A 55,444-nucleotide genomic window follows, 5' to 3' on the forward strand; every position below is an offset into this window, starting at 1 on the left:
CGTTAGGATGTTGGAAGTCAGAAATGAGTTTAACATTTCACAGACATTGAGAATCCAGTGGTGGTTTCTGTCTTGTCTCAAATGAATGCTTTGCTATTAAATATTTGTGTGCTATCTAATCTGTGAATTTTTTGTTGTTGTTTTTTAATTTTATTTTTTTTAAGATACTTGCCAAGAAGTTCTCCCTTTAAGATGTTTTGCTTTCTGTAGTGCTCAGTTTTACAGGCAATTCTGTTTTGGATGTTTCTGACTGGTTGAGCAGGAAATACATTAAGCTATATTAATGTTCATGTGTCAATTTGTTATTTAAGTGTCGACAGCCAGTTTTTAATTCTTTTTTGTGCTTGGTCTGTCTCTAAATCTTGCATCTTAACACCCATACCAAGCGATGAAGGGATTTTCAAAATTATTTCTTTAGAGGCCTGTGTAGCACTAGCTGTGGCTGCTGTGCTGGGTATTGTGGAGGTGCCAGGGAACATGAGGCCATATAAAAATCTGGAGAGAGACATGTATAAAAATACCTTGAGGACTGTAACGGGTGTGTTGCTCTGAGGACCACTTAGTGAGCTGGGTGGTATGTCTTCCGGTCCTCAGCAGTGAAGAGTAGCTGAAATCGTAAAGGAGAAGGACTTCTATTCATTCCAAAACTGTTTTGCTTTGTTACAGATTATAATTTGATATCTGCAGTTATTTCTACTAGTGGGTATTTGTTCCTGAGATTGGATGGTGTGGTTCTATATAAAATACAGCATTTTCTTCTTCAAATGATTGTATATATGCTCACGTGGTGCCTCTGTGTTCCTTTTTTAACCTTCCTGTTAGGCTGGCAATGATTTCCCCTTAGACCATCTTTTCTTCACTCTCTTTCCAGGAGCTAAAAATACAAGGTATGCTCTGCACATCCCTGTTCCCTTTTACCTTAGTAAATTAATCGGGATTAACGGTTTGTTAGGCTTTAATTCTTCAACTTCTTTAATTCCTCTACCAGTGTGATTTATTATGGCTAGTTTTTAATTCCTTGCTCTGCCACCTGGAGGAGAATCATTGTGTTCACCCATTTTCAGTTGCAAGTGCTTTGTTGCATCTTTGAACCAAGGGTCGCCAAGTTCTCCGTCCATGCCTGCGCTCCTTGGCACAGCCGAGTTCTCTTGAGGAGCTCTTGCAGCACCTTCCTCCGCGGTGAGAAGTGGGCTACTGCTGTCCTTGCTCTGGGAGTGTTGTCAGAGCTGTGGACCCTGGAAGACAGCTTTGATTCCTCCATTCTGGTGATCTCCGGTGCCATGGTTCCAGATCTGTTATCAAGTATGTGCCAGCCCAGACTTTGGCACTCAGGAAAGCTGGGTGTTGGGGTTACCCAACAGAGGCTCCTCCACAGAGATTTCTGAGCACAGGAGCCTCTTCTCAAAACATGAGAACTGAACAGGCAGGAGTAATACTAGACTCGAGTATTTGTTGTATGAAGTGTAAGAAATTGCCAGAGGAAGTACCTTTCCAGCTTTTAACTGTAGCGTTGCTTTGTAATTATTCATTTGGCTGGAAAATTCCAGGCTTCTAAAGGCTACCCCAGATGCAACTTTGCCAGGAATTGCATTACTTGGAAAATAATAAAACTCCTATGAATATACAGTCTCCACATGGAATTGAATGCTGAGCATATTGTTGGAAGCAGACTGAGTCTTATTAAATATGTATCCCAGTGTTACAATTGCACTTCGTTACAGAATGCTTATATGGTTGTGAGTGGCAAGGATTTCTCTTCGTATGGTGGTGAAGAGTGAAGAAACCCGTTCTGTACCGGGTACAGGCAGTTCGGATTTAAAATAGTAAATATCTGCACAAGTAGAAGGTCAGTCACACTTTGCAAATTTCTCTGCTCCGCGCTCCTCACCGAATCCTCATGAATTGTATTTCTTATCTGTTCCCCTCGGTTTGTTGATACTTTTAACATGAGGGAAAACTATTTTGATATTTCTCTGTCAGTTATTTTGACATTAATCAACATTGCAGATCTTGTTTTGTTTGGTGTCTGGGTACATCATAAAAAGAGTTGCTGAAAGAGTTCAATTATAATATCAGCATCTCTGCCAAATGTATTGAGCTGTTCTGAAAAGCGGCTTGTCTTTTCTGACCCAGATACACAGTTTCCAACTGTGGGAGATGCTGCCAGAAAGACTCCTGGCAGAAGGCCAGCAATAAAATTATACTGCAGAAAAACACAACATATTTTCAGCAGCACTTTATACAGTGTGACGAAAAATTACCTGTCTCCTGAATGCAAAGCAGAAGTTAAAATAAACTTGCAATTTAAAGTTGCAAGCCTCTTATGCTGACTTTTAAAAGCAACAAAAAGGATGTAAATGCCAGTTCTTTTCTGTTGCTGTCTCTGATACATCTCAGGCTGTGTTAGATACTCACTGGTTTGTTATTAGCAACCTTAGTTGTCCTTGCGGCTCTGTGAACATAAACTCTGAGCAATCTGAGGGTGGTGTACAGTGTCAGCTGTCGTTGTCAGGGACAGATACTGGTGTAAGGGTAGATTAGGAGGGTGGAGGGCGTTTTTAATGCTTCAGACGAATATTGTTGGCGTGTGCCTTCTTGATGTAGCATTTAAAACCAATTTTCATGGTATTCTACTTGGTCTGGCCAGGTGCCTAAACAGCAGCTCATTGAAGGGAGGGTCAGGAGGACTGGAGTCCAGCGACCCTGGGTTCCTCTCCTCTGGTGCACCAGTAACACTTTGTGCAAGGTACCGCTCCGTGTTGCGAGGGGATACCAGGGTGCCAAACGTAGTCCGTGTCTCCCTTCTAGAAGCTTATAGCTCCCTGGTGCTGATGTTACATTTCAGTCCCCGTGGAGGGCAGGTACCTGTTTCTCCTGCTTTTTCCCTGTTCTCTTCACAAGCACCGGGCGGTAGCTGCGCACATTCATTACTTCTGGCTGTTTAAATGTCTGTCTCTTGGGAACACAGCTGCCAGATGCAGGAACATATCTTACTGCAGAGGCCTTGTCTGAAATTCTTTTCCTTGTTTGTCTTGTGCCAAAGCATAAACTTCCTGTGTGAAGGATGGGATGTTTAATGGAAACATTGTTAGACTGTCACGGTGTTTTAATAACATTTCTAATGTGTCAGATCCCCAGTGACTTTAAACCACATTTCAGACTCTACTCAGCCCCTCTGTGACCTGGTTTGGAGACAGTATTTAGTCTTGTTTTACACTTTAGGGCCACATGATGCAGAGCTGAAGTGACTTCGTCAAGGTTGCCAAGGTCTTGGTAGTGCTAGTAGCTTTTTGTAGAAATTTTCTTGCAAGCGTGGGTGGCAGCCCCTGGGTAAGAGAACTGTGCATTTTAATATTGTGCTTTTTAGTCTGGGCGTCAGCTGTTACTTCCCTAAGGATGCATGGACAAGTATCTTGCTATAGCCTGGTAGTAAAATGAGGTGGTTGGATTTATGGAATTGCTGCTCACTTCACATAATGCTTTCTGATGTGTTTGGTGCTGAGCTACGTTCTGCTGCCTTAGTCCATATGGTTGGAGCAGATTTGATTTTAGTTTTCCTTAATTTAATTCTGCATGCTGTCAGATGTACTTTGTTCTGTATATTGTGTCTGCACTTTTATAGTAAACTCTCTCCTGTTTAGTGCTTTTATTGAAAATTTTCTCTCAAAGTCTGAACTATATTAGGTTTTCACTCCTGTGCGCATTTCTCTAAAGTATTCTTAGGATGTTAATGACTTGAAAGACATCGTATATCAGCTTCAACTCAACTTAGAGGATTTTTTTCCAGCTTTCTGAGTTTTATAATAAAGATCCCTTTGTAATTCAGCTGTATGTGTCCTGACCTCAGCTATTCACTGCTGAGAGGAAGGGCAGGTAGAATCGAACTCATGAATACCTTTATCCAACAACTTCTACTTGTCACTGACACTTGAAGCTGTCTTGAAAACAAGATGGTTACTACCCGCTTAAGGCAGAGTATTGAGGGGTGTTGGTGGTTTTGCTTCATCTGTCTGGTAGAAGGTTAACTCTCATCATAGCTGTGAAACATTTATTTTCGGTCTGTTTCAGATTTTCAAAGAATGCTGAAAAGCCCTCGGCACATCCAGAATTGCACCCTGAGGTATGTCTGTTTCCAGAGCCTGGGAGGTGGCTTGCAGACTTGCCCTCTAGATAACAGGCTGCTCAGCAGTTCACTGAAGCACCAGAATTTGCTCGGCCGGCTATCTCTGTCCATCTGCTTTCAATACACTGCACAAGCTGATAAGCAACAGCTTGCAGTGGTCTTCGGAGGGAGGCCAGGCTGCAGCGTCGCTTGGAGTCTGGAGACATTATACTGGGCGTATGCTGAAGTCAGCAACACATTCCAGTGCCCTTCTCTCTGCCTGGAATTGCCAAGTTACAGTTACTGGAGAAGATAGCAAACTGAAAATGTGACATGTAGGAGTCACAGGGAAGAAGAGTTATGTGAAGATAGCTGGAATTTAGTTGGAAGAGAGAACTAATTTGAAAGAGAGAGATGATCTGGAAACATGTCTCATAAAAGTCTCTCTAGCTTGCCATCTGCTGACTCAAAAAGCATATTATTATTATAGAAAAGCAAAACAAAAAGACCTCGTAGAGAGTCGGGTTGCTTCTGGAGATGGTGAAAGGCTATTAAGTGTGGAAGAGCTTATAACTAGCTCGTAGTATAAATAGTGCCAGAGCCGTAATCTTTGCTTATTTTTCTGCCCAGCTGCCCCTGTTGGCTCTCTTAAGAGGAGAATCTGGTGCTATATAAGAACATCGCCTTCCTTCGTTGCTTCCGGGAAGCAGTTTGGTGTTAATATACCTTGGTAGGGTTTATAGCCTCTGGGATAAGGAGCGAGGTTCTTCAGGGTTTTCATTACCTTGCTTTTCCCTTTTCAGCATAACTGCATTTAACGCTCTTGGGGTTTCTTCCTTGGCAATCTTTAGCTGCTGGAGCACACAGGCCCCTGCACAGGATTCTTGTCTGGCTGCTTTTTGTTCTACCCAATTCTGTGTCCTAAATTCAGTGGTGTGAGATACAAACCAACAACTATTAAGCACTTGCTGCCAAAGCTGTTGGTCCTGTAAACCCACGTCATTTCTTTTTAACTAGGAAAATCGTGAAGCAGGGTTTGCCTTTCCCCTGGCATGTTCAAGTCTCTATGGGATGCAGCATTTTAATTATTCCCTGTCACACCGTTGAGGTTTAAGCATGTACAGGGCTTTCGAGTCATCTCGCCTATCCCTCTACTGTTGCCAAACATGCTTTTAATCTCTAACAATGTCAGGATTCTCTGACAGACAATATGCAACATATTGCTGGAGAAGGAGGATTGACATACAGGGGAAAAGGAAAACATTTGAGTGTGTATTTCAGTCTGCAGAAATTTACTGACTGGGTTTCTGATTGCTTCAAAACCTTGCTGAAAAGCTGATGCAACAGTATGTGCAGTGAAAGGAAAACAGGAATTTTCTGCAAGGACCAGAGTGTCTTGCTATGCAATGAGCTTCTGCTTTCCTCTCCCTGGCATTACCTGCTCTGTTATTCTGTTCTGCTCTTGCCTTACAGAGCGTTTCTTTGCAGTTCCCCCTGCTGCCAGTGCTGGTGTTTGTTTCCTAGGTTAGTACAAGAGGGCTGCTCTTGTGGGATCTTCTGAATGGTGTGTGCTGTGAAAAGCAGTGCGAGGGCAGAAAGGCGGTGTGGATGATTGCAGCGGAACATTCTCACTAGTCTTACATCTTCAGTTTGTTATAACGCGCTTGTCTTTCGTAAAATAACAGCTTACAGTTATGGCCACCTGAAGTCTTCGTTCTTGTACAGCATCTGACACATTCAGGATCGAGGGCTGCAGTGGGGATTTCAACAGATAATTACTTTTTGATAATTAAATGTAGTGTGTTTGATTCCTAATGCGCATGCCACAGAAAAAGAGACTTCTTGAGCTGCTTTCACACAGACCATATTTGAAATGTTGTATTTCCCGTCTTCCTTGTATCAGAAACTTGGGTTGCCAGGTGGCTGACAAACCACACTGAGATAAGCTCTAACTGGCACGGGAAAGTCGTTACATACGTGTGGGCACATTACAGAAAGTTGCTTTCCACAGTGACATCTGCTTGTTGTTCAGGAATAAACGGTTCAGTGACTGCCTCCCCATCTTGAAGCCTGCTCGCTTTAATCAGTGGTTTGCCTTAATGTGCTGCATTGAACATTACTGGAACTAACATGCCGTTTCTTCTGGGTTCAAGTTGTTTCTCTCTTTTTGCAGGTGAATTACGAAAGTGACTCCCAGAGCATCTTGGCTGTATGAACTCTTGAGCTGTCAAGGGACTGAGAGGCTTATGAAGAGGTTCTGTCAGGCAAAACAGTGCTTAGCAAAGACACCGAGGAGAAGGGAAAAAGAGAAAGGGAGGGAGAGAGCTGAAACACTAACAAACCATGGTAGGTATTTCTCATCTTTCTTAGGTTGCATTAAAAATATTCTCTGCTGACCGTCTTGCGTGGGACCTGATAAAACAGAGCAAGGGGATTTTCTGACCCGCACTAGCTTAGAGATGGTAGCATGCTTTGAGCAAAGCAAATGAGGTTTGATATACTGTCAGCCTCTTAAAACCAGAGTTGTCTTGTGAGCCTGCATTACATGAATTATTAAATATGAACGAAGGGGATGCTCATAAGGTATTCTAATAAAACTGGCATTAGCGCGCTGTAGCAAACAGCACGGGTGACCTTGAACTTGCAGGTTGCATAACCAAATGCTGATATTCCCCTTCCATGTCTTCCACACCAAAGAAGTGTTGATTATTCATACATATTTGTGTGCGTGTGATTGCATGGTTCTATGCACACTTTGTTCATAGTGTAGATTAAGTGTGTGTAGTCAAATACACTATGTGCATATTTTTTAAGTCAGAGTTATTTCTAATCTGCCTGGTATTGGCTGCGAATCGGGAATGCCCGAGAAGTTGCATTGGTAAAGCTGTGCAAGTATGAAGTATTGTGATGGTAAGATTCTGAGGATGCGTTCACAAAAAGGCAATAAACCTGAAATATATCAGTGGGAGAGCATTTTAAGCATATTTGTATATTCTAAAGTCCTCTGAGGTTATTACTGAGAGAATGGAAATGAGAGTAAAGGCAATAAATTTTAAATACAGTTCTTGAACATTTGTGTAGCTGCTTGCTGCTGATAGGCTGTGTGTTTATATTCAAAAAAGTCATAAGATGATATTTTTACCAACTACAGAGCACAAAGGGAGGAAGAACACTTGACAAAGCAGAGCCATCTATGTATTGCATTTTAAATAGTGTCCCATTTTGCTATTATTTTTGGCCTAAACTGTAATGAATTGATCTTGTCAGTCCCTCTTCATTAGAAAAGAAAACAAATGTCTTCTAGTTTAGGAGTTGCTAATTTGTTCCTGTTTGACTGGTTTTTGTAATTGATATTTCATGAGATAAGAGGTGGGGGGGGTGACTTAATAAATCCAACTTGTCAGTTTTCCCTGGTGAACTGCAGCTTCGTCCTGAATCCATGTTGCGGGTAAGCCACAAGAGGGACCTGCGGGAAGCAGTTTGCAGCCTCTGGAAGTACTGGGGATAATACCACACCCTGGCTGAGTTTCTTTGACTTCCTGAATTGTCCATTTGGGCTGGAGCACAGAAGTTAGGGAAGGAATGATGTCACATCGACCTTTGATGGAAGGGACCTAGTGAATGCAGTGGCCCAGGAAAAATTCAACCCAGAGGCCTCTGAGATCCTTCAAAGGCCCTTTTTGTCCCTAAGAGCACGTACTGTTACAAACCCATGAAGTAGGGGTGAGAATGAAACCTACTTAAGGTGTTTAATGTGTAGTAGGAACAGAGATTTTTGGTTGATGATTCCAAGTTCTGGGAGGCTTTCAGCAGTGGTTGATATGTCTGTAGAAAGACTTAGAGCTGCTCCTGCCAGAGGTCTGTGCTGTGATCACACCTGGCTTGGGTCACCGTTTACATCAAGTCTCATCTGGATAGTGGGGGACAAACCATAGCTTCCTCACGCGAGTTACCCAACCACTTCAGTTTACCTTCCTCAGCAATATCACTCAGGACTTCGAGTGTTAATTATCACTCTGATCTCTTCCTGTTCTTTCAATTTTTTAAGAGGTTATTTTGGTCTTTTCTTAGCAGTTTATCCTCATCTTCATTCATGCCTTTGTCAATCCCTGTGCAGTTTGCTAAGCCTCTCGCTGCAATGTGTATTGCCTATAACTTCATCTGCAGCCCTAATCAAACCAGAAGGGAATGGCTATTTAATTGTCTTGTTCCAAGGTGTGTTGTCATTGTCTGTAGCACAAATTGAGGACAGACAGCTACACTCAGCACTTCCCGAATATGCAAAGTTGTATTTGGAGAGTATAAATGCCTTTTACAAAATAGGAATATTCTGTGTTCTCCTTGTCTGCCCTCTTTTCCACATGCTTTACTCGGTCTGCTCTCACCCCAAAATGCTTATGTTCTAAATTTCCCTCCCTTGAAATGAGGTCACCTTTTGGGATAAGGACCCTGGCTCTTCCCTTGGCTCTGAGCTATCCAGCTGCTGAAGGTTGACACAAGCCAAGAGTTGAATTTAGGCATCAAATAGGAGGTGCTGTAAGACCCACTCAAGGTCTTATCTATGTTACCAGCTTGACGCTAATTTTGCACTGGTATTTGGTTTCTTTTTTTCTTTTTTAAATTTATTCAAATAAAGATAAGAAATCATTCCTGCATGATTATAAGCAATGGTCATCATCAAACACTTTCCTACATCTGTCAGGGAGGATTTCCATTCAGGCAATGTCCTCCTATTGATAATCCAATAACTTTGTTCTTTTTTTTCCCCCCTGTTTCCCACTTCATAACAGAGATCTATCCGATCTTTTGCTAATGATGACCGCCATGTTATGGTGAAACATTCAACCATTTATCCATCTCCAGAGGAACTTGAAGCTGTCCAGAACATGGTATCAACAGTAGAATGTGCCCTTAAACATGTCTCTGACTGGATGGATGAAAAGAACAAGTCTACAAAATGTGAGGGTGATGTGGAAGCAAAGGAGGAAGCTGCAGAAAGCAATGCCAAGTGAGTGAGCTGAGCCTCATAATGCGTTACTGTGCTGCCCTGAATGGGTTCCTTTCCTTCTGAATAAGAGCCGTAGTGTTGATTCTGTTGCAGATGAGTGTTCATAGGAGGAAGTGGATATATTTGGACTTTTTGAGGTGGGAGCACATAGGGTGAGTGCAGGGAATAGTAATAAGCCCAATGTGGGCACCAGTTGCTCTCTATTTCGTTATTTATTTTACTGTGATGCTGTGAAGTTGTGTTTAGCAGACAAACTTTTCAGCAATTGTAAGTGGATTTATGTCCTTGTAACACACGAATGCAAATCCCCAGCCCTGTAGCATAGGGGCTCCTTCAGTTTAAGACACTGTTTCCAGCACAAATCCAAAACATAGCCCCATACTAGCCACTGTGAAGAATTTAACTCTGTCCCAGCCAAAATCAGTGCAATTATGTAGATCTCTACTGAGTGAAACATTTGTTTGCTGTATGTCCCAGTCTGCTCCCTGACGTGGTGCCAAGTTGTGTTGTTCTAGAGTAACTCCAGTAGCAGAGGAGGAAGCAGGAAGGTGTTTACCTTTTGGGATGGTGGAAGTATAGCCTACTCTAGCAGTAATGAATGGAAATACAGACTGTGTATATTGCAATCTCCTGGGGTAAGATACAGTTCAGTGGGGAAATGCAGGAAGATCTGCCTCAATCAGGAAGACTCTATCAGTTTTTAAACTGAAAATATAATTTGCTAGCTTAGTATGAAAGAGACAGTGATTACCGTTGTATTTACCTGTTACTCCTAAATGGATAATGACATATGTCTGACAATTCAAAAGTGAAATATTGCTTCCTATTTAATCATAATAATGTGGTTCTTAGTTATTTCCAAGTCCCTCATAAGTCTTTAGAACAGCATTCAGGAAGTAAGGTGTGAAGCCCTGCTGTACCACACTGTCTGGATGTACTTCAATCTAGAAACAAGAAATGTGGCGTGTTAACTGAGGAGATTCGTGTGACTGGGAAGAGCAGAAAGCATTCATGACTTGATCTGGTTTCCCAACAGTGCTGTGGGTTCTACAGAAAATTCCTCAATTTGTAGTGTTTTTCCACAGGTTTCATTCTTGCCATTTAAGCCAGCTGTTGATTACCTCTAAGATAAGGTTGTGGGCTTGGGAGCTATTGAAAGAAACTGCTTGCTCTGCATGAAGTTTAAATGCAGCACCACCTACTCAGAATACACTGATCCAGGAGGGAAATGTCAGCAGCATGAAGACCATTGGAAAAGTAAACACACAGATGGTCCCTCGTCTTGAGGCCTGTGGCTTTCTGTGTTCCCAAATAAATATTTAACAGACACACATCTGATCACTGGCATTTTTGTGTGAGGCTGAGCTGTGATATGTCACTTTTTTTGGTGTGAAATGTATTCAAATAGATATAGAAAAACACTTAAAATCATGAATATTTTTACATAAATGAATGTATAAATTGGTTTAAGACAATGCAATTGTATTGACACCAGAGAATAACTGTAGTGCCTTGACAGGCTGCTTTCCACAGATGGACAATTAAGTTTTGTCATCTTCTTGAGGAAGGTATTTAAGCTCAGTGTTTTGCTGAAGAACAGTCTGTCTTGATATGCAGTGTGCTAAGTGTTTTGTTGGTGACTTCCTAGTGTTACTGGTGACATTTTTAGGTGTCTTCTGATGTGGGTAAAATAGGCGCAGAATGGATTCTTAAAAAAAAAAAAATTCCAAGCCTGCAGTAAATGCTTTTGAGACAGTTGGATAGCCTGGCTTTCACATGCCTGTGCAGGGTTTTTCATGCTTGTGCTCTGTTATAAATTTAGGGTAAGGTTTTTGTAAATGTGTATTGTTTATACATATAAAATAGTTTGTGTATTTATGCATTTGTTTGGGATGAATTATTTTAGAAATCACTTCACAAGCTAAAAGGGGCTTACACTGTAGAAGAATATATAACTTAAAATATCTATGCTAGTTACAAACCCTGTCTAAAGGAGCGCCGCATTTTCTCACGTTTGCATCCAGGTACTGTTCAAGCAGCATAGCCAGTTGAGATGCTGTTTACTTGTGTAACAGTTGCTGTTAGGTTGCTTCTGGCTGTTCCGAGGATAGTAACTAGTTTGAGATTGCTATCTCATTTTCTGTGTCCTTCCTTCTTTTCTTCTGTCTGTTGTTTAAGCACGTGTTCCTGGCTTTCCATTTAAAATATCTAAAGACAGTCCAGTTATTAGATGAAGGTACTTCTGAGTGAAGCTCAGGATCTATGTGATGACCTTCGATCACAGCATGACTGGCTTTTGGGCTTGAGGTTTTTTTGTTTGTTTTTTGGGAGTTGTTTGTTTGTTTTATATCCAGTCCATCCCTCTGGGAGGTAAGAACGATGTGAACAGGGATGCTGCCTCTCTGGCTGCAGTGGTTGACCACCGTGACCGATTACATGCTTTCTGTGGGTTTATAATGGTGATGTGCCACAGGGAGATGCATTGTGTGGCAACAGCTGCTGCTGAACTGCCAAAGATGCATTTCTTGAATTTTTCTTGATGCTTTTAAGCAATCTTAGTCTACTGAACTGTTTCTGTTGCAGTCTTTCTCTCAGTACTCAAAACTAAATTGTTCTTATGTTGCTTTGAAAGTCATGTTTACTGTGGCTCTTAAATGCTCCCCTAAACTTTAGCTGGAGTGTAAAAACTAGTAGTCAGACCTCTATCCCTGGAGGTTTCAGTGGTAATACTTGCTGAAGGAACTGTGCCTTAGAAGACTTCTTGAAATTAGGAGCTTTCCTGTAATGTCAGTTTGTATTATGGGCTAAAACTTCAGAAGCTGATTGTATCATTTTAAAGATGAAGGTTTCAATGTATGGATCAATGACAAGAAACATTGAAGAGGTATGTGGCTGTGTTTAAAGTTGGAGTGTCGGTGAAAGACAAGTTGGATCACTTCTGGAAACAGGATTTCTGTCAGAGAGAATTATTCTGCTCTTTTTGGTAGATCTGCGGATAGAGAGTTTGGGCGTTTTTGAGCTTTGTGAAGCTTTGTGACTTGAGCTAGGCAACTTCTGCATTTGTGTGAATTGCAAATCAGTGCTTCAATTAATTAATTTTTTCATAGGAGTTAATTGCATAAAAGGATTCTATGCTTTTCATTTTCTGGTCAGTGATATGCTGCTTTAGCACAGTCATCAGTCCCATCCATTTGTCTCCTTACTGTGATGATACATGTATTCTGAAAGTGTGAAAATACCATTTTAATTACTCCAAATTGTTCCATTTCCAGGGATCAAGGTGGTCGGACCTTGTGTGGTGTTATGAGAATTGGTTTGGTTGCAAAGGGCTTGCTGATAAAAGATGATATGAATCTGGAGCTGGTTCTCATGTGCAAAGAAAAACCCACAAAGACTTTGTTATGTACAGTTAAAGACAATCTCCCAGCTCAAATTCAGGTGAGTCAGTTTATGGTAGTTCTCTAACACTGGCTGATACCCAAGTACACCGTGCAGTGCTAAAGGCTGGAATTCGTTCCAGGAAAACGGACGAGTGATATAGATTGAAGAAATATACTTTGAATCTAGGATGAGATCTGGGGTGTGTGACATGTTTAGTGTGGTGACATGAAGTAGCTATTCACAAAATTTAACACCTTATTCCTGCTATTGTGATGTCAGTTTTGCTGTGATAGCAGCTAACCTTCCTATACGATAACTAACTCAACTAATTTCTGCTTTCTGGTCCAGCCACTAACGTGAGCTAAATTTCAGTCCCTGAGAGCTTCCCTGCTTGAGGATGTGAATCAGTCTGTTGTTGTCCCCTGTGTCCCTGCCTGAACCTTAAGTTCTACATTGCAGCTGCTTGGCTTCACTTGGGCTGTTCCAAGAGAAACGCTTCTGCTTATGAAGTGACAACAAGTCACTTTAGGTGGTCACTCATTTTTAGCTCATGTTAATCATGAGCTCATAATTCTTTTTATTTATGGCTATTTAACTCTGATGTTGGCATCCAGTCGGCAGCACTTACTGCTAATATTGGTCTCTTTAAAGTAACTGGGGATAATACCTTTTTGGCAGAGTTCTGGGTCTGAATAATCAGTCCAGCTTCCAGACGGACAAACACTGTTACCAAGAAACTGTCCCCTAAAGTATTCTGCTGCAAGTGCCTCTCTCCAAGCTCTGTCCAAACTTGATCTGCTTTTCTCCTGAGCTGCTTTTCTGCCTTGTGTTTATTTCTGCATAGACAGTATGTGGTTTACCATTCTTGGCAGCTGTTTGTTCTCACTGTTCATTTGTTCACATAAAGCGCTTGTTTTAATGAGATAAAGTGCCTGCATGTGTGGCCCTATCCACAGCTGAAAATGCTAAGGAACTCTTGAGTAGCAAAGAGTAAATTTTACTTGTTTTAAAATGATAGGGATGTATCGATCAGTAAAGACAAGGAGAGAAGTTAGAGTATAGGTTAGATATGTTCTAACCGTATGGTCTTGCTGAAGCAAACTCAGGAGCACGAGGAGTAGCTGTAGGACTCTGAACCCTCTGTGGTTATCTGTGCACTTGGCCCAAAGGGCTACTTGCAAGCCCTGCAGGTACCGACCACTGAGAGAACTGCGACACAGTGCACGGTAATGGAACAAATTATAAGGCAGTTTGTTTACCTACGAAAGAAATCTAAGCAAGAAATTAAAAGTTTATTTAAAACAACTTTAAAGCCACTCAATTTATTGGTGTGCTGGCAAGAGAGGAAGGTCAGGTTTTGCAGGCATTGTTGGGGATCTCTCTTGGGGTGGTACTAATGAATGACAGTGGGGTCTTGAGTCCAGTTTCAAATGCTGTGTGGGAGGGGAGTGAGAGAGATGGACAGACAAGATGGAGAAAATCAGATGAGTGAGAATGAGCACCTAGAAAACCATGTAATTAAAATTATCTGGTTTGGGAACGGTCTAAAATGAATGCAGGTGTAAGTTTTAAGACATTAATGGTTATTTATAAAGGGACAGGGATGTAGTATGTTACATGGCTACTGAAGGCAGGATGAGAAGTAATGGGAACTCTAGCAAGGGGCAATTCTGTTGCAAAATAGGTCATTTAAATTACACGTGTGGCTAATAATCAGACTGTTTGGAGAGGTGGTGAAATCTCTGTTGCTAGGACACTGAAGAATATCATATGGTTGGTAAGAGATGGCCAGGGTATGTTTGGTTATACTTCATGGCAGGTACAAAGGCTGGTGTGGCTCCTGCACTGGAATCTGTCATCTGTTTGCACGGACAGTGTGGTCATCCTGCATGAGAGAGCTTTTGCATTTAGAGGCAGCATTACCAGAAAAGTGGGTACTTAGTAAGAACAAAAGTTGCTGGTGGTATTTAGCACCCCAGCAGCTATGAGAGTCAGCTTCTGTCTTCATTAAAAAAAAAAAAAAAAGTGATAATGTAGTGGGGCTATTTAGTATACTCATTAAATTTGCTGTAGACCTTTTTTCTTAAGCATGTTACTGGGGTTTTTGTTTGTTTTTAATTTTAATTATTATTGCAATGTCTTGTCGGCCTCTCTTTAGCTAAGAGGCATATGCACATGCAGAGATTCTGCAGTTTTTCACTTGACTGGGAGATTCTTGAAATCTTTCTTGGTGACTTTCAGAAACTTACAGAAGAGAAATATCTGGTGGAGGAGCATGTCAATGAGGCAGCTATTATTATTCATAACACAAAGGAGCCCAAGCTAACTTTGAAGGTGATACTTACATCCCCTCTCATTCGAGATGAAGCAGAGAAGAAGGAAGGAGGTACACAGAGCGTTTTAACTTGTTTTTAAGACTGTTCTAAATGTCCTGACTGTGCAGCACAGGGTTAATTGGGAAGTAGGTTTTTAATTGTGCATCATGTACAAACTAGACTGGCTGTTGCCACAATGTTACCTTATTAGTGCCTTAAAAAGACAGCAGTCACTTAATTTTCATGTAAATATGCATAGTTTTCCTTTGCAAGCAATACTTGCTACAGTGTTAACTTGGACATACAATTAGTTCTCAGTTCTCCTTTCTTTTAGACTTGGTAGTTAATTCTTGAGCACCCCAGTGCTGCACTGTCTTGTTTTCAAATGAAGTCAGTCAAGTGGGATTGGTTTGTAGTATCTTGAAAAACTCATAAAATTGTTTTTCTTTTTACATTAAAAAAGCCTCTCCTGCAAAGCTCGCAAGTATGTCGTCCTGGCCCTCAGTTTTTATATAATTGATGACACATACGTGTATGTTTCTAGCTGTAAGAATTTCCAAACTGGGATACGGTTGAAGTTACAGTGCTATAGTACAGCACTTTTGCTTCTGATTTGAACATTGTACCTCATGTCCTTAGAGCAAAATAGATATAGCAAACTGTAACTCGGTTTCTTTCTGTTCCTTCTCTAACTGCGCGAGTCCGGTATAGTTCTGTGCCCCTGTTAAAGGAGTGTTGACTAGTAGTATCCATGAGGCTGGAAACAAACCAAGAGAAATAGAGAAGAGCAGATGTAGCCATACTTTGTTTTATTTTGAAAATTTGTCAGTAATTTCTGCTTCCGCTTCCCAAACCTATCCCTAGAAACTTTGCCACTGGATGATGTCAGACCTTTGACCAACTGGCCACTCTCTGTCATGACAACTGAGGCAGCTGGGCCCGTGTGGGCTAGGGAACTCCCTCTCGCTCTCTTCCCATTTCTAGACTTGCCACAAGTCCTTTGCTTCCTCCCTTCTCCCACACAAAATACCGACACAATGAGAAACGTTGGTCAGTTTCTCTTCATTTTTGTTTGAGGCAATGGCAGGAAGGATCCCTTTTCAAATGAAATGTAACACTTCAGCAGCAGTTGGATGCAGAAAGATCTTACAAAATAGATGAATGGCAAAGATTTCCTAATTGCAATCTCTGTTTATTCTCAAATTTGTAACCATGCTCTTTTGCAAGACCATTAAAAATAAATTGTGTATTACTTCAGTTGTTCTTCAGCTTCCCACAAGATGCTGAGATCAGCCCTGTAGTTGTTGCAGCTGATCCATGTTCATGAGAAGGAGCACAAAGTGCAGAACAAATTATAATGGAAAGGATTGGTGAGATTCTCATGGGGGATACAGTTTTGCACAAAGGCTCTTGTCCAGGTAGTTTCTTGCAAAAAGCTATGCCATTGTGGCAGTAAACTCTAGGGACTCCTGAGTTCATCTCAGACTGAATGAGGATTTGAATTTTTATCCTTTCTTATATTTAAAATGTAGGTGTTTTATTTTGTTCTCATTATCTTAAAATATTTTTCAAAATTCTGTACTTTTTTTTTTTTAAAACTTAAAATGGTTTTACTACCTCTCCTAGAGTGCTGTTATGCTATCCTTTCTGACCGGCTGATGAGGATAGTTAATAGGGTAATGGATCTTGTTTTAAAGCCCAGGTTCTTTGACATTGATTCATCACAAGTGAGCAGAGACACTTATCATATTCCTTTTCAAAGGTATGTGAAATGTTATGCAGGTGTCACTAAGTACACTGAAGGGGCGGTGCGGAGACTTTTTTTCATAATGTTTCCAACCATATTTAGGTCACTTCCACTTAGATCCAGACCAAAAAAGTTTCATATCTAATATCAAGGGAAAATATTTATCAGAGAAACTGTCTGGTGAAAATATCTTGATCTCCAAATAAAGTACTGCCATATTTTTTCAGTACCCCTGAATAATGCCAATCAAATGTAAATATAGTTTCTACGCAGTTTTAAAAACTGTTTTGAGTTTATTCCATACATTCTTTTGAATGAAGGAGCTCAAAATGCTTGTCACCTTGCCTTTCATCTTACGTGTAAGATAGGCCACTGAGCTCCAGGCGCTGCCGCTGGTTTGCCCTGGAGCCGCTGGCCCCTGGAGCAGCTCCTCGGGAGCAGAGCCTGCACAAAACTGACCAAGGTTTCAGCGTTCGGTGTGATTAGCACTAATCTGTCCTCTAACCAAACCGGCAAGGTTAGGCGCAACGGACCTCGTGATCAGTGCTCCCATTTGTTCTGTAGGAATGCTGTGTGTGCCTTCATGCCCTGATGTCAGAATGTATCCGAAAACATTCCTGGATTTCTCTTCAGCCCCCACCTCTTTGGAAAAGTGTTCATGTTTAAGATGTGGTGTTTGTCCTATTTGTTTTTGCTGCTTGTTAGCAAAAACAAATAGTGGCCCGGTGTGTGTGTGCATTTTGGTGTTTCTCACAAATGGCTATCCATAAAGCTCTGCTTTCTCATGTCGAGTTGAGAAGTCAAGCATCTAAAATTTCTGCATTTTGCATCAGTTTAAATTTTAAACTTCTTAAGAAACTTTTAAAAAGAAAAATTTTTACTTATAGGCATCAATATAAATTGGGCTTTCTGGACCAGAACCTTGTAGCTTACAAATCAGTTGTTGTTACTGAGGGTATGGTAACAACAACGTTATCTAATAACGAACAAGTTCATTTACCAAAGTGGGGCTGAGATCACCCTTGCTCCTGCTGCTGCCGCCTTTGCTGGGCAGGCACAGCCAGCGATGCCCCAAAGGTGCCAAGCGCCTTTGAAGGAGCAGCAAGCCCCAGATTTACCTTGCCTCTACAGAGAAGACAATCCTCCTCGTACAGCTGGCTGCAAATGAATGGAGTTGGCAGCTACTGTGTGAAGAGAATACATACAGCAAGTGGGGAGAGAATCACTGAAGGACTGTGTAGTGCGAGCTAACGTCAGGGCTTTATTATTAACTGTTTATTAAACTCCTTGTATCATTGCCGTTGTTAAAACCACAAGAAAAAAAAAAGGAAAGCTTTGCAATCACATTTGAAAATTTTGATTGGGTCTCACTTTCCTGACTGGCAGAGCATGAAGAAACATGCCATTCTCCTGAGGGTGTCGAAAGGGAGCCTGCTGCAAGCCGCTCGCCCTCTTCACTGCCTGTTCTCTTCATCTTTCTGTTTAATGGAATCTTGCACCCAAAAGTTGGCTGACTGCAACATCTGCTCAGGACACTAGTACTGAATTTGTAATTGGCAAAATTCTACAAGATATTTGTAATGTAGACCTTTGGAAATAGCCTTAAATCCTGTTGGAAAAAGTAAGATTCTAACTTGTTGAAAACAAATGAAATCTTATGCGAATAGAAAAGCCTTTTCACTCACCTGAATGGCAGATGATGTGTATTCTGTTTGCTTTGTACTTTAAACGAAAAATTAATTTACTTCATCTATGGCTGCAACACACTCCAGCAAAGCTGTGTACAATGCTAAATAAAAGTCCCTAGGCATTTAAAGATCCAGTTCATTGCAAAAGATTCATGATTTTGCAATCAGTCACCTTTGCCATTTCTAACGTTTTAAAATAAGATTCTGATCATTCATTGACAGTAGTTGTTTTATACAATACGTGAGCTTTAAGCAGATGTTTATATTGTCCATAATAAAGTTTTCTTACGGAAGTACGTAGACATACAGTTAGTAATTGTGTGCTGCAAAACATTACTCCTGAAATAATGAAACTGCAAAGGAAACTTAGAAGCAAATCTTGTGTTCCAAAGTGACCTTTTGTGCTTGTAGAAATCCAGTGCTTTGAGACTTTGCAGCTTTTATTTGGAAAAACAGGCAAGAGGAGTGATTAATCCCAATATGCAATACTGTTGATGAGGGCAATAAGAAACAATGCAAATATCTGCTGCGAAGTTCATTGGGGTTAGAAAATACGCTTATAGCACTTAAATCTTCTGCTGACAGCAGAGCCAGCAGGTGTGAACTGCAACTGTGAGCTGTCAGACAAGATACCTGGTTCTGTTCAGTTTTACACTGCTTTGTTTTTTTTGGCTTTGGGCTCTTTTATCCATCATAACATAATGTGCTTTGACCAGAGTAACCTTCCCATTGAATGGTGTAGGAGGTGAAGCAACTCCAGCGTTAAAGATGCAATTGCCTGTGCAACCAATACTTTCCAAAGAAACCTATAACAATGTACTTTGAGATGGTACTAATAAACTGTACTACAAACTCATGGTACTTTTTTCTCCTAACTTGTCCTCATATTTTAAATGTCTGGCTGGATTTTGCTTATCTAGCATAGTCTTCAGTTTGGAATGGATTTCATTCAGATATTTCATTCAGACCTGCACAGGTCTCTCAAAACCTGGAGAACTCACCAGAATAATGAAAAGACTATATTTCCAAATTATTTACTTTGAAATAGAGTAATTGTATATTCAAAGAAAAATAACATATTCAAGGTTTCAGTTGAGCTACAGATTCATTTAGTTCTTCCACTTTGTTCATCTCATGTCAATTAAAATTTTATAGATATGCAAAATCTGTAATTTGTACAGAGTTCCCAGAGAATCTGGATGCTACGAACTCCTTAGGATTAAAAAAAAAAAAAATCAGGGAAGAAAGGACTGATGCATAAAGTCCCTCAACATAGAGTCGAATGTAACTGCTAAAAGCAGTTTGTTGCAAGCTGGATTAAAAAAAAAGAGAGAGAGAGAGAGAAAGGGAGAAAAAAAAAAAAGTGTAAACCTCCACAGAAGATACCAGTGTCTTGTCTCTCAAATCTTCCTTTGAATTTCCTCTGATTTCGGTTGCTGTTGGGAAGAGACGATTTTACAAAGGGGGACTACCTCTGTAATGTGTTAATAATCTGGACATTGCCAAATTTACTCGCTACTTTTGAATGTTCTGGTTATATGAAAGACTGACTAAACTAAAATTTCTTACTAGCATTTCTTATTAATTTCTTTCATTGAATTCTGTTGGCTAGTACTGTTCATGCAATAAAATTTCAACAATATCCAGTGTTTTTCTTTGTAATTCTCAACAATTGCATGGACATAACTTCACTTTCTACCTATTACATTTTTTTTCTACTCCCCCCACGAATATCTTCCTCTTGTCAAAAAATCTTGTCTCTGAAATTCTGTGCCATTTTTGTGCACTTGGAATAGAAGTCACAAAGAATGGAAAGAAGAGGGAGAAAAAAGCCTGATACAACCCAACAAAAAAAAAAAGTGCTATATAGCTATTTTCTGCCCTGAAATGTGTTCTACATTTTTAATAAGATCCCAGATTGTCTGTAGCAGTGGCCATCTTTATTATTACTATTATTTTACAAGGAGTGAATGCCTTTGCTTCTGTTGCACATGTGCACATTTACTACCTTTAATGGCTTGTTTAAATTAAATAACAGTGCACTTAAATTCTGGGAGTCTTATTATCTCATTGAGATGCTGCCGCTCTTTTTGTATTGTGACAGAAACCCCTTGGTCAAATTGTATCTGTCTCTTTTTATCCCATTTTTACCAGTAGATAATGTTGCGATGAAAGATCCTCCGGACTTATTGGACAGGCAGAAATGCCTGGAGGCCTTGGCGTCTCTGCGGCACGCTAAATGGTTTCAGGTTGGCTATTTGTTCTTACCTTGTTGTTATTGTAGCCTTACGAGGTTTAATTTGAGACAGTTTTAATTTTAATGCCTCTGTAATTTCTGACTAGTCCCTAATAGAGCAAAGGTCTAGAATTCCGAATTCAGTGCTGTACTGCACAAGGGCAAGCGTGACAGGTAGACAGCCAGCTGGTCTAGAGTTGTCATGAGGCTACAAAAGCGATCTTGACATTTTGCTTCCTTTTTTATATGTCTCCCTAAATTGAAGTATTTTACTTTATATAAGTTTTTATTTTGCATGAAGCTGATAGTCTTAAGTAGTAATAATTAAAAAAATCTATCCCAGGACTCTGTGCATTTAACAAGAAAAGCAAAATTGAAGGCCAGGTTTTTGCAGGTGTATTGGAATCATTTTGTTTGTTTTAGGCCAGGGCAAATGGACTAAAATCATGTGTAATTGTCCTTCGTATTCTGCGGGATTTGTGCAACAGAGTCCCCACATGGGCACCACTGAAAGGATGGGTAAGTACAGGAAGAGTTGAAGGCTCCAAGGTCACGTCTCAGATCTCCTGCGCATTGTAGCAGGGTCTGGATTGGAGAAAACACTGCATTGTATGATACCCGTCTTTAAAACCCCTTCCTTTTACTCCCCGCTAACTGTTACCTGGGTAGAAAAGTGCTTTCAGGAAGAAAAGAGAATGCGAGTATTTATTCAGTCTGTAGTATGTGCAGATACCATGGAAAGAGACGTGATGTTGTGGGGCCTTGCACATCCTCAAGGGTTTGCAATAGGATCCCACTTGTTGCCTCCAAATTAAGCTTTTCAAAAATATCCTGCTACCATGACAGCGCAGCTCCTCCCAGAGGATACCCTTTCACCTTCGCAGGTTTGGGGAGGGCCATATGCTCTGCATATCCCGTGACTGTCTGTCGGTCAGGGGAGGCAGTTTTCTCTCCCCTAGAACTGATAACCCTGTGAGAGGAGAATATTCACGTGACTTAGCTTTAGAAGGCTTCTCCTTTTTGACTTCCTGGGCAGTTAATGGAGAGCAGCTGGTTCCCTCAAAAGGTGACTCAGAGCAGGGAGCGTATGGGATGGCCGTCTCTGTCAGTTAGACCTGTAGTGGATAAAAACGAAGTAAGCTGATGTGACTGTTCTTCCTCTCTACCGCTCCATATGTAACTGCATTACAGTTGCCCTTGTGTCCATACTAATCGTAATTTAATGTCTTCTAGCCACTCGAGCTTATATGTGAAAAATCTATAGGTACTTGTAATAGACCTTTGGGCGCTGGGGAAGCATTGCGACGAGTGATGGAGTGTTTGGCATCTGGAATTCTGCTTCCTGGTAAGGGGCCAAATTAACTTCAGGAACAAAAAAGATTGATCAGACAGTCTTAACCTTTTGCTGTTGCTGTATGATTAGATGAAAAATGCCTGTCTTGAACCCCTAATCTGCAGTGGAGCTAAATGAGTGGTTTCTTGTTTAAAATTAAAAGAAAAAAAAAAAGGAAGTTATAGGGTTGTAACTGTTTGAATGAGTACCTCCGATGCAGTAGAAGTTGATGGGGAATGTTAGGTTTGTTTACAAATTAACCCCTATCTCATGGAGGGGTTGCAAACAAATAAATAGACCTAATGACCATCTGCTTTGTACAGATTAATCGAAATCTACATCTCTATCCAAATAATTTGGTTTTTTTACCCTACTGCTTTTAGTTCACGCTATTACACATGTGCAGTGTTAACCCTGATAAGCTCTGTGGCCATTGCTGCAAGGGAGTAAAATCTTGGGGTTAGCTTGCTTTGTATGATGTTCACTGGTGAAGGTGCACTTCCCGCTCTGCTGAAGACTGAGACTAGCTGTTGCAATATCCATCAGTCCCCGTTTTCATATTGGTTCTTGTTGACTCTCAATAATCTGCTTTGCACCTTTTCCCCCCTAGGAGGCCCGGGTCTGCATGACCCCTGTGAACGGGAGCCAACAGATGCTTTGTCCTATATGACAGTTCAGCAAAAAGAAGCCATTACGCACAGTGCTCAGGTACAAAACTCGTACATCCGAGGAGCTAGATACTATAACAGTGAAGATTTCAGCTCATTAATGTAATTTATTCTCTGCAAGGAGATCTTATTTTAGTGGCAGTCCTTACAGTTCTTCTGGTGCACTGCCCTGGAAAGATTAAATGATAGTTTATGAGTGCACGAGCTAAATGTGTGTGAAATCTAATCCCTGCAAAAGGCAGTCTGCTGTCTGTGCACCACCAAATCCCACCTCAGGTCCTGGTGGCACAGAGCCCTTGAGTAGGTTCCCTGTCAGTGTGCCATGCACTTTGTGTTACAGGAATTAATGAGTTTTAAATTTTTAGACCATTTTTTACCATTTTCTATAGCTTTCACAGAAGATAGCTGCAGAAGCTGTCTTCTCATAGAAGAAATGTGCTTGTGTCTGCAAACTTATTTAGAGACTTAAGACAACCAAGGCAAAGTAGTGCTGTGATGTAACTTACATTTCTGCTGTTACCTTATAGCATGCCCTCAGATTATCAGCCTTTGGACAGATCTATAAGGTTTTGGAAATGGATCCCCTCCCATCAAATAAGTCATTTCAGAAATATTCCTGGTCAGTAACTGACAAAGAAGGTAGGTATTGTTTGCTCCAAAAATTGCTAATTGGGCAGTAAACTAGGGGTTAATTTAGAATGGGTGAAATTCCCCAGTTCTATGCTGTGAATGCAAGGTAAAGGCTTTTCTTTGTATTAATGTGTTAGGAGAAAAGCTGGAAGTTCTGTTCTCCCTAAGTACCAACAGAGGAGCAGCAGTGCAGCTAGGCTATAGCTGATGATTTTCTTTAAGACAAAGTCCTTTGTGGTCTGAAGAGTAAAAGTAGTGTTTGTGAGTCTTATGCTGGGGAAGGAGAGACTGTAGACTGGTCAAAAGACACAGAACAAGTGTTCATAAGAATTACTCAAGAATTCTTCTAGAAAAAAGTATACCTCTAATAAAAACAATTTCCATGTATATTTTTTGTAAAAACAATACTGTTAGAGTTCTTGCCTTAGACTAACTGTAAAAACCAACACTGCAGAATTTCACTGCTTACATCGTATATGATACAGGAAACAAACATCTTGCATGGCACAGTACAGTGAGTAATAAACTAATACCGGCTTACGTGTAACAACAAGAAAGCTTTGATGGATGGTCAAGTTCTCTTCATTATAGACGTGTAAGGAACAGTATGGGACTAATCAGACTCCTGCTATGGGATTTTGTTTTTCTAATAGCATATCCATATTACAAGGAAATTTATACCCTAGGTACAGGCTCATCTGCTCTTAAGAGACCATTTGAAGATAGTGTCGGGGATGATAAAGATCCAAATAAAAAGATGAAGCGTAATCTGAGGAAAAGTAAGTGCAACACTTCTCCATTCTGTTTTCAAAGATCTATTGTACAGTGGGAGCTGGTTTAAAAGCTGCTCTGTGTTCGCTGTGGAATAGCATGTGAAAAAGTCTTTGGAATAAAAAATGTTGCCTCTGTCACTCCACATTCAAAATGTCAAACACATCTCTTATTGTGTGTCTGAATTTCCCCTGACATATTTTACTAATGGAATGATTTGCATTTTTAAATGGGATTACCCATCAAGTTACACTAAAATTCAAGTTGCTCAAGCAGCTGATGTGTTTTATTGATAACGTCCCTGTACTGTGCAGTTGTTTGGGGTTTTTTTTCAAAATAGTGCAGTGACTTTGCTGTGGGTTTTTTTGCCTTTTTGTGTTTTTGTTCTTCTTGAGCTAGTTGTTGGTCTCTCAAGACCTCCCACAAGAAAAGTAAAATGCTTAATGTACAAAACATGGACATTGCATATATGCACAGACTAGAAGACTGTCAGCATTGCTGGGATCCAGTCAGCTCTGGGGGCTATTTTAACTGTGCTACTTTGGTGCCAGTTCTGGATCTGGATCCTCACTACCAATAAAACTTGTTACTCCTTGTATAGCAGCCAGGAAGAATATAGCTAGCTGCAAAAGAATTGTGTTAACGATATAAAAAAATTGTTAATTATAGTTGTTACCCAAAAGCAGAATGGCTTATTAAAGACTTGACAGTGTTAGGGCTATCCCCTGCCTCCAAGAGGCTGAGGGGCTGTTTTGCTCCTTTATACAGACAGAAGGCACCGGAATGCAAACTGCTTTATTTTTCTGTTCATCTTGTTTTGTTCGTCTTCCCCCCCCCCGCTCCTTTCTACTATCTGGTACCAGTACTGGATAGTAAAGCAATAGATCTCATGAATGCTCTGATGAGGCTGAACCAAATCAGGCCAGGGCTTCAGTACAAGCTGCTGTCACAGTCTGGTCCAGTCCATGCCCCCGTCTTCACCATGTCTGTAGATGTTGATGGTACGACGTATGAAGCATCAGGACCTTCTAAGAAAACAGCCAAGCTCCATGTGGCAGTGAAGGTAAGGCAGCCTGAACGATCTGCTAACCCCAGACCTTGGAACAGGGGGTGTGAAATATGGTTAGAACTAGTAATATGCGACCTCAAAAATGAAAAAATCTGGATGAAGCTGAGCTACTACCCATGTACTCTAAACACAGCTGGGCGCAGTTCAAAGAGCATCGCTGGTTTTATACTAGCAGAGGGGAGGGAGGTTTTCCCACGGCTCTGCAGGTCAGCTCACGTGACAATGGACTGAATGTCGTGTTTAAGTTCTGGACTGGAGGGGTTTGTTGTTCCTCCCTTTGGTTTGAAAATTGCATGTTAGTGGCTCCCTCTTTCTCCCCTTCCTTCTCTGTGTCCATTCCTCGGTTGTGAGCTCCTGGCAACACGGGAGTTGTTTCTCATCTTCAGTGTCTGAAGAGTACCTTTGCGCACTGTGATAAACAGTGTTCACATTCTCCGACGTGAACGTCCTTGTTGTATGACACAAGGACAGTTCATGCTAAAGCCGACCGAGCCTGCTGGGTCTCTGGGAAGAAATTAAAGTTTCCTACAGACATTCGTGTGAAAGAGAACCTTCTCTAATAGAACTGCGCTTATGATAGGAACAAGCCCATCTGTCATTCTGTGCTTCATTCTGTTTTGAACAAGAATTTCCTTTTTAGAAGCTTCATCTGGCAACTTTATGCTTTCCTTTGATTTCAGTTTTGAAAATCCCATTGTCTCATGTGCTTTCAAGTTCAAAGTGTCCAGAAGTATCTGAGGGAATGTGTTGTTCCTCCAGGAAAAGTAGCTCTCTGCATGTGTGTCCTTGCAGACCTTCTGCCTCATTCTTTTATTTTGCCTCCCTCCCTGCAGTCATTTAAAAAAAAAATAAATACAAAACTTGCCCTGAAAAGCTGTGACTTTCCTGCCCTTGAACCTCTCTGCGTCAGCCAGATCTGCGCTGGTACCTTTCCAGCTCTGTTTTCTCTAAATTTATACATACACAAATCCCGGGCTACACTTCAAAACATCCCTGATTCCAGCCAAGAGGAAATGGGTGGTGTGGTAGAGACTAGCTTTTTTTTTTTCTTTCTTTCTTTTTTTCCTAGCAGATCTGGGCCCTGCTTTCCCAGACTTATAAAAGGGAATAATGTGACCATTTAGTCTCTAGATCTGACCTTGTTAAAAAGTATAAGCCCCAAAAATGTAGCCAAATGTACTGCAACTGTATGGGAGCTGAGTTTGGAGTTACCCTTGATGAACAGCACCTTCATCAGTAAAGTTTCGTTTGCTGTACAGCTGCTGGTTGCAAGCAGCACGATGAGAGCCTGGAGGTTGCGATGTGTTTCACTACGAGGTGGGCTCGCTGCGGGCAGACAGTTTGTTCCCCTGCTAGCTGGGCATTCCTCCACCTCACATCGCGGTTCAGGAATTTGCTCCCTGTACACCTGCTTTGGAAGCATCCACCCTGTGGTGTTCCTGAAAGATACAAGCGAGGGAGGTGGCACCAGCCCTCCAGCTTCAGGGGTACATTTTCTGTACTGCTTGGGTACCTACTGGCTGTCGCCTGCCGTCTCCTAGGAAACTCCAGAAGTACCATCTTGTAGAAGTACAATGCTTTAATTCTCCTGAGACTGTCTTGTTTGCCCCACCGTCAATCTCTTGATCTGTCCATATATGCAGAGAGAGGGGAAAAATGGTGTGCAAAACAATGCAGCGGTGCATTTCTGAATTTTAATCTGTTATTTTACAAGGAATTCTTGAGATGATGAATGATGCTCATGAGTAATTGCTCTCTTTGAGACTAAAATTTGTGTTGATTCCACTTTTGGAAACCTGGAACTATTTTCGCCATTGCTATTGTTTTTTTCTCCATTTCAACATAGGAGAAAACATATTTCCAAGCAATCTGCCTTTATTAAGTGTATGGTGGACACTCTGTGTTGTGATCAGCTTCGTATTTGTTCCCAGTCTGCTACCTATTCTGCAGTTCATTTCATGGGGTTTTGTTGCAGGTTTTACAAGCAATGGGGTATCCAACTGGTTTTGATGCAGATGTGGAGTGTACGAGTTCTGATGAAAAATCAGATACTGAAGGCAAAAATGAAACAGTGTCTTCAATCTCAAGCAATAATACTGGAAATTCCACAGCTGACACCTCCGCTACCCTCGAGGTGAGTCTTGCATTAAAAAGTGCAAGTGATGGAGAGGTGTGAGGTTTGTTTTTCTGGGGGTTTTGTTGGTTTGTTTGTTTTTCCTCTTCTCCCAGAAGAGGATGGCGATTTAGTTAGGGCGGTGGATGAGGAATGAAGAGAGAGTTTCCAGTCTCAGGTCTGCCATAGACTTTGTCATTATGGACAAATAACAGATTTTAAATGTGCCTCCTTTCCTCATTTTAAGGTGAGGTAGCCATCTTGTTCTCGTTAAGACCATGAACTCTTTGAGACAGGTCCTCTAGTTGGTTTATGTATGGTCTTAAGACTGGGACCATCTTGTTTGGTGCCTTTGGGCTCCAGTCATGCAAATTCTACACTCTCTGTTTTGTAATAGTAGGGTTGTCAAAAAGGTATACTTACATAGACAGGATTTTAAACTGATAATGTGAAGACCAATGAAAATATAGAAATTAATTAGGAGATGTTAACAAATGCAAAACCTAATAGCTCTGTGCATATTGAATGGGCCAGAAAATGCTGCACTGAAAATGCTCCAGTTTCAATATAATTTTGGCACTTGTACCTCAAGTCAGGTGGTGTAAGGAACATGCTGTGCTTGTTTTCTCACTGAGGTTGTCAGAAATAGAGTCTTCCTCAAAGGACAAAATTCCAGTAACTTCAGTAACTTTGGCTGAATGTCCCCAGGAATCAAGCTGTGCTGGGTCTGTAGTACATTCACTGGATATTTTCTTAAAATATTTCTGGTATTTGTTTCTTTTCACCACTGAGAAATCAGATTTTAAACTCATGCTTAGATGTCATTCCTGATTTCCTCAACCAGTATTTGTAATTGCCACCAGGGATTTTAGAGAAGCACCCTGTGTAAAGACTGAGTAACAGCTCTAATTTGTATATTTGTTTGTCTGCCTGATGGCTCTGCGGCAAACTCTCTGGGGGCTGTACTGATAGACCATTGCAGATCCCTGCTTTATTTTTTGTTATAATGCTTTTTTCCAGGACAACAGGAGGTCTGTGCTGTAAATAGAAGTAATTGTTATGTTATTTGAATATTTGTCAAGAAGTTAAAACATTAATTTCTTCATCTGGAAGCCATTTAACTTGCAGACAGTGTGTAATCACAGACAACTCAATTCACATATGGATTTTGTCCACTGACATTTCCAGGGAAAGAAAATGAGTATGTTATACTCAACAAACTGACCTGTTAATTTTCCTGTAAAGTACCCATCTGTTATATTTTATCACAAAAGTGGGCAATATTTTAAGATGACCAACATATTTCCCAAGCTGCGTGACTTTGGGTTTCCATGTCTACACTTCTGAGACACTTTACTTTCAAAGGGCAGGTGCAGGTCCTAGGTCTCCTGATGGTTTTCACAAATAAGAAGTTGCTTTTAAAAACTTTGTTTTGATCCTTTAATCATCTTTTTCTTCTTTAATGAGTAAGTGGTTTATATGTGTGGCTGAGTGCACTCTAATGCAGGCTGATTTGCTGGTGCACTGAGATCTCAGCTCTACCCTCCTCACTTCCCAAACAGTAACAGATATTTCTGCTGAAACATGTGACCTGGGACATGAGACGGCTTCAGTTGGAGCTCGGTAGTGCCAGCATGTAATTAGATCGAGCAGCAGAGATGTGTATAAGGTTGGGAAGGCTAATCTCTCCTTTCAGTGATAAAATCTTTGATTTCAAGGAACTTGACACCGTGGCCTCAGCTTCAGCTCTGGATACGCTCAGGGCTGAAATTCCAGGCGCAGCTGATGTAATGTTCAGTGCTGTGTAGACACCAGACCAGGCCACCAGGACAGTAGCTGTCACCAACAGAAATAAAGAGGGTGCGACTTCTTTTACAGTATTCTTTGTCCCCCTGCCATCCTTTAGAGAGGAGACTTTTTCCATCTGCTGTTCTAGTGCAGCTTCTAACACTGAAGCCAAGGCAGCGGTACCTCTGGTCCAGGCGCGTTCCTGGGAAGCCTGCCGAGGCGCACGTGGTGGGACAGTGCTGGTGTTCTCCAAGTGGCTTGCCACATGGCACAAGCCACGATGCTGTAGATGTTTGTCTGCCTTTTGAAGAGATAAAGGCTCTAAAGCAACACCATAAATGTCTCTTTAGGTAAGAACTCAGGGTCCTATACTCACAGCAAGTGGCAAAAACCCCGTGATGGAGCTCAACGAAAAAAGAAGAGGTCTGAAGTACGAGCTCATCTCTGAGACAGGTGGAAGCCATGACAAGCGCTTTGTGATGGAGGTGAGTGAAGCAGAGTTACAGAGTTGGCAGGTGGTTTCATTAACAGTGCTTCAGTCTTGGGAGCTGCTTGCTGCTACAGTTCAGATTTATTGTATTTTGCTTTTTGCAATGCACATCTGCAGTGGGGATGTTTCCAGGTTTTTGTATCTCTTATTGCTGTTGTAGTGATTGGACTGGGGAAAGGAATGTCTTTATGCTTTAGGAAAACCCAGTGGGAATTAGTACTGGATTCTGACAGCCCCAAAGTACATCATGTCTTGACATGAGAAGAATGAGGAGGAGGGAAGTAGAAGATCCACGGCTTGACAAAAATAACTGATTTGCAAATTTTGCAAACGTGCTTGGTAACCCCATGTCAGTGACCTGATTCCAATCTCCTATTGCCAGCTTCCCAGGGGTATTTGGAATGACTGTGGCAGACAGTAAACTCATTTGATTTCTCTTCTTCTTCTACTTGTGCCATCTCTGAAGTAGCCCTGGGCTCTAAAGTGGTATGAGGCAGCATCCCAGTTAGACAGCATACGTATAGTCTAGGCAAAGTGTTGGTATGTAAGGCATTGGTAAAGATGAGGGGAGCCTCACATGATCCTAAACCCCGTTTCCTAGCGGTGTCACTCCTGCATTGAGAAGCTCAAGCATATTGTCTGAATTCCATATCAAATCGATACACTGGTCCTCTCTGAATTGCACTTGTAGTCTCCTGATTCCTAATATCTGCGATATAATGGTCCACAGGATCATTCAGGTATCCTTTATCAGCTTCATAATCTTGAAGCAATAGAAATTTGTCACATAAAACCCGACAATTTTTAAAATATTTCAGTTCTTCATGGCACATGACTGACCAGCAGATGCAGAATGGTTTTCCTAAGGGTAAATACTAGGCATAAACTCATGTCTCAATTTTCAGGTAGAAGTAGATGGGCAGAAGTTCAGAGGTGCAGGCCCAAATAAGAAAGTAGCAAAAGCAAGTGCTGCACTAGCAGCACTTGAAAAACTGTTTTCTGGGCCTAATGCAGCAAACAACAAGAAAAAGAAGATTCTTCCTCAGGTAAGAACTGTTATTTGCTTTTTTGGGCTGCCTGTTATCAGAGCTCTGGGTTGTTTTACGATACAGGGACTTCTACAGGAAGCAGGTGATTTTAGTCTCTTATTTTATGCAAACACGTAAGGTTTATTCTTCTGCAATAATTATTGTAGTATAACAATATAATCTGACGGTTGGGACCATATTGTGGGAAATATATTAAAGGAGGAGGCACAAAGAAAGAGAGGTGCTGACGAGCAGGAGGAGATGCAGTAAGCTCAGTAGTTCAAGCACTGATGATGTGGCACTCTCTTGCATTTCAGCCCAGAGCCACAGTGTGCTCCTTCATCATGGAAGATGTGTAGGCTTAGGGGACAAGTCATTTATCACCAGGTAAAGGCTTTATCTCTAGGTTCTGGAGTAAGCTGAGATTTTTGCACTTTTTTTGTACCTTTTCAGCTCTTCAGATGAGCCATTTTGTTTAGTGAGGAGGTCGTGTATAATAAGAAGCTCAGTCTTGTCCATTAGGTTTAACAGCCACAATGATCTTTCAAATCTTTTAAGATTAAGGTTGAACAGAGCAGAAACTAATCAACAGTGTTCATCCTCCAGAGGACTACAGTCTGAACTAAGTCCTGAGGATTACAATTTGTGTCTCTTTTGTGCAAATACATTAGAATTAGGATTTTCTTGTCATTTCATGCTGGAGCAGAATGTATCATAAAATACGCTTATAGAAGATAAAATTCAACTCTTAATTTTGTTCTTGTTCTGTAACTAAATTTTAAAAGGTGGTGGTTTAATGCAGATGGCCTTATATTTCCAGCAATGCTTTCATCTTCTCAATTGCTATTTTTTTATTACTCCGGGCAGACTAAAGGGGTTGTCAATACAGCTGTTTCTGCAGCAGTCCAGGCTGTTCGAGGCAGAGGACGAGGTGCTTTAACACGAGGGGCATTTGTTGGGGCAGCTGCTGCTACTGGCTACATAACACCAGGTAAGGCACGACACCAATAGCTAATAGTTCAGGTTTTGTCTGCTGGGGTGTTCTTTTCCATGTGTTGTCGGTCACCTATGCGAGTGATTTCTTCAGCTTTAATCATCTGAGATGAAGCAGAAGGGCGAATTCAGGGGGATTTAAATAAATCAAAGAGCTGAAAAACTGGCAGTACCTGTCCTTTATGAGTGTACAACTTGAATGTTGGTGTGCACAGAGCGCACAGTTATGAGTGTAATGGCTTTCCTGGCTTTATTATTTTATTATATGTCGTCTTCATAGTTCACTGCCACGGCACAATTCCCAAAACTCTCTTCCTAGCTAAGAGCCTCCTGAATTGCGTGCCCTTTAGCATTAGCAGTGTGGCTTTCCCAAGAAACCCTTGTGGAGGTTAAGTTGGCAGGTTCAGGAGTGGCTGTGCTCCCAGAAACTTTCTATGTGAATGGCACGTGAGCACAGCATCTATTAGTAGCTTCTGTGGTGACCAAAAAATAAAAGAGTTTCTGTTCATACTCTGGGTGATGTTAATTTATCATCCCTGCTGTGTTGCTTTGATGAGCAGAAATGTCTTTTGAAATCCTTCTGGTTCACATTTATCCTTGGTACTTACCCTACAGAGCAGGTGAGTTACTAGTCGGGATATCTCACGGCAGGTTCCTTAGGGCAGATCTGCAGCCATCAGGGGAAAAACTCGTCCAGCTTGAAGAGCTGAAGTGCTCAGCTACTACTGGCTGGTACAAAGTAGTTTAGGGTTTTTTGTTGTTTTGTTTTTAATATGACAGGCATATACAGTGTAAGGTATTAAGATGTAAATGCAAGAAAATTGTAACTAAATGTTCACTTTCTCATTCCCCTTACTTTTCAAAGTGCTTTGTTCTTTGTGACTCTCTGCAAGATGTCTGAGGCTTGTGAAAGGGAATCTAGACATTGCTTTTACTTGGAATAAGAATCACAAATTTGTAAGAAGGAGATGCTGGAGGTTCCTTAGTCAAAGCAAATGCAATAGCTTCCAAAAATGAAAACTTTAATTCCTTATGCTTAGGTTTTCAGATTACAGCATGAGCTCTAATGATACTCTTCATCAGTTCACACATGCTAATAGCATAGCCCTGTTTGGTGGAGTTGCTTCCTGGCACAGTCGACAGCCTGTCGTTCTTCATTGTTCCTGTATGCTGATGTAATTATAAATATTAAAAACCAGTAATTCATTTGTAATGGCTGTTAACATTGTTTTTGGAGCTCTCTTTCTGCCTGAGGAGTCATTTATGAGACACTTTAACCTGCCAGGGGCTTGCTTCTTGCCAGCATGGAATTACTCCAGAAATAGGTTTAATTTTCCAGCCGCTGTAGTTGTTAAGCTTTTACTGGCCTTGCCTGTCACAGATTATTTATCTTCATCCCCTATTCTGCTCAGAAATACCTTGCTTTTCGTGATGGACACAAGCAATCCCACCAGAAAAAAACCTGTAAAGCCTTCATGAACCAGTGAGATGCAGTAACCAAGACTGGTATTACCACTGTTGCTTTTTGTCTCACTCCAGAGTCATGCTTAGCTCTTTGGAAAAAAGAGACTGTTCTCTCTCTGCCTCTAGGTGTTCCGATGTCCTGTGTGGAACTTTCTTTTGTCTATTAGAAATGGCAGAGAAAGCAGAATTCACAGGAGCTTTACAGATGGTTTGTGGTAATGGTAGCTGAGGAAATGACTGTTCTCTGCATTAGACTGTGTTTGTATTTTAGGAAGAATACAAGCAAATATGGGATGTCTGGATTATGCCATCTCCATGCTCTGACAGTATAGACTTGAGGGCTTCAGCTGAAAGAAAATGCTAAGGAGATGAAATACGGAATTTAACTCTCTGATGCTGAGGCTTAAGAAAGTCATTGGGTAGCTGCTGCTTCAAGCTGCCGTGTAGAAGGATTTTAGTGTTTTCAGCAATACTTATATGTGTTAGTGTGAGTTGTTTTTTCTGTGGTCCTGCTTCATGTACCAGAAAGGGTCCCTGGCTGTGTGCTGGTGCGCAAACACCGTCTTCAGAGACTGTAGGAAATGAAACCCATCCCTTATCTGTTTATATTGCAGGCTACGGAGCGCCGTATGGGTACAGTACAGCTGCACCAGCTTACGGTACGTATAGCCCAATAATTAACAAATTAGAAATGATATAGAAACTATTGTAGCAGTCCAAATGTGGCAGTCCAAGGAGAAATTCAAAGAAATTAAAGCTCTTAAACCATGACGACAACAACAACAACACTTTTATGCCATAACCTTGTGGTTCTTTTTTGGTTGGAGTAGCTTTTTTGCCTATGCTTTGCCTGATTTGTGGAAGGACTGCTTGTTCTAATTGCCTGTTCCCTTTCCTACTGAAACTGAATTGAAGTAGTTCTCTTACTTTTTACAGCCAATCTGTGCTCCATTCAAAGACTACCGAAGGGCCTATTTCAGCATCTCTGACCAATAGTTCTCTAAATGACATTACAGTAACATTGGCGAAATGTTTGTCCCCAAGTGTAAGTGGCTTGTGGACAAAGCTCCCTTAATGCCATCAGCTCTGAAATCTCCAGAACAGTAACAGTCTATGTGCATATCCACCCCCCACCGCCACCCCCCGCAGGCTGAAACACTGCTGCTTGGGACAGCAGGATGGTTTCTGTGTAGCCGATACCGTTGGCAATCGGATTGCAAGGAGGCTAGGACATGGTCATTTGCCACAATGCTTTTTACTAAGAAACAGTGATATTAGGCTGGCAAAGCACTGGTTTAATGAAGATTGTAAATTAAACTAATAATCAGGGAGCTACGATGGAAAGGTTTTTCTTAACTCAGCTTCTCCCTACCCCCAGGCTTTTTTTCTTTCTTTTTTTTTTTTTTGCTAGACTAACAATGCATACCTCTTAACTGGCCCTTTTGGTTACTTTGAATGAGGTTTATGTGGCAATGGGAGCAAAGCCGTTTGGAGTCAGTGATATGTCCTGGCACACAAAAAGCGAGCTGGCCAGAACCAGTCCCACCAGCCTCTTGTGACATGGGGACTGGGTGAGAGCCTGCTACTCAAATGACGAGTACGTTTCAAGGCCTGCAGTTTTTCATATGGGAAACAGCCCACAATTTGCTGTTAATTTTCTAGCTTTTGTAATACTTGTCTCTCAAATTTGTATAGCTTGGGCTATCCCAACCCTCCTGATAGCATTATAAAAGTCAAAAATATATTGAAATGTTGATTTCATTACTTTTGGAGGTACAAGCTATAAACAGTGGAGGAACGCTGCTGCTTTTTTGAAAATGTTCACTTTGCTTTGCTAAGAGCAGCTGGTCCTATTTCATGCTCCTGCAGTGGCAAGGGGAAGGAGAATGGGCCCGTGGGCTGCACTCCCACTGTGGAGTTCTCCCTCCAAAATGGAAGCAAGCCTCTCTAGTTTTAGAACTCCTGCTCTGTTGCCTGGCCCATGCTTTGGTAGAACGGCAGCTGGCAGCGGTGCTGTCCCACTGTGTGTGCTCTGTGTGCTGTCTTTTCTGTTGATTACACAAGGAACAGGTATATGTTTTCTCAAGGACAAATGAGAGGAAGTTTAGTTCAGGGCTTGCTTGATGGTATGGGTTTTTTAAAAAAATCCCCTTGGTTCTTTCCAAGCAGTAGTCACAGACTATAACTAAGATGAGTGGTACCTGCATGTACGTATTTTTACAAGCAGGGACACCTGGTGACATAAGAGGAATCCCTTCCCTGCTGAAGACAAGAATACAGTTGTTACCACCTTTCCTTGCAGCTTTTCTTGCTTTTTTCATTCATTCTTTCTGCTTTGTGTTTTTTCTCATGATGCCTATTTTGAGAGCTGGATTTTAATCGCTCAGCTGTGTATGTGTGACGTATCACTGACTTCAAAGCATTGTGGAATTGAATGCCCCCATTTTTCACATAAAGAGTTTCTGTTTTTAATGTCTTATGATTGTGATGCGAAGTACTGGGATAATGCTTTTTGGCTGTAAGGTAAATATGTCTCTTTGCCTTTGTAAGCTGTTGCATGTTGGGAAACTTCACTTTGATCATCTGGTGCTCTGGAATACCTGCTGTTGCTGCTTTGTGATTTCTAAATGGATACATAGGTTAAATACTAGAATTTAAATAGGCAAGATTGAAAAACCAAACAAACATTTAATTGTGCAGAAGTTTGTGAGGCCACAAGAACTCTATAATAATCATTAAATCAGGCAGATATTAATCTTTCCAGATTTGCCACTTCAATACAGGAGAGGAAATGCAGAATAATGAAGCAGATGCAGAATTTACTGTAGGTGCTTGATTTTTGGCTGACCTACCTGGATGCTTATCAAAACTGCCTAACAGTTTCCCTGTGAGTTCTCTTTCATGCACAGCAGTGCCTGTCTAGAATATCTGCAGTTGTAACTGGCCTGTGAAATTAAATCAGAACATAGAACGACATAGTAGAGAATAATTACCATAAAAATTATGAAGTAGAGCTTCAGGTCCAAATGCACACTCTGCTTTTGGGAATATTGCTTACTTTAATTTTACCAAACACCAGGACAAAAATAAAAACAAGCTTTAAGCTAACCATCTGTTTGAAATAGTGCAAAGTGTTGAAGTGTTACTGTTTATGGGACTCTGCACCCTAAAATCACATTGACTGACTCATCTGGAAAAGGTTAATAAGAACACTGCTGTAAGCTCTTGTCTGACTTTCTTGGATCACTGAACTTATTTGGAGTCCTCTCCCTTTCTTCTCTCTGTAGGTTTACCCAAGAGAATGGTTCTGTTGCCAGTTATGAAATTCCCAACTTATCCTGTTCCCCACTACTCATTCTTTTAGCAAATGGCAGAAGCTAATTCCTATTGATTGAACAACACAGTACAGTACAGAATGTTAGAAGAAAAAAAAGCCTTTTTATCCTGTTTTCTTTGAACACATACTTGAGCAAAGTCATTTGTAAAGAAACATCTTTTTCCTACTTTTTGATTTTAACAAAATGCAAATTTAGTTCTCTAAAACTTGAAAAAAATGTTCTGTGAAATGTTACCTCATTTTCAAATAACTTATACCAGCCTTCTGTTATAGGGAAGAACTAGAAGCTTAAATCTTACGTTTTAAATGAAGTATCCGATTATGTAAAATTAAATTTGTGAAGGATGTATAGAATATAAAACACTGATCACAAATAAACTGTTTTGTTGTAACACAAGAGTACTGCCTGTTTCCTAATGCAGTCACACAGATTCAGTTAATGACCTGTACTTGTTGTAGGATTATTAAATGCAGGGCATAGTTCTTAAAAAATAAAAATCAAAAAAGCCCCAAACCCACACAATAGAAGTTTTACAGTTAACATTTAACTTTGTAAATATTATGGTGTGTAATAAACTTAGTAAAATATGGGTTTAAAATATTGTTTTATTTTTTATAGTTAAGCATCAGTACCTGAGTTTCCTTACAATCTTTCAGATCAGCATACTGTAACTGTGATTTTAGACACAGTCTTAATTATCCAAGAAGGCTTGTCACTTGTACACAAAATACTGAAAAACAAATAAAACAAAGGGAATTAATCTTAGACTGTCTCTCTGTATTAGGTTACATTCTGTGAAATAAGTGTTAAACAGAGTCAGTTCCCACAGAAGGACTCTTGTTACGTAACTGCAGGGATACACAGTTAAGTCTGTATTGCCCAGAGAAAGGACGACAATAATGTTACAATCAGGTTCTTTAGAGCTCAAAAGCTGCTTGTTTTCCTTTCTTTTCTGTTTTTACAAAAGAAAAAAAATAAAAAATTGCACTTGTTCTTGTGGCCTTCTTCACTTTTAAGATTGTCTGCCCACCCTTGATTTTCCATCCACCATTTCTACAGAAAGCGTTTTAGTTGTCAATCTTCTTATTCAAACAAAGGGTTCTCCTTTCCCCCCTTACATTTATAAGAATCTAAAGCAGCAACAAGGTCCCCATGAAAACTTGCTATTTAATTGTCCCAGTTCTTGTTGAGTGCTGCTGTGAAAAGTGACACACTTCAGCCATAGGCCAGTACTTCTCTGAGAGTTGGTGCTCAAAGCAAAAGAATCTTCTTTCTGCTAAGCAGTGCGCGCACCTGTCTGAAATTCCGGACAGGCCCCAGCTCCACGCTGTCTCTGTGTATCGTAGACTTCTGCATAAAAACTGCCGTGGGCTCTAACGAGGGATTCGGGTAGTCTTTATTAAGGTATCACCCCACAAAATAAGCAGCGTTGTTGGCTGCACTTCTCAGCCGTCGCCCGTTGCTTTTCAGTAGGTTGCTTTAGTCCATGCTCTTGTAAAGATTGCCGTTACACACCCCAACGGACTCTGCTGCTCAGCCGGGGGGAGCTTTGTATATGAAGAGGGTCTAAGAACGGTGCTTAAAGCAATGTAAATTCCTCCTCCCTAAGCCCCCCGTTATAGGGAAATAAATATTAGAAAAGTGTAATAAGGGGTGGCGCTTACAACAAGCTGCTTTTCTTGGAATGAACTGCAGCTGTTATTCTTAAGCGAAGTATTTGTGCTTAGGAATGTGTTTACATCTTAAATGGTTTTTCTTCTGCTGTAGCTTTCGCTTTCGTTTGGTGCTGGTGGTACTTTAATAAAAAAATGTAGCTCTATTGACAAGTAGTGGTGAGCCTGCTGTTGTCATCCAAGTGTTAGAGTTGAAATAAAGCGCAGGGTCCTGGGGATGTAGTCAAATTGAGTGGTGCTCGTAAATCACTGATACATTTTGCTGGCCTATGGATGAAAGGAAGCCATCACGGAGCAGAAAAAGCATGGCTGATAAAAGCCCATTTTTGTTAATCAAATATTCATTAAAGGAATTGTTCCTCTGCACACGTTTCCCCCCCTGCCCCCTCTCTTTTGGAGTTCCCCAATTGGCAACTATTTGTAGTTTCTTTTTTTTTTTTTTTAAATACCCATCTTTTAAAATTTCAAACAAAATATTCTTTGAACCAATTCTATACAATGAACATTCGTAAGCCAAATAACTTGTTCTTATTTCAAAAACAAGGAGGGCGCTATGCTCTTTTCCAACATGATGGCAGTCATTTCAGATGATTTATAGAAGTCATTTTTTTATTTTTTTGTCATTTGTTGGGAGTTACTAACCACATTGTAAAATTGCCCCCTTGCTGCATATTTTACATTTCTCTGCTTTACTGAAAATATGAATGAGCTGTCAGTTCTTTGTTTAGAAAGTGGTAACTTTGGAAGTGTTAGATGTTTCAATACCTTCAAAGAATTAAAAGTGCCCGTTTTACAATGAAAATTCCACTTGCAGCTGAAAGAGCAGAGAAATTTAAATGGAGCTTTAGCTTCAGCCAGTCTCTGAAATTAACATGAAGTTTTTGCTTCTCTGCTCTTTTCCCACTGTAGGTGGTTTTTTCATTGACAGTCCCTATTGCCAGCCTCTCAGCATCGCACCTTTTATTATTCACTTGGGCCCTCAAGATTTCTTCTCTGACTTCTAGAACCATCAGGTTGTGTGGCTCGAAATGGCATTTTGTACATGTCTTAAAAGCAAGAACAAACGTGGCTCGTTTTGAGGTTTCTCAACTTCAGACATGGAATCTGAGCTTTTTTCCTTTTTTTTTTTTTTAAAGTGTTTATCTCACTCCTTGAACTTTGTTCCATTTAATGAAAAGCAATACTTACTCCAAGCCACAGTCCTTTCTTTGGGTACAGAGCAATAGATGTGTATATACGCCTGGTTATTTCTTTACACTAGAAGGGAAAGACTGGTGTGTGGGGGGTGGGGGAGGGAACACCAAAACGAGAAACAAGAGCTAGCAGAGTGCCTGCTTTAAGCAGTGAATCCTGTGTTTACTTTCATTATTGATGTATTTCAGAATTTTAATACTCTGACCCTATTTGCATGTTTCCTATAAAAACTGCTACAAAGACTCACAATGGTCACTTGAAGCCATAGTGCTTTGTGCCATTGTACATGTCAGCAGACATGAAATGTAGCAAAAAGGCAGAAGAAAAAAATAGAATATACATTTTTTCCAAAGTCTAACCAGATGCTATATTCTCTCTCTCTCTTTCTCTGTCTCTTCCCCACACCATTAATATGAGGCACAAACAGGGTAGGCCTGAACTTGACTTCCAAATTAGATTGCTCTTGTGTCTCTTAAAATCATCACCAAATGATAGGAAAACATTGTATTTGGTAAACAGCCAGTTCAAAAAACTGCTGCTCTAAACTTACTGAGTTTTTTTCTTCTTAAATATTTGTATGTTGATATTTTGAGACTGTGAATCAGCAATAACTGAAAGGTGAATGTTTTTTTTAAATGGTATTGGAACATCTATATATTGCAGTTTAAGACTTCTGAGCAGTTTTCAGCAGGTTAATACCACTTTATTCTCATTCTCTCCGGACCTTCATAGCCATATGCACTTGTATAAAATAAGCAGAAATGTAGTGACTGTAAGCTGAGATCGTGATATAAAAGGTAAGAGATTTTATTTTCAGCTTAAAGAATATTTTTATTGCTTTTTTTCTAAAAACCTCATATACGCGTGACAATCTTGTATATGGCACGTTTTTATTATGTCTTGTTAACTAAATGTTTGAACAGATAATACATAGGTCTGAATTCTCACTTTGTATTTTTCAAGGCCACTTCAAATACGCCCAATTCGAAAATATTATTTAACACTTTTAAGAAATTGTTTGGTTTTATCAACAGACTGTTCTCCTTCAAATATTTTTCTCTTGTGTAGCATAAAAAGCTGTATTGATGTGTGTCAGGCACTGCATTCCTTACGTACCCGTGGAAAACATTTGGGCAGGTACCAAAGCCATGGCCACGGCCTGCACTGAAAGCCATACCATGGTTATAGGTATGTGGAATAAAAATTAGAAGTGGAATGTGTGATATTATCTAACTAATACAGAGAGAAATTATCTCCCTAAACTATTAAAGCTAAACTCCAAAGGAAGAATGAAAGACTTTGATGGCATTACAGTTAAAATCTGCAGAGATCTGATTACATTAGGCCAAGTTAATTCCTGAAGCAGCCAGGTTTGCTTTCCTCTTCGGCTGCACTGGGAGGAGAGGAAGGCAGGCAGTGATTGAACTCTGCATGACTAATTTGCTTAGCTGTGGTTTTCTAAAGATAGCAATTAGGATACAGCCATCCATAAATAATTATTTTCAGTTCTGTAGTAAATGTTTTAACAAATATTTTACTTGGATTAAAATGGTTTTGGATTATGACCTACAATGGTGCACATGATAGGTGTAGTTTTAAAGTACTAAGCTTTTTTTTTAATTTGCCTTTATATAACCTTGTGCTATACAGAGTTGCACAGTACAGTACTGCACAATCGCAGTACTTGCAGTACTTAAAAGTTGCTGGAAACAACTCTTTTTATAAAAAAATTGTAAAAAAATAAAAAAAAAGGCCAAAGGGAAGGAGTCGATGATGATGTATTAGCATTTTAGGGTCTCAGTTCAGAGATGAAAGGATAAAAAAACCCTGACTGATCAGTTTATACTGATGTAAAACAGGAAAACACTTGGTATGGAATATGAAGTAGTGTATCAGGCCCAAAGCTTGTTGTTTTGCATCAAAATATAACAGCAGACATACGCTATCTTTCATTTCAATATTGAAAACATCAAACTAAGTAAATAACTGCATGTGTAGGTTATCCATAATTCAGGATATGTCTGGATAGAATTCATAGGCTGATATAGAAAAATAGCTGTTAAATATTGTTAGCTTTGCTACTGTTGGCAGAAACCTCATTTTGTAAGTTGCCTACGTATTTGCACTTGGGGAAATGAACTCAAGGAACTTCTGCAGTGACTTGCCCATGAAAGCACGTAACCATTTGATTACATTTGCAGGTGCAATTGATGAGCCATCAGAATGTCCTTCCCATTCAGTGGTGCAGATTTTCATCTGCTGTTATCTTCAAGGTGCAAACCTGGGGCTTGGTCTGAAGCTCACTTAAAATTCAATTCATTCTCTCAACCTGTCAGGCTGAGCAGGCCTGAGAGTGGAGCAGCAGGCTGCTCTGGTTCCCTCCCAAGACAGTATTTTCTATGCGTCGAGGCAATGTTAAAGTGTATTATAATGAACTCCTCTTGAGTATTCCTTTCCTAGGCTTAACCGATGTCAGTCTGACAAGCACTGTCCAGTTCAAGGACTGATTAATAAAATGTCTTGCTGACTCTTATTTGATCTGTTTCTTTGTGGCCTGTATGTGGCAGCTTAATCCATTTATATTGGTTTCAATCAGATATGCTTTGACTGTGAATTTTCATATTTTTCTGTCATTACCCTTTTAACTCATACAATCCTAAGCATTCCTCTCTTCTGCTTTTTTTAAATACTCACTTTGTTTGAGCTGATTTTTTTCACAAAAAGATACTAAATACCAATACCTTTTTGTTCATAATGCAAGTACTTATGTCCAAAATTTGTCCCTTTGCTGCACCCGTTCTCAGTAGGATGGGCACCATTTCCTGACATGTGACACACAGTGTACTTAGAGACTTCTAAATCCAGGCTTCTGCAGCCACTTGGAATCAGTGATGAGATCCTAAGGTGGCAAGATTGCCTAGGAACCTGTCTCATTGGCAGTGGAACTTGAGCAAAACATTCCCATGTGTTGAACTGTCACAACTTGATGTAGGGTCCTTAGGTGCCTAATACTGGCCTTTGAGAACAGTTCTAACAGCAGGTTTTAACCTAACTGAAATACCAGGCTGTTACTTGATTGAGTAATTTGGGAAACATCTGCTTGATCAATGTTGTTTCGCTCAGGCAGAACTAGAAACTCCTTTTCTTTTGCATAATACTTGAAGGTTTCCTTCTAAAAGCCTCCTCACAGGAGCATGGTCTTAAGTGCCTTTTCTGTGAGATTAGAGGTCTATTTTACGGCTACTGAGCTTTGTATTTCTGGATATACCAACAGCCAAATATGCAAACCTGGTTCCATATGCTTTGTGCAGCTGCTAGTATCATTGCCGATTTTGCAGTGCCTTTTCAGTGAAGCAGAAATGTTACTTCATAGTTTGAATTTCTGGTTCACAGAAAAGAATTCTGAAAAAGTTCTGTTCATTTAGTACATATATAAATATGACACCAAGGAAAGTCTGTGCCTGTACGCTTCCCACCTTACCTCTAGTTTTAGCTAACCAGATGATAGCGTGTATTTTGGGAGATGGTGTCTGGCACTTAAAGGATTAAAAGAAGCCATCACTTTACAGTAAAGAATTGACCTGTTTATGTGTTATCCGTATCAGAGATGCATGGCATTACCATTGGCTTGGGACGAACAAGCCTCAGTGGTCTGCTCAGGTAACAGTGAGAATGTGAGGCTCTTTACAAAATAGGGAGATGACAATACAGATTGTTCCACTGTTACAGCAGCATATGTTTGCCTTAAGCTGCTCTTGCAAACAGGGCTATAAGGCAGGTACCTGCTTTCCCTTCCCACCAGTTTGGGTTTTGTAGGACCACATGAGGGAGAAACATATGTATAACCAGCCTGCTGCATTGTCTGACTGGTGTCTGAAGCGCCCGTGCAGAACAGCAGTTCTCTCTGGCCCACCTGCCCTTTAGAGAGTTTCATCCCAGTTGACTTCTTACACCGTTGTAGCACTTGTGTAAGAGCAGCTGTGAGGTCATGCATTCTAGCAGCAGTGTTTTCCTTTGTTTTGAAATAGCTGAGAGCTAGACAGAAGTATTTTTTAGAAATCTCTCAGCACGTGACTTCAAGAGACAGCTGGTGTTACCACACCTATGATACAGATCAGCTGGTAGCTCCTCTCCAGAAGTGTGTATCTCTAAAAGGAGCTGGCACCTCCATTTCACCAGCTGCAGTGGTCAAAGAACTCAAGTTTTAAACAGCAGCCTGTCCAGATGGAAACCCTTAAGTACTGTGTACTGCTAACCATACCTCAGCATTTTTCCTCCTGATGGGCGAGTTGCAGCTGGAAAGCTTGTCATTCTGCTAGATATGAAATGGTGAATTTTGAAGAAATAAGGTATTTCATAAAGTAGGACTTCAATCCTACTTTGCCAGCCATACAAGATTTCCATGCACTTTCTACCTAGAGAAGGTTTTAAGGAACCAGATTGGTTTGGAGGGCTTGGCTAGCTGAAAGCATGGTGCGTGCTGCTTCCTGTCATCCTGTCGCACTCTGCCAGTGCTCACTGTCTTCCTTAAGCACATATTCAGGAGCTGGAACATGGTGACCTTATTCCTGGGCACTGTGCCACTGGGATGGAGGGAGGCCAGCCTATACTCATTAAGGGAATGCATAGCACGCGGCCTCTGTTGCCCAAGCAATTTCTGTTGGATACAGTGCACAATCCAACCCTCACAAAGGCAATTTAGTGCCTGGGTAGGTGATTCCTAAACTGTCTAATCTGCTGTCATGTAGCCAGTGTGAGCTAATTAGATGATTCAGCCATCGCCATGGCTCCCACTTAATGTGCTGTAAACCCTGCTGCCACGACTTTGAGTGAGTTAAATACGTTTGCGTCTGTGAATTCCATCTTCCTTCCCTGCCTTGTTTGATCACCTTCTACTAGTAAATACCCGATTCTCTCAAATTATGGAATTTTTACATAGAAGTTTCTAGATTCTTAAAAACTTTTAATCAGCCTATGAAGAGCTTCAGAGAAACAAGTTTTCCTACAAGTGTTTCAACTTATTCATGTGCCAAGGGACTATTTCTACTCATTTCCAAAGATCTGTGAAAACTACTCTGGTATCTCTGATGTCTGGAGACTAGGATTCTTTCTTAGAGAACACTTGCCTTCTGGTAAGAAAAAATATTTAAAATGTGTCTTAATAAAAGACTATGCCCTCTAGCCACTGAAAGAAGTGGGGGAAAGTATACAAATCTAGAATTATTTGAGGCTTTTTGCTTTCATTAAACTATTGAGAAAGATTTCCCTGACCACAAGTTCCTTGCATAGAAAATGAAAAAAGAGTAGCATGAAGATTTTTCAAGTAGTCTAGAAAAAAAATCTGTTTGTTGGCTGTTTAACTATGGAACATCAATCTCTTGGCACTTCTAAAACTCCAAGATAGCAGTAAATGTGAGCAGCTTTAACGTACCATCCCTGATCCAGTCCCAGCAATGTCCTTGGAGAGTTAGCCTGGCAGTCCCTATCTTTTTCAGTCACCGATCTCCTGAAAGAAACAGTGTCCCTTGCTTCATTTGTAATTCGGCATCTGTACTTCTGAGAGCCCATCGATCATCACAGTCTAGAGGTCAGATTCCTAAATGTCTCTGCAGAACTGTATAAATGAAGAGCCAGCAGACAATACAGTATTTCAGTCTTTAGTCAGACAAAATTGAAGTTTCCCTCTGCATCTTTTGTTTGGTAAGCTAAGATATGATCATTTGGTATTAGAATTTCTTGCCTTTAGCTAAATTATCTGTAGACAGTTGCCTGCTACTTAATCAAGGGAAAATATGTCCCAGCTTCAGATGAGTTCCAAGTCACAGACGCAGCTTACAAAAACAGCTACTATTTCCAGTGGCTCTAGGAAAAAGCACAAGAACTCTGCTGCAGTGGATTCTTTTGGATATGTGATGAGATATGTGAATATGAAGTTCAGACTGTTGTTCTTGGTTGTGAAGCAGGCTAAGACCTCTCTGGCATCAAAAGAATGAAAACCAACTCTCTGTTGGACTCACTGAGGAGTTCTTCAGGACACAGACCCTCTTAAGCTTCCTAAAAAAAAATGAGATACTTTATTGACTTGTTTAAAGCAAAGCAAAGGGATATTGCAGTTGCATCTGCTATCTGTAGCATATGAGACAGCTTGTCTAACAGCTCATCAGTTTCATTCTTCTGTTTTAGCACATCTAGTTTGTTGTGAATCCAATCCTTACTGTAAAGTGGAAATTCTGTTATAGTCATTTTAGAGCAATTCACGGGAGAAACTTGGCACTGAAGTCCTATGCCTATGGATTTTGGCAGCAGTTTTCATTTGTACTTTATTTTGAACATTAACCACGTAAGCTAGTAATTAAGCATCTAACATTAAGAGAATGTAATCACAAAGCTGTTTCATTACTTAATCCTGCAAGTTATGTCTCCTTAGCATTAGTTGTCTCATCTAAATCCATATCTACTTATGTCCAGGTTTTCCAGTGCTCCTGAAACATCTTCCTTTTTCCCATTCTGCTCATAGAAATGGGACACACTCAGTTTTTCACTCACAACTGTTGTTTATAGTACAAAAAGATAAAATAGTACAAAAAAGAGAGTACAAAAGCATGCATAGGACACACGTGCCTGCTCCTCTAGTCTGGGGTCTTCTAGGAGAAAGGGTGCTTTTTGTGCTAGGCCTGTCTGATGCTGTGTAGGCAATGCAATGCCCTTCTAAAAGTAGCTGGATGAGTTTCGTAAGAGAAAAGTTCATCACAGTATGAGATTTAAATTCAGTAAAGTGGGTTTTTCCTGCAAGAATCGTTCAGACCACATGTTTACCTTGACATTTAAGAGGAGCTAAATGTCCAAAAGTGGTATGTGGACATGTGCAGTTCAAAAGCAAATTATTTCTTATTTTGGATGTTGTTTATCTTGTATTTGGTGCCTTAACTCTGTACAATCTAAGGTAACCACAGGTAATTTAATAGTTAAATGTACTTTAAAAGAACCTATCAAGCCTAGTCTACACAAACTGTTTCAAGGACTGAAGCCTTCTCGGTGGGAAGAGTTCTCTTCCATGTTTAATTAATAATTCATTGATAAACAAGAGTTGCAAGAATTTAAAGAGCATATAAAAATGTTAACCACAAATTGAGACTGAATTTATCAGATCGCCAACTTCAAAGGTTTGTGGCAGTAAGATAATTAAAGGTACAGTCTCTTCCACGTTGTGTACGTAAACAACATCACCATGTTCTATAGCTAGCCAGAAGTGCATTTTTGTGGAAACCTCTGGACTGTTACCTCTACTAGAACAAATTACACTAATTCTAAAAGGCATTAATTGAATGTAATTGGCTATCCTTCATTCATTGGTACAGGGGAGTTAGAATGTAGAAGAGTTGCAATTAGTTTTTAATTCCAAAATAGCATGTGGACTTCAGCCTCATTCCTGCCTCTTACCTGGATCTAAAAGCTCCAGGTGCCTTATGCTTCTTTGCTTTCTGCCAGGTGTAGTACAGCTTCTACTTGGAACATGTGCTTGCTGAATGCATCTAGTCCTGGCAGAATGGACTGAGGCGAGAGAGAAAAGAAAAAAAGGAAGCTAGAATGCCCTTCTTCAGTCTTAAGGGTTGAGCATCATAGATAGGAAGTTGGAGGGAAAGTTGCGCTGCCTTTTGCAAGGTGATTAACAGAGTCTGTGGTAAGACCAAGAGGTTTATGTCTACTGTGGTAAACCAGAAGCCTTAGTACACTAAGAGCAGGGGGGAGGTGGCATTGTTTTTTCAACAGTTTATAAGAAATCAGGTAAGGGGTTTAGGCTATCCATAGAGCAGGCTAAAAGCTGCTAGTCATGTTGCTCCAGGAGACGAAACTTTTTTCTGTTCAGTAAACAAGTCCAAGATGGAAGGTTTACCAGAGAAGGAACAGGAGAAATCCAGTGAACAAATTCTATTTCCTGCTGCAGCTCTATCCAAAGTAGGGAGACTGCTCCAGGCAGTGTATATAATAGCATGCAACTGAATTTCAGTAATAGTAACTCCTTTCTAGAGGGCCCACAGTATTCTAGACAACTTGCTTTTACACAAAAGAGCATGGCAACAAGGGAAAGCAGATACTGCTTCCACAACTACATGTTGTAATGTACATACTTCAGGTCACCACTACTGGTGTAACTAGTTATGACAAAGTAGGTTCATCTTACCAGAAAAGCCTATTGTGACCTTCTATCCACTTCTATTTTTTTTTTTTAAACTAGAAGGGAGTTAATTATAGCACTCATCTGTTTTGAAGGGAGTAGAGCAGAAGGTAAGTTCCAACTTAATACTTCAAAGCTGCTATAACTAAGTTGATTACCAGTGTTCCATGGAAACAACCAGATGTACGTATTTATTTTCTTTGTGCTCATCTCTATGTTCTTAGAAAAGCACAAGCTTGTGTAAGCGTAATCAATAAAGTTACTCAGGGTACTGTGTCATCTCAGCAGTGGACGCTAACTGTGTCTTAAGTCAACAGGCACATATAAATCAAGCTTAATTAAGAGGAACAGAACATCTTGGCAGGTTTTGCTTTACTACTGGCACTGTTACAAGTTAATGATCTATGCATACAGAAATGCATGTACTGCTGCACTCACAATAGAATGTGTAGTTCTGTAAGGGCATCCTCTAAACCAACAAAGTAAAATACAGTCAGTGTAGGAGAGAGAGTATTATTCTTCCATTATTTCCACAAAGAACTGTGGGCAAAAAGTGATACTGCTCAAAGCAGAATAATGGTGGGATGAAGAACAGCATTCAGAGCAGTAGAACTTTTGAAAAGTTAGTGATTAAATTAATTATGAATATTCTAATTTGCTATACAGATTATTTCCTGTGTTTTCAAACGAGTATTGCAGCTTCCCTGCTCAAAATAACAGGATAAAGACATGTAGTTTTCTAACATCTATTACATGGAATCGTACATATACTGGAAGAAAATGGAGGCTGTATTGCAGAGAGCATATTCAACTACAGAGCCATTCTCTGGGCAATGCTGCATAATTTAAGAGTGGGTAAATATGCCTTCAGGGACAACACAGCACAGAACAGATGTTTAAAACAAAACAAAATAAAAAAGCACAGAAGAAAAAGCCTCAAAGCTTTGTCCAGTCACACATTTATTCTTCACTGAAAAAGAGACAGGTACATTCATATGTGCTTAGTGAGTTATACATCAGACATCACTAAGGTCCTTAAGGACAAATATTTTAAAGCTAGTCTCCTTTTGGACAGAAAAGGGAGGAAGTTGACTCTGTCTTCCAGTTCCAAAGTGCAGTGTCTTATTTCTGATCCTAACCCTAAGTCAATATTTATTGATCAAACTGACAAAGCTTTTTAGGTCGCCAAGATCTCTATGAAGCAATTCTGTTCTCTCAAGCCTCTGCAGGGGCCTACAACTGGTGCTTACCTACTACTTCCACCCCAGAACGTCACCTGTCCTCCAGCTGTCCCAGAGCCGTTCTGGGACACTTGCACTTCTAAGAGAGCAACATGGTTGTGGGCGGACTATCAAAAGCACTGAAACACTACAGCAGAGCAAGTCCCAGTGGGCTATATGCTTTTTAAAGTCCTGTCCAGTTCTTAGTGACAAAGTTGAGCATGAAACCTGTACTGCCAAATGTACCAGCCCCTTAATGAGAAGGAGGTCTATGGGAAGCAGTCTGGGACGGGGAGATTTTGAGGAAAGGCTGGTGTTTTCCAAGTCCAACTCATAAGTGCTTTTTTTTTTTTTTTAAATGGTTGAGTTTCTACCCCTCAAAAATCACCATCTGTCAAATCAATTAAAACAATGCTGCTAATCTGGGCTAAAACATTCCCGTTGTATAACCCCAAACTACCACCACCCATCCATCTAAAGCATTCTTAAGCAAAGACTCCTCAGGAGGCAGAGCCCTGCTAAGAGTCTGCACACCAGAAGGCAGACAGGAAATATGGCAGTGCAGTATAATGCTACTTTTCTGATGACAATTACTTCTACAAGACAGAAAAGTCAGAGGCAGTGCTTTGGGGCAGTGTTTCATGCTCAGCAAGTTTGTAGAAGGAAGGAATGCAATTCTATAAATCACTTGTACTGTATTTCTGTTTCTAGACTTGAATTTCACTTTTCCTTTGTGGGTCAGCATAGTAAACATTAAAGAAAAGGTCTATTTTTCTAAATCTCTTTCACCAATAGAGGTCTGACCTGCAGCCAACAGATGGATTTATTTATCCACAGAGGACAGTGTTTATTTTTACACTAAGACTGGATATGGCATTGAATAAAAAGAAGTATGACCTTTGAACTATCTAAACCTTAAGTACTATGAACAAATTCCACTAATGAGTAATATGGTGGACAATTCCATCTTTCTTCCCAATAAATCTCTCTCTCAGAAGAGCTACCCAGAATTAAACTTCCAAATGAAGTACAAGAGATCCTTGTGGTTTAATTACAGACTACTTTCAAAATGTTTGAGATTTCTCCTGATTTGTAATCTGCAGAGAACAATGATTATTAAACTACTCCTAACTATACTGTCAATAAAGCAACTTCACATGAAGTAATTTGGCAACAACCGTAGCTATTTATAGCATTAAAAATGTAATCTGAACATTCAAATTGTCTTAATTTGGTAGCAATTAAGTGGGAAGAAAAATAACTGCACACTGATTTCTAAATTGAGCTGTATCTACTCACTAGCCAAAAAAGCCTGCAAATGTAAAGTAAATGGAATGCTCTTTGTACATTAAGTTGCTTCCTCACGTGATGCTGTACTCTGTACACTTGGCTTCATTTGGCTCCTGTGTTGTGCTGTGTACGCCAGCCACTGTTATTAACTGTACACAACACTTAGATCTGCACTGTAATCTTGGTTCATTTGCCACTGATTGTAACCCAATGCTACAGACTTCTCTGTATATACAAACTATAACCATGTCCCATTTGCTTCCAAAAGCATACAATAAAGTCTTATCTCTGTAAACAGGAATTACGGCCTTATGACTGTTTTGGAGTGTGGGTTGTTTGGGTTTTTTTGGTTTTGTTTTGGTTTTTTTTTTGTTGTTTGGTTGGTTTTTTGTTTGTTTGTTTTTTTACAGTGAGGAAACTGGCTTTAAGGTTTTTTGAAGCCTGGGAAGCCAAACCACAGAAGGCTATTCTACTTTAGTCAGGTAACGGGCTCAGCAGAATGGGGAGGCAGGCTTCCTAAAGCTGCAGTTTTATCAGAGATTATTATTAGTAAAGTTGTGTCTTTGAGATGTAAACATAAAGCACATTTACACTGTAACAAGCAGAATGCATTCCTTCACAAAGATGGCAGTGAACAGAGTATACAGAACTGATCCTTGCGTACACATGCTGAGCACTGAAATTGTGCGGGGGCTGCTGCACACAAATACCACTGGGTGTTAGCCAATGGCCGCAGTAACAGAGAGTGCAGAGGAGCCCAAGGCTGTGATGAGACTAGCCAGGAAGGCAGGTTTTACTTCCGAATGAAAACTTTGCTTTTCCAAGTATTTATCTAATTAGAAAAAAAATGGATGCCTGTTTTCTTAAAAGATAAATTACATATACAAAGAACTAGTAAAATTTTCTCAAACTTTTTTTTCTCTCCTGCTCCTCACACTACACTGTATTTCCTAAAGATTAAATTCCTGTGGCCTCAGTTTGTCCTCTGAGGTCTGAAGCAAATTCGCGTAATTTCCTTGTGCGGAGCCACTGAGAGCAGGAGTTGAGGATACCATGAGAATTGTGTGACTGTTGTTTGCCCGAGGCTGCAACTCATGGTAGATTTACTGGAATATACAAGTATGTCCAGTTGCCTAGAGTTACAGAACACAGATTTACTCTGGAAGGGAAGTCATTTTATCATATGCTCTTACCTTTTCTTAGATGTGTTTTTTCTGGTCTTTAATTCAGCATTTCAAGTCTTAAGTGCAGGGGTCATTAATCAATGTCAGAGGAGACCAACCCTGAGGAAGGATTAAAAATTGTTGTGAGCTGACTAAAGCTTGGATTGCTCTTAATAAAATGAGATGTATGGAATCCCACAGCTTAGCTTAACTTAGTATATATGACGACTGGAATAAGACTTGGTGTGAGACTTTTGCACTCAACAAAACTGTGCAGCCAGCTGAGTCTGCTGTTATGTGGCAAACAAGTCAGTTATGCACGTAAGAGCTACTGAGGGATCACTGTACCAAAACCAACTAAACCATGCATCACTTAAAATTCAGAGCTGCATCAAATATTTAGCAAGTGAGATCTATAAAGAACTGGCCACAGTCAGTTAAGAAAACATCATTAACACTTGGCTGAAACTGAGGTCGGTTTTACCCTACGTATCAGAATAATACTATACCTGTGTACATGCTTAAAGTTAGCTGGCTTATTAAGAGGTCATTCAGAAAGCCACCTCAGGATTATCATCTCGGAGGTGCTGAGAAGGCTGACAGCTCTTCAGCAGTGGCCTGGCAATTGCTGGTCAGTGACAGCTAATGACATGAGCTGGACCCACTCCAGGAGCTGGCTGACATTCTGTGGCCTCACAGGAATGAAAGAGGGTAGGCAGGAGCGTGGGGCACAGGAGGAGTAATACAATACTGAGTCTGGATTGATAAGAGGTTGGCATGTCCATCTTCACTGGGAAACTGCCCGACATTTCCTACTTTAGTTTTATTCCTGTCCTGCTGTAGCTAACCTAAACTTGCCCTGGCACTCACACAGCGTCTTGCTTGGGAGAACGGGGAGGTTGCTACTTGTGACCCTTTGTACTCGTTACTATTACCACCTCTCCGTGCTCCCCCCAAAACCCAAATAAAAAAAAAAATACCCAACTCTGTCCACTTTCTGAGCCTTCAGGCCCACCATCAAGCACCTCGTCTCCCCAGTGCCACAGGAATCTCTGTCTCTGCTGCAGAACTCCTGACTGGCACTTTACACTTACTTGAGCATCACCTATCCATGCAGGGCAAGCCTTCAATAAAAGAGAAATCTCTTCACCACGACTGTCCCCTCTGCTAAGCTAGCACAAATTCTTTGTGAACAGCACCCCTCTTTCTGCAAGAATAGAAGTGTCACCTCAATTGCTCACGACATAATGCTGACTTGGGTTGTTTGCTGCAAGACTGAGTTCCAGCAAGCCAGCTAGAAAGAGTTCTTCTCTTTCCCATTTGCTAAACTGTAAATTATCCTTCCCTTATGTCACCCCAATCCTTGGTACATTCAACTGAGAGAAAATGGAGCTGCTAACACTTTGAGGGTCTTGAATTTGGGCTATACATTCCAGCACGTTTATTTGTAGAGCTATAAAAAGCCTGTGGGTATTATTGCTACAGTAGTACAAAAAGGCTCTTTCTTACTCCAGGCACAAGTATGGGGCAAAAATCTAAAAAGGCTTTTGGATCTCAAAAAAGGGTCACATACCCTAGCACAAATAACACCTCCTCCTAGTACCCTTTGCTTAGGAGCTGACACATACCAAAGATGGGATTTCCTGCTTGCAGCAAAGGCAGACTCAGCCCGCTGCTAGTTATCATTTATTCAAATGGATTTTTTTTTAAATCTGTGTAACTTCTGATTACAGCAGAAGAGAGAAAACAGGACAAGATCATAAACTATAGCTCAGTAAATCATGTTTCCCTGCAAAGCAGTTCCCCACAAACTCCTGTATTACACTGCAGGTCTTGAGGTAGCAACAGGATTCACATGGTACCTGGCTCAGGGTAAAAAATAGAGAGCTCCTTAAAGGAGGCACTGTTTGCTGCATCTGATAGAAGCCCAACAGAACTGGTCTGCCAAGACCGGGCTGCATGTCCAAGCAGCTATCTCAAGATATTTTATACTCTATTTAATTTCTCACCTTGCTTGCTATGTACAAAGGGCACCTGGACTATTCAAGGTTGTCTGGGACACTGAACTGGCTTATTTTAATACTGGAACAAATTCAAAATTACACAGCTGAAGCAAAAGGCAACACCCTCCCTTGCAAAAACAACAAAATTTTAAAAATAGATTACTAAATTCAAGTATGTTAAATTATTCTCACTGAGAACAAATGAATGAAGATTTGGACAAAATTTAGAACTTTGCAGTTATACTATTTATTACTGGCCTCCTCACTCTGTCCTAATGATGGAAACAAGCAGCACCTGTAACTTCTAAAGACATTAAGAGATCAGAGCAGACTGTTGAGCTGCTAATGGATTCTAAAAACAGTCTGTTACTGTAATGCTGAGACTGAAGGCACCCAGGAGCTCTACAGTTTGCTGTTCGTGTCTGTGCTAGCAGCAGACATCTCATCCATAATTCATAGAAGTCTGGCAGAGGCTTCCTTAGTCCCTCTGGCATGCTAGATTTTTCACTGTACCATGCAAAAAATACCTTAGGGAGACACACAGTCATCGTGAAGAAACACCATCCTTTCCCCTCCATGCTAGATGAGGTCTTGATCCACAAGTGATTCTCCGTGGGATTATGCAGCAGCCCTAGCGTGCCCTGAGTAGGTGGAGAGCTCGGATATACACTACTCTGTAAGCAGCAAGCCTTCATCCTCCTTTTTCCCATCCACTGAGTCTGGTGCACCACTATTAAATTACCATAAAACCACTTTAAACTAGCGTAAGCCTTCAGGGCACAGAAGACATTAAGTCACTTCCCTCTTTTCTTGTCAGCCAAGAACTGTGCCAAAACCACCGTGGTTTTCTATGGTATCCTTAAAAGAACTCATAAAACCCCTTTGCTCACATCGTGAAAGCTGATCGTGGCACAGCTCTCAGTCTCACGTCACCAAGTACTACAATACTACCTTTTCTCAGGCACAGAAATGGAATGAAATCTGCACAGCACCCTACATGGGATAAACTGGCCAGACAGATTAGAAAACCCTGCCAGGAGTCATTCTAATGTCACCTCCCAAAATTCATTTATGAATGTGGTTCTAAGGCTACCCTTTACCCTGGATCACAGACAACTGTATGCATTAACAGATGCTCACAGCAGGGAGTTTAAACACACAGCTTTGATGTATTCATGGTATACACTAACTGTACACTCTGCATGATGAGGGCTTCTGCTCCTATCTGGCAGCCTGCAAATCTCATCACTTCTGCACCTTCTGGAGTCTGAGAGTCCAGAGGGGCTGTGATTCCATCTGAAGCGCTGTAGAACCTTCCTAAAAATGATTACTTTTGCCATACAAGCTGTTGATTAAGGTGAACTGCTGCAACACTGTAACTAAACCAGTGTGCTCACTTCTGTAAACAAACTATACTCTGAATAGTTATCACCTCCAGAGACAGTAAAGTAGGTAAGCTGCACACCAAAGGCCCATAGGGTGAGATCATGATATAGCAAGCGAACAACTAAGGTCGTATCACCTCCAACTATGACTCAAGTCACTAAAGCCGATTAGAAAAATACTCTTGCCCTAACACTTTAACTATGGTAAATTTAAAGTTTTTCATATTCTGAAAAACTTTTCACTATTATGTGATAACTTTTGCTATAAAGCTTGCCGTACCTCATACCTCAACTGATATTAGTAAAGCAAGAGAGTAACAGTGAGACTCATTAGTACTCTAAGCCAAGTTCAAGATGTATCAGAAATACATCCCATACATTTATTTCCAACATACTTCAGTTTTACTACAGTTCCTCCTAGCAGACCCTTTTTGTACAAGGACATAACACAACTTTCAGAACAGACTCATAAGAGAATATGGAAAGTTCTAGTCTTCTAACGGCTACATCCAAGGGCAAACACCTCTGATGTCAGCACTGCATGTGGGGGACAGTGTCTGTCCAGAATGCTGGAACATGCCACTCTTCCATCCTGAAGCAAGGGAAAATCGTAAACACAAAATCAATTGCAAAGCATAACTGGAACACACATTTCATTCAGAGTGGTGCATTGTGTGTCACGTGTCATCCACATCTAGTTCACAGTACCTTTTAGGACAGAGCCCATGGCACACCCTTCTCTTAGAAAAAGCTCAATCAGCAATAGAGTATCTCCAAAAAAAAAAAAAAATACAAACAAAACCCACAGTTGGCATCTTTCCTACATCACCTACCTACAGAACATCAAGCTCCCGGCACAGTTCCCACAAAAACGTTTCACTCCAGAAAGTGAAAAGCAGGATTAAAACACCAGAGTTATCTATAGCAAAAAGAAGAGTTGTAAGAATAGTTCTACAGGATGTCTTTACTGCAAAACTGTTTTAAGATAACCAAATTAATCCTACTGGATTGAACAGAGCCTAAGCATACATTAAAACTTTACTGCTCTGTCCCTACAGTTGCAAACTAAGGATCTGACTCCACAGCAAATGGCCATCAGGCTGGCTGTAGATCTGTCCCCTCTCACGCTAACACCTGCGTGCCTGCTCTGAGTGTTGTCACCAGGAAGCCAGCAGGAA

General features: G+C 40.6%; 1 protein-coding gene across 2 annotated transcripts; it reads left to right on the forward strand.

Moving 5' to 3' along the window:
* Window positions 1-6,274: 6,274 nt before the first annotated feature.
* On the forward strand, window positions 6,275-36,647 carry STRBP (spermatid perinuclear RNA binding protein). 2 transcript variants are annotated; one of them, XM_010084130.1, is made up of 17 exons: window positions 6,275-6,448; window positions 8,893-9,110; window positions 12,383-12,548; window positions 14,733-14,877; window positions 20,396-20,490; window positions 20,901-20,996; window positions 21,711-21,822; window positions 22,421-22,518; window positions 23,006-23,117; window positions 23,795-23,887; window positions 24,743-24,942; window positions 26,924-27,082; window positions 29,200-29,334; window positions 30,245-30,385; window positions 31,235-31,358; window positions 33,439-33,483; window positions 36,112-36,647. In XM_010084130.1, the coding sequence occupies exons 1-17, from the start codon at window positions 6,446-6,448 to the stop codon at window positions 36,186-36,188; spliced, it is 2,019 nt and encodes a 672-aa protein (XP_010082432.1). In that variant the 5' UTR covers window positions 6,275-6,445; the 3' UTR covers window positions 36,189-36,647. The 2 variants fall into 2 exon arrangements, with proteins under 2 accessions (XP_010082432.1, XP_010082433.1); XM_010084131.1 differs by having other exon boundaries at window positions 20,399-20,490; window positions 36,112-36,558.
* The last annotated feature ends 18,797 nt before the right edge of the window (window positions 36,648-55,444 follow it).

The sequence above is a fragment of the Pterocles gutturalis genome, unplaced genomic scaffold, assembly GCF_000699245.1.
Source record: "Pterocles gutturalis isolate BGI_N339 unplaced genomic scaffold, ASM69924v1 scaffold27745, whole genome shotgun sequence".
In the NCBI taxonomy this organism is placed as follows: domain Eukaryota; kingdom Metazoa; phylum Chordata; class Aves; order Pterocliformes; family Pteroclidae; genus Pterocles; species Pterocles gutturalis.

What these genes read in the sequence shown, in the direction of transcription:
- STRBP (XM_010084130.1), top strand. An exon ending in ATCTCCCAGCTCAAATTCAG is followed by an intron (nt 12,549 to 14,732) that starts GTGAGTCAGTTT and finishes GGTGACTTTCAG; the next exon opens with AAACTTACAGAAGAGAAATA. An exon ending in ACAAGCGCTTTGTGATGGAG is followed by an intron (nt 29,335 to 30,244) that starts GTGAGTGAAGCA and finishes CTCAATTTTCAG; the next exon opens with GTAGAAGTAGATGGGCAGAA.